We start from the raw sequence: 72089 nt of genomic DNA, 5'->3' as shown, positions 1-72089 counted from the left end.
GTAGGTAGAGAGGCAGGCAGAGAGAGAGGGGGAAGCAGGCTCCCCGCTGAGCAGAGAGCCCGGTGTACCGCTCGATCCCAGGACCCTGGGATCATGACCTGAGCTGAAGGCAGAGGTTTTAACCCACTGAGCCACCCAGGTGCCCCTATAATATTTATTTTTAAACTTTTTCTCTAGTATTACATCACATTTCTCCTTTTATAGGGTTATTATCAGCCAGTCTTACTCTTTGTCCAGGCTTTTTGTTTCCACACAACTACATTTACACTAGATTATAAACTATGTAACACAAAGCACTATATGCTGTTCAACTTGATGTTCCTATTCATCCCTAGTTAAAATAAAAACTCCTTGTAATATTCATTGGATTTGCTGAAGTTTGTGAGTGGCATGTATGTTTCATTACACACCTCAGTATCCAGCATTTTTCTTCTTTCAGATAAAAAGGAATTCCTAATTGGCTACCAAGGGTGCATTGGTTATCAGATAATATAGTGCAGCTTATCTCTATTGGCTCTTGATAAAAACAGTAAGATAGAGGAATAACACACAATCTTTGGTCAAACAAAAATATATTTCTTGAAAAATAGGAATGACTATCCCTTAATTTTTAGATGTCCACAGATTTCCCAAGAGTGCATAATGCATGAGTGTGCCCATGGTGAGGGTGGGGCAGTGGGGAATACTGTAGCTTTAAATTTATACCAAGCACATACATGTAGTCCTTATGACTGAAATTCACGATAACATGGCCACAAAAAGTGGTCACTTAGGTCAATTTAAGGGAAGAGCAGTCATTAAATTATTTTTTTTTCCTTAATGATTGCTGTTGATAAACACAGCTTTTGATTATCTGGATTTCTACTTCTTAATCAGCTGTATTGACAACGTGCACTATGTCCAAAGTAATCAACTGATTTTACTGCATCTTTACATTAACCCAAATAATCATAAATAGAAATTATACTCAAGATTCCATAATATTTCAAATAACATTTAGAGATTATTATGAATACTGATCTTCTCTCCCTGCAGGTAAACAACAGAAAAAGTCGTCAATAACAAATTAGGAATAAGATGATAACAAATTATTGGTTGTGGTATGATACTAGGACTACAATCACCTACAGAATATTTTTGCTTGCCTGAGTGCTAATGAAATTGCTCAAATTAGCAGGTGCTTCCTTTCTGTGCCAAGAAATCTCTCACTGAAATCTACTAAAGAATTAGAGCTTTGTAATGGGGGAAAAAATCCATAATACGAAGCACCTGGATCCAGATCTCGTTTGATTTCTAGGTTTGAGGAGGGTAGTTGGTGCATGATGGGTAAAGACAATAAATGGCTGAAAATATTGAGCAGGTGTGCATATCTCAGTTCACTTTTCATATTTAATAGGCACAAATTTCATGAATGTAAAAATTGAAATATAAATCATCTTCAATATTGTATTAGGACATTAACAATATTAATTCCAAATCAATTAGGTTGCCTGAGAGAGTATATGCGCCATCTCTAATTCTTCAAATTATTATGTTCTTAAGTTTGAAAATTCTTGGGCATCAGTGAAATGAATACTTCAACTGTATCTGTAATTGCTGTTTCATTAATTCTTTTTTTTTTTAAAGAGGCACATCTGACAAAATGTTACCAATTTTCAGTTGCTATTATTGACAATCTAGATTCCTGTTATATAATTTTCTGGATTTTCATCAAAGTCTTTTGCAAACATTGACAGGAAGCTAGAATTGGTATTATTGACTCCCTCTCATGGATGGATGTGACAACAGAGGCACTGAGGAGGTCAATAACAGGGCCAGAATTCGAAATTTACTTTTCTTTTCTTTTTCTTTTTTTTTTAATTTTTTATTTTTTATAAACATATATTTTTATCCCCAGGGGTACAGGTCTGTGAATTACCAGGTTTACACACTTCACAGCACTCACCAAAGCACATACCCTCCCCAATGTCCATAATCCCACCTTCTGATTCAAAGGTATAACAATATCTTTCAAACAATAGCTTTCAAATATCTATCATAACAATATCTTTTAAGAGCACAACAATCTCATGTTAAATTATAAAAAAAAAAGAGTCTTCACTTGTGTTACTGCATTTTATCATAAGGCTATGCACAAATTTTTAGGTAGATAATCTACCATTTCCTGAACATGTATTTATTGCTCAGTGTGATGCTATAAGGCTAAATCATTCTTCATGTTTAATAGATAAAAAACTAAGACAATACTTAGTTTGGCTGTGCTTTTACTGTTTTTAATGCCACATTTCGGTGATTTACAGTAAGAAGTATCTTATTCACATTATATACTTTTAAGTATTAGCCACTTACTCAGTGTGAAGTAGCATCCCCTAGTTGAAACATGCGATTCTCATGAGGAGAAAGCGCGTTAGTTTGTGAAACATAATGACTTTAAAAGATTTACTCATTTATTTTAAAGAGATAGAGATTATGAGTGGAAAAGGGGCAGAGGGAGAGGAAGAAAAGGAAAATCTCAAGCAGACTCCCTGATGAGCACAGAGCCTGATGTAGGGCTCCATCTCAGGACCCTGAGATCATGACCTGAGCTGAAACCAAGAGTCAGACTTGACCCACCAAGCCACCCAGATGACCCAACATAATGGTTTTTAAAGCTTGTGCTCAGAATCGACCCATGTAATAACTGCTCATATTCCATTGGCCAAAGAAAGTCACATGGTCAAGCCCAGCTTCAAATGGGTGAGGCTTCTACTCTCAGAGCTGCCACTGCAAGTGCTCCAGATACAATCCTCTTATAGTAGGCAAACAAGTGGTGAGCATACCTGTACACAGTGTTTCACTCAGATTAATAACTGAGAGAGGTGGATTTTTGATCGAGGTCTACAAACTTCATAATCATATTGCCTTTCAAAGATAGCTTATTTTATAGAACAAAATAAGATTATAAAATATTTGTTAGTTGTTCTTGACTCATACTTTTTACAATAAAATGGACAGAGCTGGAATTTCAATTATCACAAGGTTCATGCCAGTATTTAATTATAAATTCCAATATTAGTTTTCTTTAATGAATCATTTCCGTTTTCTGTTTTGGCAGAAATTATATTTGCATATTTCATGTGACATAAATGAAGATAAAAGAAAACAGTAAGTGGTTAATATGACAGTTCTTTTCACAGTTTGCTATGTAACAAAGGTTCTATTTTTGTTGAAATAGCCAACCATGCCTTAACACAACACCAAATAATTCAATCATAGTTCTCTTTTTTCTGGATTGTGATTATCAAAAGTCTGTATACCAGGTCTATGTGGGATATGAAAACATAAAGATTGAAAGTATTAACCATCCATTTCAAAAGCCAATATCTTGTGGAAGCATTGAGTGACCAAGTGTACATGAATCATGGGTTAGAAAAAAAAAAAAGAAATTGGACATAATAAAAGTCAATACAATAATCTCTTTCATGTGTCAAGAACATATCACAACATTGTGAAGGAAAAGTTTGTTTCCAAATTTCCTGCTTTTCTTGTGTATCTCCCTGCAGCCATCTGGCATAATTAGGACTAATTAGTACTCTTTTCCATTGTGCACCTCTTCTGTCAGTCTTGGCATACCACAATTTATGTGCATTTTGAAGATATCTGGATGTTGCTAGGCAAGATCAGTTAGCTAGATGCAAAGATAGGAGAAAGATAGCATTCAGTTTAGTGAATTCTCTATTAAGTGGGCAGCTCAGAAACCTTGATTTATCTCTTCCTTTTTGTGGACAGAGTAAGAGCATGTCCTCTCAATCAAGACTTCTCTGTGTTTGAATTTCAGTTATGAGATTTTCTAGCTGAGTGTCATTGTCCAAACTACTCTCTGCATCCCAGATTCTATATTTATAAGACGGGAATAATAGGATTGATTTGAGGCTTAAATGAATTTATATATCTATCTGTAATAGTTTAGAATGTTTTCTACACAGAGTTAATAGTATTTAAATAATAGCTATAATAGATATACCTGGAAGAGATTTGTATCAGAAGACAGTATACTAACCCTGTTAGTTACCTAATGCTGCATTTAAAGTCATTCTATAATTTAGTGATAATAGAATAATCATTTATTATTTCTCTTGGTTCATGTGGAACTTAAGAATGGCTCAGCAGAGAGATTCTGGCTTGGAGTTGAATGAGTTGAATGCAGTCCAATGTCAATTGATGCTGTGGTCATTTCAAGGCTGGAATGGAGCTGGAGGATCCTCTTCTAATGCTGACAATACATAAGGCTAGGAGCCTCAGTTTCTCTTGAGTATTTTCACAGCATCATGGCTGACTTTCCCCATAGGGAGGGGTTTAAAAGACCAAGGTGGAAGCTGCAATGTGTCTTATGATAGAGTATTAGAAGCCATATGCTGTCATGTGAACTGTATGTAAAGTTCTATGTAAAGGTGAGAGATCTGTGCAAGAGCAGTAATAGCACCAGGTCAGGGTCACCAGGGGCATTTTGGGGGCTAACACCTTAACTAACTTCACAAGGGGGTGAGGCATTAGATGGAAAAGAAAATATATTAATTTGCAATGTGTAATATTTGGAAAAGAACTAGTATGCTCATATCAGTGTGATCACTGCATTTTCTTTTTCAGAGCATCCCTAAAGGTGAACTCTAATAATAATCAACATGCAGCTTACTGATTATGCACTTAGCATAAGGAAACTTAGATGGAAGATTAGAATATTTAGTTGCACCAGACTATAATCACCTGATACATTCAGTGTTGCAATTGGGGTTATAACTGCCCCAGAATTAAGTCTGTGAGTCAAAACACGGCCAGGCACTCTTAGCCTGCTCCTGAATGGGATTTGTCAGTGTTTGCTTCTGTTACTCCTCAAAAATCTCTTTGCAGCAATGACTAACCCTGTGTAAATGGCACTTCTCTTCATTCAAACCTTTTTTGAGGAGATATTCTATCCTTTTAGGCCAATTGCATACCTTTATTAGACCAATTGCCTAATGATCTTATACTTTAATGCTCAGAGGCCAATCCCACCAAAAATGACTGGAAACATCTCAGTGTTTCCTCCATGTGCTGTGTATACACACTATGCTCTATTCCATTCTTTCCCATTTTTCTTAGCTTCACAGAATTTGTACCTCATGGCTCCTGTGAGTCTTTCAGAAAAGTCTTCTTCTTCCCAGATCTAGCTTTCACTTCCCTTGATGGGAAACTATTGATAGTCTATCTGTCTAGCTTCTCTCACCCTCTCACCCCTTCCTCCTTAGGGAAGGAAGAATGACTTAATCTCTTCCCTTTCTCCGGGAGGGAGAAGCCTGTGGTGAGTGTTTTCCTCTTTTCCTCTGTGTTTGGAGGCTCTACCCCACAAGAGAAAACTGGCTGTAGACTAGGCTGGTACTGCAGGTTTTGGGGCATAAATTAACTAATACTATTTGTTTTTTTTATAATTTGGAAACTCAATTACCTTCAAATAAAAGCCACAGTCTGAATCAGTAATAAAGATGACACTAGGTCCCTTTCTGCCTTACTTCTTGTCTTATTTAAGGATTGTATTAATTATCAGACAGGTATTAATTATCAGCTTGCTAAGTAAAATTCCCTATAGTGTTCTATTCCTTGTTATTTCTTTGGTAATTTTCTCTCTCATGTTGAGGAGCTAGAAAGCAAGGGATTACAATGCTAAGACAGCAATTGCGTTCCAACAGCAGTTTTGCTCATCAAAATGCCTTTATCTGTGATACATACCATGTGTTCCTTTGGCCTCATAAATCTTTTCACATACAACTTGCCTTTCATTTTCTGTTATAGAACATTATTTATTAATGTATTTATTTATTATTTATACTTTACCTATGTCTAAAAAGGATTCTGTTGCTGTTCATATTTTATGCTAGATGATAAATTCTAAATGGCTTATGAACACATATTCTTTTCATTTTACATTACACCATAATCTTATTTGTAACTTCAGAGTCTTCCAAGTGAGCTCTATGGAATTGTGGTATAATACAATGACAAAGAGACTGCTAGTCAGAGACTTTAATTCTGACTGCTAGTCAGAGACTCTGGATAGCTCACTTATTCATATATAACTTAATTTACTTATAATTCTATCATAAAACTTTATTGTTATGAGGATAAATAAAACAATATGTATAAAAGAAATTTAAAATTTCTATGAAAAATTACCATAATTACAACTAAATCACTAATATTATAAAGATCTCGAATAGTTGTGATTTAAGTGGTATTTTTGGTGGTTATGGGGAAAGTTACCATATATTCCATTTTAGGAGATATTAATAGTAATTATTAAAATCACATTTTAAACATGTATATGTTATGGGAGAAAGACAACTTTAAATCTTCTTTTCAAATAGGATACTCAGACTCTTGAGAGAAGAGCGTATAGTTGTCCCTGACTACTAAGTTTTAGAAGGGATAAGGAGATTTCTATGATCTAGCCTTATAACTTGCTGATAGTAAATAAAATGTTTATACATGTAAGAAACTTATTGTTAATATCAAAGAGACATTTATACTACATAGAACTAGAAGAATGAGAATACTAAGCATATTCACTGCTGGTAGCTATAGTTTGTATTTTATGTCATTTAATTCCAAGGTAATTGCAGATTCTTATTTTTTTAAGATTTTGTTTACTTATTTGAGAGAGACAGACAAAGAAAATGAGCAGTGGGAAGGGGCAGAGTGTGTGAGTGAGAGAAGCAGACTCCCGGTTGAGCAGGCAGCCAGAAGCCAGGCTCCATGCCAGGATGGATGAAGGCAGATGCTTAACCAACTGAACCACCCAGCTCCCCAGAAGATTCTTGATTGTATACCTTCACTACCTCTGTTTGATTGGTCTTATAGTGTTTTACCCATCTTCTCATTGCAATTCTATCTCTAAATATTTTTGCTTGTCTCCCATTTTCATTGTGAGGTAACAGCCTTGTGGCCCAAGAACAGAATCTGGCCCAGAATGATGTTTGGTTTGGCATACAGAGTACTCATTTTTTTTTTAAGCCAATACGTAAAATCTGAACATTTTATATAATAATCCATATTACTAGATTCTATTGAAAAATTAAAAATGAGAAGTATTATAACATTGAGCTCTCATTTCTGCATGGCTGAAATACACTGGAGCCAACTTTCCTCCTTTGGATAAGGTACAATCTCTCTCATTCACCAGAGCCAGCTCCTCCCACACACCCTGCTTTCTGTCATCTCCACCTTTTTTGCTTCAGTTGTGTATTATCTTCCTGATTCCTGAAGCATTTGCACTTTTGACAGGATAGAATTTTTGTTCATTTGTAGTCTCATTGATCTGTCTTTTAAGTATTTTTCTGTTTGAACTTTGTTTATGATCCTTGAAGTAATTATTTGCAAGTGGTCCTTCTTATTTAAATCTTGATTGATGAAACGTTAACATAACTATTTTATTCTTAAAATTTAGAATTCTTATTATTTTATTTTATGGGTTCCTTGTCTGTATGAAGGACACACACAGTGAGAAAAAACATCCATTATATCAGCACAGCTTGATAGGAGAGATTTATACCTGAGAAATTGGAAGGAAAGAGGTGTTTTTGAGTAAACCAAATTGATATCATGAACATGGAGTGCTTACTATCAGGTCAGGTAATTACAAATTTGCTTATCTTGTGCTTACCCTTTTCAATGTGGCTATTCTGTCTTTTTACCAAAGCTATCTTACAAAGTGGCTGGCATTAAAACAAAACAACAACAACAACAACAAAAACCCAAAAAAACACAAAGACACAAAATTTCATCCTTGAAATGAATTCAGTGGATAGTATCTGGACATTTTTCAGACAAATTATTTTTTAAATTATGGGAGAAAAATTAGCAAGTTGTGCTCAAAGTATTCTTATGTTTCAGAACAGTTTTTTTAGGTGGATTCCTTAGAGTTACTGAAATGTTCCTGCTGTTACAATTTCTTTGTTGAATCCACACATCTGTTTGTTCAAAAAATAGACTTCGAAACATCCTAGGAGTGATTTGGATTTAAGTGATATCCTGATAAATAAATCTAAATCTAGTTTAGGTTTTTGGGATGGATGGAGCCTGTACTTTAATTAGGCATAAGGTGAGTGTTCCAGTGACACCTCTCTCATTTGGGATCTTTTTGGAATGAACTTTGAGGAATCTCATTCCTGTAGAATAAGGAACACTGCTTCAGCATCTGGGAAGAACCTGTCATGTTATCTTTAGGGAATATCATTATTCCTGATGTGCACAAATGAGAAGCCTCCTAACATATGCATTGCAACTTTGGATCCTTGTTTTTGCTTGAGTTTTTTTAAAATATAGAGATCTGCTTATTTTTTAATTAACTAGGATTTGGTTTGGGATTCCTAAATTTTAGTTGAGGATACATAATACTCTTTCATGTGTTTCACACATCTGGTGTAGAAATGCATTCTGCCTTACATTTTAGACCTATATTCTATTTCTATCTGAAAATTCTTTATAGTCTCATCAAAACTTCATTCTTTATCTGATCTCTATCTTCTGCTTCAGCTCACCATTTTATTACTGTAAGATCTTAAAGAAGCATGTTGCTTCGCTCAAAAATGGAACAATTGAACACATCTCTATTTATACTTTGAGAAAAGACAGTCTTGACAAGATATGCAGATAGTTTTTAATTATAAGGAAAAGGTAAAAGGGAGATACTATAACTTGTCTTTTTATTATCCACTATTATTTATAGAGCAAAACTCTGAGTTAAGTGCTCAGTTCTCTTAATTACTAATGGAATACCATTAGGACACATTAATTCTGTAACAAAAATCTCTTGGGAATTGGTTATATGGTCCTGAACACTTATGAGTATCTTCAACATTTTTGAAGCTATTTTTCAATAGCTCACTAACATGATATTGATTAGGAAAGAGTATCACTCAGATGAATTAAGTTGTCCAGTTAAGTGATTATGCATAATAATATGAGGAGATAGAACCACAGTTCATTTATTTTTAATAATAATCTTAAACTATTACTTATAGGAAGAACATTACTAAATGTTAGCAAGTAATCTCTATTAAATATTTGTCCACAAAAATCTGATCTGTTTGATAAAGGTATTGGCAGTGTATCATAATGTTTTTATAGAACTCTTTTTGCTCACTCTGTCCACAGCACAGGTTCAGTTGTTGTTTGTTCCTTCTCCCATAAAACCTTCAAAATCCTTCCTTTAAATAAAATCTTAATTTAAAATAACCAGTTTAGAGATATATGTTTTCTGATTGAATCTAGCCAAGCCATCTTATAGATATTTCATCTCTAGTATCACCTGTCAGTCTCTTGATAGTCCTTTGGATTGCCTGTTACCAGAGTGTTACTCATTCTTGATTACACTGCTTTCATCTTAGAAAAGCACCTTTCCTGGCCTCCCGTGCTTGGGTGTGTGAAAATGAATAAAAGGAGCCTTATTTAAAATGGAGTCCAGACACCCTGAACAGGGAGCTCTTACACATTACACCTTGCTACAGTTTGCAGACCCTAGGAGGAGAAAACACACTCTGCGTTTCCCAACAGGAAAAAGCTTCCTTTCCTACCCTTTCCTACCAGGAGGAAGGAAGAATTTTTCCTTGCCCAACAACAACCCAGCCAATGAGAACTGCCGCATCCCTGAACTCTCACTCTCTTTCAATGGACTTTCATTATAAACAGTCTCTACAACTTCCTTCTTTTCTTTATAAAAGAATATTCTTCTCTTTTGTTTCCAGACTTGCCTATGATTCACCAAAGTTTGCATATTCTGAATTGCAATTTTTCTGCTGTGCCCAAATAAACTCATTGTGCTGGTAAACTAACTGGCTATTTTATTTTTAAGGTTAACAAATGTTTTCTATCTGATTAACTCATTTTTCCAACAGTAGTAACAAGATTTTCCTTTTATCTCAAAATGGAGAAATATTCATTCAAAGCTCTGTATCAGATTTACAATAGTTTTACACTAGCAGGTTTATATTCTTTTTAATGATGCAGCAAATCTTTTTTTCTTTTTTAATTTTATTTGTTTGACAGAGAGAGAGAGATCACAAGCAGGCAGAGAGGCTGACAGAGAGAGAGGAGGGAGCAGGCTCCCTGCTGAGCAGAGAGCCTGATGTGGGGCTCCATCCCAGGACCCTGAGATCATTCCCTGAGCCGAAGGCAGAGGCTTAACCCACTGAGCCACCCAGGCGTCCCAATGATGTAGCAAATCTTACCACATAAGATTAAGATATAAGTTTAAGTAGATTAAACTTGAAAATACATATATGTAACTTGATAAATTATAAAACAATAGTTAATTATATGATTCAGTTATCTTATAACTCTGGTTGATATATCATATATATTATACAAAACTTACACTTTGCTTTTCTTTCTTATTCAGCCTTTAAAATGTTTAGGACCTTCTGAAGGCTGTTTGACATATTGTTACAGACTATTTTCAGTAATGATATAGTAACTCTCAGAAATACTAGATTTCTAATAAAAAGGTTCTTTAATTTTCAAACACAGCAATGCAAGGCTGATGTATCAGTTTAAGTACCTGGGACCAGGAGACAAATCTGGATAACAAGCAGCATGTTTTCTTAACAATCACCTGGTCCTCCTGAAGACAAGATTTGATATTAGGTCATGTTCATTAGAGTATTGTTGTTGTTGTTGTTTTTTCCACTTTTTAGACTGAGTTCTCTCTTCAGGAATCTTAAGTAATTTATGCAAATAGGCTTTCTTTGGGCCTGCACCAGTTATTCCCAAATATGTCTGAACAAACTGCAAATAAAGCTTAGAATGTAAGAAAGACACCTGCTATATTTATGTAGTTGTAGGAATACATTGCATTTACTGACATGGTTCACATGAACACAATATTTAATGGCTATATCAGATATCATTGATTATCAACACATTCCTATTTAATTTTTGAGCATTATTCACAAATCTCATCATTATAAGTAGCTAACACTTTTTTTTTTTTTAACTTGCCTACATAGTGTACTATTTCCAAAGTGGAGAGACTAGAACAAGACTTACAAATAGCTTTATAGCTTGTTATATATTTTCCTTCTTTTGTTCATTGAAAATATTAAGTAATATCTAAATTCAAGGCATTGAATTATGAGCTGGGTATATAGTGGTAGGCAAACTAGACATGTTCCATACATTTACAGTGTCAAGTATGCAAATGTAGAAAATCACTGAACAATTAGTTATACAAATACAAATAATTATACACTGTAAAAGAGTTACAAAGAGAAAATCAGGGAGAGAGCGAATTTAGACCTGGCAATCCAAGAAGTCCCTAAACTGAGATTTAAAGCATTTGTCTGTCTGTCAGGAAGAGAGTCAAGAGAGAACTGCTGCAGTAAATGTGTGGGATGCATTTTAACAGACTGTGGGTCACCGTTGCTGTAAGGTAGTGAACAAGGCACTAAAGGCACAAGAAGAGGTGGGCAAGATGTTATGTGGTATGTGGTTTATAAGCTATTATGTTTATTAATCTGTTATCCTAAGTATAGTGGGAAACAACTGGCTGGTTTTAAGCATGGGAACAGGTAACAATTTTATTTATTTATTTTTTTAAAGATCACTTTGACTTGTGAATGATAAATAGAGGGAGGGGAGACTGAAAGTAGAGAAGCAAATTAGACATTTATAAGCCTAGGCAGGTGGTGGAAGTGAGTGGTTCTATATTAGTGGAATGGAAATTGACAAAATGCAGATATTAGAATGATGTTTTGGAATAGAATTGATAGGGTCTGATGATGACAAGGCATTAAAGCTTTCTTTCAAATCTATGGCTTGAGCGAATAGAGAGTAGGAAAAGTCAATATGCAAATTTCATGAATATGGATTATCTCATTTTAAGTTGAGAATTAGAACTTACCTATAAGTTTATTTCTTTCTTGGAATATGATTAATCAATTGTGCATTTATTCAAAAACACTTATTAGCATAACATGTGTGCCAGGCATTTTATTAAGTATTGAAGATATAAAAATGAATAAGATATGGTCCTTGCTTCAGAAGCCATAATTATTCTGCAAGAGATTGACAAATAAACAATTATGTGCAAGCAAATTCTGCTCATGAATATTTATGAGACAATCCAAACAAATTATTAGCAAAACAAATTCATTGATGTACAAAAATGATAGCACATCATGACCTAGTTGGTTTTGTCCTAGGAATTCAAAGGTCAGTTAACATTAGAAAATATGTAATGTATTAAAAGAGAAAACATGTCTCAATGAGAGCTTAAAAAAGATTGTAATAAAATTCAATGCTCTTTCATGATTAAAACTCTCTTATTCAATAAAAAGAGAAGAGAATTTCTTTCACCTACTAAAAACATCTACCAAAAACCAACAGCATATGTAATTTTTAATGGAGGAATTTAGAAGCATTCTTTTAGGTTTAGGAAAAAGAAAAGGATGCCCCTGGTCTTACTTTTTTTTAGCACGACACTGGAGACCCTATGCAGTACAGGAGGATAAGAAAAAAATAATTCCACAAGAATAAGAAAAAGAAAAAAGCAAAACAAAACAGGATCCAATGTTATTGTGTATCAGGTTGGATTAAGCTTTCAGACCTAACATAAAAATACCAAAGTCCCGGAGCGCTCAGTGGATTAAAACCTCTGCCTGCAGCTCAGGTCCTGATCCCAGGGTCCTGGGATCGAGCCCCACATCGGGCTCTCTACTTAGCAGGGAGCCTGCTTCTTCCTCTCTCTCTCTCTGCCTGCCTCTCTGCCTACTTGTGATCTCTGTCTGTCAAATAAATAAAACAAAAAATTTAAAAAAAATGCCAAAGTCCCATGGGTTTAACACCAAAAAATGTTTACTTCTCAACAATATAATATTGAATTCAGTATGTGAAGAGCTGTGAAGGATCTGGTATTTTACCCTACTTGCAAACTATATATTAGAGATATCCATCAGAGATAATGGACTTTTATTACACAGGACAGCAAGTAGCCTGTACCTTGTTTGCTTTGTTCCCTTTGCCAAGTTCCCACAGGACAACTTAGAGGACCAGGTTATATCTCACACTCAGTGGACTGCATTACAGGAGCGGGACCCTGTGATTAAAGAACCTAAATATTTTATGCTAGGGAATAAGTATGCCTGCCTGTGCAATGGAGCCAAACGATCTCTATTCTCCAGTGTTGTTTGTTATTTAAACCCCTTTGAAAAGATAGTCCAAAGTCAGCAAGTGCCTCTATTTACAAAATGGACAGAAGCAAGAGAAACCAATGGATAATTTTCTCCCAAAACAGTAAAACCATTCTCCTCATCTCATTCTTCAGGATTCACTCTCTTCCATTTCCCATGCACCACCTCATTACCAAGTCAGAGGAAGAGAGAATATGGAGAAATCAAACCCATGTAAAAATGCTTAACCCTAGAAGTATATACAATACTTCCTCTCATAGTCCATTGTTTCTCTCATAGTCCCCCCAAAATAGAAGTATATGGACTATTTGATGAATATATTGTGTCTGCTATAATTTCAAGTCAATATTACACAAAGTTTTAAACAATCCATTAATTAGTTGACTAACTAATTTTAGAATTTAATGTGGAAAAGCAAAGGCCTAATGAGAACAAAGATTCTCCCAAAGAAGAATAAGGTGGGAGATATTTTATCACATATTATCAGATTTTAGTACCTATTAAAGCCTAAAATAACAGCCATTAACTATTAGCATAGATAAGGCAAAATGGAGACTCCAGAAATACTCAAGCATGCTAGAAACTTGATATATGACAGATGACTGTGAGAAAAGAAAGTCTGTTCATCAAATGGTGGTGATACTATAAACAAGCTCTATAGAAAAAATTAAGCTTGTTTCTTAATTAAAAATGAAAAAGCATACTTTCTTTAGATTTATTATGTTCTTAAATATAAAAGGAAGTTGAAACAGAAGAAAATAATGAAGAATAATTTTATGACCTCATGGTGGGTAGAAATTTATTAATTCCAAAAGGTGCTAACTATAGAAGAAAAGTTGGCTAAATTAGAACACATTAAAAATTAAAAATGCTCTTCTCCAGAGGGCACCACAAAGACACTGAAAACCTAAGCCACAAAGCAGGAGAAAATATGTGCAATGCATAAAATTGATAAATATTTGGTATCAGCATATATAAATAACTCATAAATCAACAGAGAAAAAAATTAAACAAACCTTTAGAAAAATCTGCAAAACATATGAAGAGGCATTTTACAGAAGAGAAAATAACTTCTTAGTGAGCATATGAAAAAATACATATATTTTTTAGATAAAAAGAAAGCATAAGAGTGTGGAAGGGCAAAGATAGAGAGAGAATCTTAAGCATGCCCCAATGTGGGGCTCCATCTCGTGACCCTGGGTTCATTATCTGGACTGAAATCAAGAGTCAGATATTTAACCAACTGAGCCACCCAGGTGCCCCTTAAATATTTTTAATTGTATTAGTATATCAATGTAAATTAATAAAACAGATTCTTAATCTCATGGCCCAGCTTGACAAAAATTTTTAAGTATGAAAATACCAAGTGTTGATAATAATGTAAAATAATAGGAACTTGTTTGGTATATGTGTGAACTGAATTAGGTCAATAACATTTTAAAACAATTACTCATTACCTAAACATGGACTTACACTAAGACTCAAAAAATTTACTTCTTGCCATAAACTAGAGAAAATTCTGCAAATGAGAATATTCTGCATACAGAACATTCTGTACCAAGAGGCATGCATAAGAATTACCATGTTTGTAATACTAAAAACCAAAGGGTGTGAGTAAAATATTCATTGACAAGAAGTTAAAGAATGTTTCCTGTCCGACTACCTTCAAACTAAGACATTGGTTTTTCCAATGTGAACTGGATGTGAACTGGCACAATGGATTGTCTTGTGCTTCAAGTTTGCCATCCTTTATACTGGAACAGTATCATCCACCCTTCTGGATCTCCAAATTGCTAATTCACTCTGAGGATCATGAGACTTAACTTGTCAGCCTCCATAATCACATAAGGCAATTCCTTTCTCTCTCTTTCTCTGTTTGGTTTGTTTTTCTGGACAATCCTGACTAATACAGTTATTAAAGTTATCTCTTTTATGCTATTGGAGAACTAATAAGTTGTGAGGAATTACTAAATCAGAATTGGGTAAAAGGGGGAGGACCAGAAAGTTTAACCCAGATTTGGGATTATTTGATGTTGCTGGAAGGGGTAATTGAGAGGACAAGACAAAAGGAAAAGTGAAACTATTAAAAGGAGTTAAAGAGCGGGAAAAATTATGTTCAAAGAGGAGCTCAACCTAGAGTTCTATACTATGTGAAAATATCCTTTGGGAATTCATTGAAAGAAAGATAATTTCAGAGAAAAACAGAAAATTATTACCATTAGATACGTATTGCCAAAAATAATGGTGTTCTTCAGGTAAAGATGGAAGTTCAGAAATTAAAAAAGGAGTGAAATAAAACAAGTAAATATGAATAAATAACAAATGAGTAATAATGAAATATCTTTAGTTTTAATCACTCATTTTAAACATTCACAGAATGGGGCTCCTGTGTGGCTCAGTGGATTAAGCCTCTGCCTTCGGCTCAGGTCATGATATCAGGGTCCTGGGATTGTGACCCACATTAGACTCTCTGCTTAGCAGGGATCCTGCTTCCCCCTCTCTCTCTGCCTGCCTCTCTGCCTACTTGTGATCTCTCTCACTGTCAAATAAATAAATGAAATCTTTAAAGAAAATTAAACATTCACAGAATTGAAATACATGGAAATAATATCAAATAATTCAAATGGAGATAAATCAAGTTACACTCAATGCTCCTTGCATCATCTGGAAAGAGAGAAAATTGCTAATTAATACTAGATTTTAATAAATCAGGAATGTAGGTTATAATTGCAAAGGTAATAATCACAGAAATTAAAAAAAGAGTACATCAAGCTAACTGGAAAAAATGGAATAAGAAAAAATACTCCAGAAGATGGCAAGAAAAAAGAGAAATTTAAGAGAGGAGATATGAAAATAAAGCACACACAAAAACATTATATTTAAACCCAAATATATCTGTGACCATAATGCATAGAAATTGGTTAAAGGAGACTTAAAAGACAAACTTTGTCAGACCCGATTGTTAAAATCCCCAATATGTGCTACTTACATGAGATACATCTAACATATAAATTTACAGAAAATATATAAGCAAAAGATAAGAAAAAAAAATGTACCAAGTATAAACAACTAACATAAAAGAGCTGGAGTAACTATACTAATGTCAACCAAGTAGAATTTAAGAAACAGGGGCACCTGGGTGGCTCAGATGGTTGAGCAACTGCCTCTGGCTCCAGTCATGATCCCAGGGTCTTGGGTTCAAGCTCAATGTTGGGCTTCCTGTTTAGCAAGGAGTACTGCCCTTCCCCTTTTCCTCTGCCACTCACCAACCCCCTCCACCCAGCTACTCATGCTCTTTCTTTCTTGCTCTCTCTCTCAAGTAAATAAATAAAATCTTTAAAAAAAAGGACTCTTCACTATAATAAAATAATGGTAAAATTACCAAGAAATATAAAATAATAATAATAATTATTATTATTATTAAAAGGAGTTAAAGAGCGGGAAAAATTATGTTCAAAATTATGTTTTGAGACAGTAAGAGAGAGGTTGGGATGAACAGAGAGAAAGAAAGAGAAAATCTTTTTAAAAAATTAACATATAATGTATTATTTGTCTCAGGGGTACAGGTCTGTGAATCATTAGTCTTACACAATTCACAGCACTTATCATAACACATTCTCTCCCCAATTTCCATCACACAGTCACCCCACTCCTCCCACCCTCAGCAACCTTAAATTTGTTTCTTGAGATTAAGAGTCTCTTATGGTTTGTCTCCCTCCCAATCCCATCCTGTTTCATTTTTTTCCCTTCTATCCCCCTCTACAACTCCCTGCTCTGCCTCTCAAATTCCTCATATCAGAGAAATCATATGATAATTGTCTTTCTTTGATTGACTTATTTCACTCAGCATATTATCCTCTAGTTCCATCCACATTGTTGCAAAGGGCTAGATTTCAGACTTTTTGATAATTGCATAGTATTTCATTGAATATATATACCATTTCTTCTTTATCCATTTATCTATTGATGGACATCTATGTTCTTTCCATAGTTTGGCTATTGTGGACATTGCTGCTATAAACATTCAGGTGCATGTGCCCCTTCAGAAATCACTACATTTATATCTTTAGGGTAAATACCCAGTAGTGCGATTGCTGGACCATAGGGTAGCTCTATTTTCAACTTTTTTTAAAAAAGATTTTTTAAAATTTATTTATTTGACAGGGAGAGAGACACAAGCAGAGGGAGTTGGAGAGGGAGAAGCAGGCTTCCCACTGAGCAGAGAGCCTGCTTGATCCCAGGACCCTGGGATCATGATCTGAGCTGAAGGCAGACAATGACTGAGCTACCCAGGTGCCCCTATTCTCAATTTTTAAAGGAACCTCCATACTGTTTTCCAGAGTTGCTGCACCAGCTTGCATTCCCACCAACAGTGTAGGAGGGTTCCCCTTTCTCCACATCCTCGCCAACATCTGTCATTCCTTGACTTGTTAATTTTAGCCATTCTGACTGGTGTGAGGTGGTATCTCATTGTAGTTTTGATTTGTAGCTCCCTGATGCCAAGTGATGTTGAACACTTTTTCATGGGTCTGTTGGCCATCTGGATGCCTTCTTTGCAGAAATGTCTGTTCATGTCTTCTGCCCATTTCTTAATTGGATTATTTGTTCATTGGCTGTTGAGTTTGATAAATTCTTTCTATATTTTGGATACTAGCCCTTTATCTGATATGTCGTTTGCAAATAGCTTTTCCCATTCTGCCGGTTGTCTTTTGGTTTTGTTGAGTGTTTCCTTTGTTGCTCAAAAGCTTTTGATCTTGATGAAGTCCAAATAGTTCATTTTTGCCCTTGCTTCCCTTGCCTTTGGTGATGTTTCTAGGAAGAAGTTGCTATGGCTGGGGTCTCAGAGGTTGCTGCCTGTGTTCTCCTCAAGGATTTTGATGGATTCCTGTCTCACACTGAGGTATTTCATCCATTTGGAGTCCATTTTTGTGTGTGGTGTAAGGAAATGGTCCAGTTTCATTATTCTGCATGTGGCTGTCCAATTTTCCCAGCCCAATTTGTTGAAGAGACTCTTTTTTCCATTGGACATTCTTTCTTGCTTTGTTGAAGATTAGTTGACCATAGAGTTGAGGGTCCATTGCTGGGCGCTCTGTTCTGTTCCATTGATCTATGTGTGCATTTTGTGCCAGTACTATACTTTCTTGATGATTACAGCTTTGTAATAGAGCTTGAAGTGGGAATTGTGATGTCACCAGCTTTGGTTTTCTTTTTTGACATTCCTGTGTCTATTTGAGGTCTTTTATGGTTCCATATGAATTTTAGGATTTTTTGCTCCATTTCTTTGGAAAAAAAAAAACCCTGATGGTATTATGATAGAGATTGCATTGAATGTGTAGATTGCTTTGGATGGCATAGCTATTTTTACAATATTTGTCCTTCCAATCTATGAGCATGGAATATTTTTCCATTTCTTTGTATCTTCCTCAATTTCTTTCATGAGTACTTTAGTTTTCTGAGTACAGATTCTTTGACTCTTGGTTTGGTTTATTCCTAGGTATCTTAGGGTTTGGGGTGCAATTGTAAATGGGATCGACTCCTTAATTTCTCTTTCTTCTGTCTTTTTGTTGGTCTATAGAAATGCAACTGATTTCTGTGCATTGGTTTTACATCCTGACACTTTACTCAATTCCTGTATGAGTTCCAGAAGTTTTGGAGTGTAATCTTTTGGATTTTCCACATAAAGTATCATATCATCTGCAAAGAGTGAGAGTCTGACTTCCTCTGTGCTAATTTGGATGCCTTTTATTTCTTTTTGTTGTCTGATTGCTGAGGCTAGGTCTTCTGGTACTATATTGAATAGCAGTGGTGAGAGTGGATATTCCTGCCATGTTCCTGACCTTAGGAGAAAAAACTCTCAGTTTTTCCCCATTGAGAATGATATTCACTGGTAGTTTTTCATAGATGGTTTTTATGGTATTGAGATATGTACGTACCCTCTATCCCTACATTGTGAAGAGTTTTGATCAAGAGAGAACTCTGTACTTTGTTAAATGCTTTTCCAGCATCTATTGAGAGTATCATATGATTCTTGTTCTTTCTTTTATTAATGTATCGTATCACATTGATTCATTTGCAGATATTGAGTTCCTTGAGGAATTCCTTGAATTCTTTGCAGCCCAGGAATAAATTCCACTTTGTCGTGGTGAATAATCCTCTTACTATGCTGTTGGATCCTATTGGCCAGTAATTTGATGATAATTTTTGCATCCATGTTCATCAAGGATATTGGTTTCTAATTCTCCTTTTTGATGGGGTCTTTGTCTGGTTTTGGGATCAAGATAATGCTGGCCTCATAAAATGAGTTTGGAAGTTTTCCTTCCATTTCTAGTTTTTGGAACAGTTTCAGGAGAACAGGTATTAATTCTTTCAATGTTTGGTAGAATTCCCCTGGGAAGCCGTCTGGTTCTGGACTCTTGTTTTTTGGGAGATTTTTGACAACTGCTTCAATGTCCTTACTGGTTATGGGTCTGCTCAGGTTTTCTATTTCTTCCTCGTTTGGTTTTGGTAGTTTATATAGCTCTAGGAATGCATCCATTTCTTCCAGATTGTCAAATATGCTGGCGTATAGTTGCTCATACTATGTTCTTATAATTGTTTGTATTTCTTTGGTGTTGGTTGTGATCTCTCCTCTGTCATTCATGATTTTATTAATTTGGGTCCTTTCTCTTTTCTTTTTGATAAGTCTGGTCAGGGCTTTATCAATCTTATGAATTCGTTCAAGGAACCAGCTCCTAGCTTCATTGATCCGTTCTACTGTTCTTTTGATTTTTATTTCATTGATTTTTGCTATTTTTGCTCTGATATTTAGTATTTCTCTTCTCCTACTGGGTTAGGCTTTCTTTGCTATTCTTTCTCCAGCTCCTTTAGTTGTAGGGTTAGGTTATGTACTGAAACCTTTCTTGTTTCTTCAGAAAGGCTTGTATTGCTATATACTTTCCTCTCAGGACTGCCTTTCCTGTGTCCCACAGATTTTGATCCGTTGTGTTTTCATTTTCATTTGTTTCCATGATTTTTTTTCAATTCTTCTTTAATTTCATGGTTGGCCCATTCATTCTTTAGTAGGATGCTGTTTAACCTCCATGTATTTGTGTTGTTTCCAACTTTCCTCTTGTCATTGAGTTCTAGTTTCAAAGCATTGTGGTCTGAAAATATGCAGGGAATGATCCCAATCTTTTAGTACTGGCTGAGACCTGATTAGTGACCCAGGATGTGATCTATTCTGGAGAATGTTCCATGTATACTAGAGAAGAATGTGTATTCTGTTTCTTTGGGATGGAATGTTCTGAATATATCTGTGATGTCTATCTGGTCAGGGTATCATTTAAGGCCTTTATTTCCTTGTTGATCTTTTGCTTAGATGATCTGTCCATTTCAGTAGGGGAGCTTTGTTAAAGTTCCCTACTATTATTGCATTATTGTATGTGTTTCTTCATTTCTGGTAATTGGTTTGTGTCACTGGCTCTTCCCATGTTAGGGACATTGTATTTAAAATTGTTACATCTTGTTGCACAAACCCTTTGAATATGATATAGTGTCTTTCCTCATCTCCTATTATAGTCTTTGGCTTAAAATCTAATTTATCTGATATAAAGGTTGCCACACCAGCTTTCTTTTCATGTCCATTAGCATGGCAAATTGTTTTCCACCCATTCACTTTAAATCTGGAGGTGTCTTTGGATCTAAAATGAGTCTCTTGTAGGTATCATATTGATGGGTCTTTTTTTTTTTTTAATCCATTCTGATACCCTGTGTCTTTTGATTGGGGCTTTTAGCCCATTTACATTCAGGGTAACTATTGAAAGATATGATTTTAATGCCATTATGTTGCATGTAAGGTGACTGATACTGTATATTGTCCCTCTATGTTAGTATTAAGACCTCTCTTTGCTTAGAGGAACTTTTCAATATTTCCTGTAGAGCTGGTTTGGTGTTTGCAAATTCTTTTAGTTTTATTTCTCCTTCTATTTTCAGTGACAACCTAGCTGACTATAGTATTCCTGGCTGCATATTTTTTCTTGTTTAGTGCTCTGAGTACATCATGCCAGTCCTTTCTGGCCCACTAAGTCTCTGGGGATAGGTCTGCTACCAATCTAATATTTCTATCATTCTAGAAATATTACAGACATCTTTTCCTGAGCTGCTTTCAGGACTTTCTCTTTGTCTTTGAGACTTCTAAGTTTTACTATTAGATGATGGGGTGTTGACTTATTTTTATTTATTTTGAGGGGGGTTCTCTGTGCCTCCTCGATTTTGATGCTTGTTTCCTTCCCCAAATTAGAGAAGTTCTCCACTATAATATGCTCCAATATACCTTCTGCCCCTTTCTCTTTCTTCTTCTTCTGGGATCCCAATTATTCTCATATTGTTCTGTCTTATGGTATCACTTATCTCTCAAAATCTCCCCTTGTGTTCCAGTAGTTGTTTATCTCTCTTTTTCTCAGCTTCTTTATTTTTCATCATTTGATCTTCTATATCTAATCATATAACTATTTCTCTCTTCTGCCTCATTTATTCTAGCAGTAAGAGCCTCCGTTTTTTATTGCACCTCACCAGTAGCTTTTTTTCATTTCAACTTGGTTAGATTTTAGTTCTTTTATTTCTTCAGAAAGGGATTCTCTAGTATCTTCTATGCTTTTTTCAAGCCTAGCTAGTATCTTCATAATTGTCATTCTGAACTCTAGTTCCAACATCTTACAAATGCCTGTATTGATTAGGTCCCTAGCAGTCAGTACTGCCTCTTGGGTTTTTTGTTTGTTTGCTTGTTTTCTTTTGTTTTTGTTTTTGCTATTTTTTTGAGGTTGTCATTTTGTCCAGAGAAAATAGATGAATGAGATAACAAAATATTTAAAGGGTAACAATAACCCCAGAAGAATATATACTAAACCAATCAGAAGAGACCCAAAACCAGAAGGAAAAGAAAGAAAGAAAAAAATATATATATGTATATATACACACATATGTATATGATCAGGCTGGTGAATAGAACAGAGCCACAAACTTGATTTTGAGTGTATTTTGGTCTGTTAGAAAAAACTGTGTCCCAAAATTTTAAAGAAAGAAAAACTTATATATATATATATACAAATATAAAGGTAAATATGATGAAGGGATGGAATGAAAGAAAATAAAATTAAAAAAAATAGAGAGAATATGATCAGGCAGGAGACTAGAACAAAGCCATACACTAGATTTAGGGTATATTTTGCTCTGTTAGAAGAAATTGTATCCCAAAACTTTATAGAAAGAATAACATATATATACAAAAAATAAGGTTAAATACAATGAAGGGATAGAATATGACTATAAAAATAAAAATTTAAAAAGATATTTAAAAATGTATTGCTAAGTTAAGATGTTGATTAAAACAGTGAAGAGGAAAAATTCAAAAGGATAAAAAAAGAAAAAAATAAAGATAAAATTCAATTTTGAAATACTAAAGAATCATGGGTAAAAAAAGCCATGAATCTATGTTCTGTATTCGCCTACCACTGGAGTTTTCCATTTCTCATTAATCAGTAAACTTGGTCTTGGCTGGATGTTCTTCCTGACCTTCTGGGGAGGGGCCAGTTGCAGTGATTCACAAATGTCTTTGCCTCAGGGGGAATTCTACTGCCCTTGCCAGGGGCTGGGCTCAGTAATCTGCTTGGGTTCACTTTTGGTAGCTTTTGTTTCCTGATTGCTTTCCATATAGCTTCGGTGTAGGAGAATGAGAATGGCGGCCTCCCAATCTCTGAACTGTAGGAGCCAAGAGCTCCAGTCCCCCTGTTCAGTGAACCCTCAGAGAAACGCAGTCAGTCACTCCTGTCTCCCTGGTTTCTGGCCACAGTCTGAGCTCACCCAGCCTGTGACGGAGTGTTTCTACCTCTGGCGCACAGCTCCATTTGGAGTCTCCAAACCCAGCAGATACCTATACTGTGCTTCTGTGCCACTCTGCCCAGTGGAGGAAAGTAAGTCTCCCAGATCTGCCACTTTTGAGGCCCTTGCTTGAAGAGCAGTGGCCTGCTTTGCCTCAGATCATGGTTTATGGCAACCCTAAGCAAAGAGCCCCCTCTTTGTCTCTGTTTCTGTAGCTGGATTCCCTGCTCTGATACTTTGGAGCTCTGCTGCACTCAGGCACACCCAGGCTTTCTGTGGCCCTGAGGGACCTGAGAACATAATGTCCCAGAGAAGGCTCCAATCCCCCCCTCAACTGGAGTGACATCCCTCAACGGAGCTGACTTCTAAATGTTCTGATTTTGTGCTGCACTGCTCTGTCACTTGCCAGGAGACAGCTGACAGAGGCTCCCTTCCTCCATGGTCTATCTTCCTGTATATCACCTTGGATTTACTTTCCCACACATCCTACTTTCCAGAAAGTGGTTGCTTTTCTGTTCATAGAATTGCTGCTATTCTTTTCTTTGATCTCCTTTTGAGTTTGTAGGTGTTCAGAAAAGTTTAATAACTATCTAGCTGAATTCCTGGGATCAGACGAAATGTAGATCTTCTACTCTTCCACCATTTTGCTCCTCTCCCCAGGGAGAAAAAAATCTTAAGCTAGACATGGAGCCCAATATGGGGCTTGTACTCATGACCCTGGGATCATGACCTGAGCCAAAATTAGGAGTCAGACATGTAACTGACTGAGCCAGCCAGGCACCCCAAGAAATATACAAATTCTAAAAACTGTATTTAGTTAATAACATAGGGTCAAAATTTATGAAGTGAAAATCAACAGAACCACAGAGAGAAATGTAAAAATCACAATTGTCAAGGGAGATTTTTAATAGAGTTCTCTGAGTAACTGAGATAAGTAGTTAAGTAAGTAAATAAAAATAGATTGTATGAACAATGTGTTTATTCTAGTAATATATTTAAAAGGAGAAAAAAATAAATTAAGCAATCAATGTATTTTACTATATTCACAGAATAAAGAAGAAAAATTAAATGTTTATCTCAGATTAAGAAAAATGTAGTACAATTTAACATTCATTTATGATAAAAATTCTTTGCAAATTAATAATAGATGGATCCTTTATAAATCTTATAAATGATAGCTACAAAAATCTTACAATACACATCATGCTTGTTGAAAATCTTAAAGTGTTTTTTTAGAGGTCAGAAACAAAACAAGGGTACCTGCTATCACCCTTTGCATTCACCATTATACTGGAGACTCTTGGCAATTAATTAAAGCAGTAAAAAGAAACTACAGGTAATAAGCAGTGAAAAGAGGAAACAAAACTATCATTATTTTATGCTTATGTATATAGAAGATCAAAACAATATTCAGACATAATGTTAAAATTAATAAGTGAGTTCACCCTAAAAAATTAGATGCACTCGTGCTAATGTAGTGGATTGCTCAGTTACGATGGCTAAAGCAGAAATATGTGTTCTTCTACTGTTTGACACTATCCAACTTTTTGGATGTCATAAGTGATATTCACACTTTACCCTTTTTCACCCTGCTTTGTGCCTGGGAAGGCCCAACTTTCGAGACTGCATCAATAAGTTACCCTGTCCCATACATCCCAATTATGTTAATCAATGGTAAAAATACCAGTAGAAAATCAGAGGGTGGAAAGAGATTGAAGTTTAGGTACTTATTCTCCCAAATCTATGTGTATTTCTCCATCTCCTTCTCTTCTCAGAGAGGCAGTGGCTGCTTTCCTTTATTGAAGACCTTGGCTACTATAATGACATCTGTCTCCCTGAAAAACTATGTGAGTTACTTTCTTTGGACAGTTATTTCCATTGTGATATGTTGAATTTGAAATGTGACTGTATCAAGCAGGTAATTAGATATATGGCTTTGAATCTGTTATGACATAAGAAGTATAGAAAAAAATATGAGCATTGTCAGTTTAATGATGATAGCTAAAGTCAGTGAAGTGATTGAGGACACTCACAGAGAGTATATGCAATGAGAACAGAAGAAGGCTAATGAGTTTCCTTGGGGGAAAAACTCATGGGGTGTTTAAGTGATAGTCTCGGGAGGCACAACATTGCAAGGGAGATTAAAAAGGCATGAACACAGCAGCAGAAGAAGAACCAGTGCTGACGGATGCCAAAGAACATTTCTAAACTTGGAGGGTTATATGTATTATAAAATTGTTTAAGATCAAGAAAAATAGGAACTCAAAGATATTCAATAAATTTAAAAGTAAGGAAGAACTAGTGACCTTGGCAAGAACAATTTCAATGAGGGGCGCCTGGATGGCTTATTCGGTTAAGCATTTGTCTCTGGCTCAGGTCACGGTCCTGGGGTCCTGGGATTAAGCCCCCGCATTGGGTTTCCAGCTCGACAGGGAACCTGCCTCTCCCTCTATATGCTGCTCTGCCTGGTTGTGTTCTCACTATCTATCTGCCAAGTAAATAAATTTGAATAAACAACAACAACAATAATTTCAATGAGTTAGGGGAGCCAGAATATTGCCAGGTAAACCAGGGAGACTCTAGACCCTGTAGCCTCAACCCAACCAGACCCAAAAGAGTTGCTGATGGTTCTTGTCTTGTAATGAGAATGAATTCAAGGACATACATACAGCACAGTTGATGAGTAACACAAGTGGGAAAGTTTATTGAAGTGAAAAGCAAAGTCTTGAGAGTGGGGGAGCTTAAGAGAGATAGAGAGCTGTGTATCTGGAGGTTGGGTTTCTATCTTTTATTGACAGTTGTTAACTAGAGGGCACAATATTCATTACCTCAGGTGGGAAGTAGGGTTTCACACTTTTTCCTCCTAATTTTGTTATTCTTGTCATGGCACTTGCCATCTTGGGCCTGTCTTGTTCGATCTGGCTTCTTGTGGAGTGCTGCTGCCAAGATAGGCCTCTGACTTTCCTGATAGCTGCCCATAACTTCCTCACTGCTGACCTCCCAGTATCCTGTTATAACCTGACTAACTGCCTACTTTAGCAAAAATACACATTTCTAACAGTTGTCAAGAGCAAATAGATGGCAAAGAAGTAAAAACTAGGCATGTTTATTTCATGAGTCTTCTTTGTGAAGGGGAAGAGAAAAGAGGATTGAAAGATTTATTGGGGATGAGAGGAGGATAAAGAATATGTGGGGGAGAAAAATTAATTTACCTTCACCCTTCTAGTTTTTTAGCAGAGACCCTCTGTAATAAAAGACAGATTGACAGGAGAAAAGCAAACAAGTTTAATGACATATATATATCCTATAAACAGGGAGACACCCAGAAAAACTAAGTCATAACCCCAAATAGCTCAAGCCACCACATTAAATACCATCCTTAGTTGAAGATAAAAGATGCTGGAAGGTGGCAGAGCCATTGGTCTATATTTTGACTTTCAACTTCCTTCCCTGTTCTTTACTATTTTTTTTTATTACCTAGATTTCTGAGTTTATTTGAAAACCCCTTGCCAAATCAGGTTAAGAGTGTATTTGTTATCTCTAAATTTTTGGCGAAGTAGTCCTAAATCCCCACCCTAAGCTAGAAAAGGCAGGAGAGGAAAAAAAAATTCTATAATCCTTCCACAAATTCTATCATTTATAACTGTGGAAACCAATATCTCCTTTTATGAACTGAACTCTTAAGTTGTACCTATAATCCACCTGTAATCTAATGATTCATTATAACATAAATCAGGCATCTATGGTGTTAGAAAGAAAACTATTCTGACACTTGTTAGAATGGTAAGGAAGACTTTCTTCAAGACTATTGCAATAGGGGCACCTCTACTGCAATAAGGAAGAAAAAGATTGTCTAAAACTCCAAATACGGCAAAGACAACTGGGTATTTATAGCCAAGGAGCAGAGGAAGGGGTCAGCGAATGGAAAATCATTTAAGAGAAGATTTCAAGGGGATTCTTCCCAAACAAAAACAGGATTCTTGCTGAAGTCCACCAGGGTGATCAAATATCAAGGGTAGAAGATAAGGAACTTGAGCAGGTATCAAGGGTATCAGATATCAAGGGAGAAGGGATTCTTGCTAAACCGAGTAAGTTTCCTTTGTTGAAGGCAGGCTGAAGTTGAAGCCTAGATGAAAAAAGGGCTTCAAAGGAGCCTAACTAAAGTTTGGTCAGGAGGCAGTTTTATCAATGATTGATTATATAAGATAAACTTGTTGGGTTGGGGCACCTGGGTAGCCCAGTTGGTTAAGCATCTGACTCTTGGTTTTGAGTTGGGTCATGATCTCTCAGAGTCTTGAGATTGGGCCCCATGTGGGGCTTCATGCTCAGTAGAGAGTCTGGTGGAGATTCTCTGCAGAGATTCTCCCCCTCTCCTTCTACTCCTACCCATGCTTGCCCCTGTGTGCAAATACATTCTCCCTGTCTCTAAAATAAATAAATAAGTAAAATCTTTAGGATGAACTTGTTCGGTTGACTTGAATCTGATAAAACAGATTTGCTAATGGAAGCCAGACAGTACTTTTTGTCTCTCTCTTTTTTTTAAATGATTGAGCAATGTAAAAAATTATCTTATGTATTGAGAACTCTAGCATTATGCTGGAGGGAGTTTATCTTATCAAAGAAACAAGAAAATACAACAAATTAATGTAACTTCTAATTCAATTGCCTTTTATTATTTACTAGGCTGAGCAGAGCTATGTGAAAAATCATTAGGAAATACATTGTCTCCAGTAAGAAATTTCCTCTGTCATACTAGTTACTTAAATAAGCTATTTGCGAATGAACTTGTCCAGGGAAATAGTCAAGCTATAACATTCTTGCTTGCCTATTGTTTATTATTACAAAAAATAAAACAGAAATAAGCAAGAAAGTAAGTCACAAAAGCAAAAAATAAAAACTCCAGTCAACTAAAACGAGCTTTTCTTATTCTTTTAAGATGTTATTCTTTCTAATATACTGTTTAGTGGTATGGAATATGCAAATCAGCTCTTTAAATAATTTCATATTGACATGCATATCCTACTGTTTAAAATCAATGAGAAAGAAGACCTCAAAACAAAGTAGCCACAGAGCTTAATAGTTCTTTTTTCTATTTTTCTAGTTCTATTACAGTTAGTACATGTTTTATAATGTATTTATTTGCCTGACAAATGCTGAAAGCACAGAAATGAGTTATAGATTTTTTAAAGCATTATAGGTAGACATCATTGCTCTTAAATTTTTTTTCATATGTTATCCACTAACTGCTCTTAAATAGGAAGATAATAGGAACTTAATTAATCTTTCCAACTCTGATTAAGGAAAAAAACTATTCATTAAAGTCAGATTAGCTCTGACATCTGTAAATATTTTGCTGCTTTGTCATATTTTCAGTCGTTTCTGTACTTCAATGTAAGCAAAGTAGCTAGTAAAAAAATATTAAGGGATATTTTACAGGAAACCCTGTAGAATCTGTCAGCTTTTTATATATTCCAAGTTGAAAAAAAAAAAATCCCCTCTGGTACTTTCTATTTCTTTTCTTCATGGAGACTACATTGCATCTCATAGAATTAAACCAGATGGGTGGTAAAAGGAATTTATCACCAAGTTTAACTAGTGCATTTCATCAAAGTCTTTTAATTTATACATGAAAATTTTATGATGTGTTACTTCTTCAAACTCTTATGTAAATTAGCATGGGCCCTGAGGCCCAAAGTTTGAAAAAAGTTAGGTCAGACTTAAAAAGCACCAGGCTGTGGAGAGATAAGAACCATAAAGTAAAGCCAAAGCATTAATCTATACTCATACTTTCAGCTGGCATGAACTGTACTGGCTCATAAATGGTCATGATTATGCACAGAGATATGTAAAGAAGGTTGTAGACTGAGAAAAGATAACAAAATAATAATCTTATCTGAATAACTAGCCCAAAGCCTTCTTAATCGTTATTGTCACAGCTTTTTCAAGTAAGAAGATAATTTAAGCAGTTAACGTCTTTTTCCAGTTCCCCCAACCTGGTCTTTTCTCTCCGTTGCTAGCCACTGACTTTTTCTCTTCCTCTAAGTTTCCTTGTAGTCGTTTCTGGAATTAATATTTATAGCCCTGATGGCATGAGTGTTCTGATGACACTCAATTTTCAATCTTCATTTTATTGCAGGGTGCAGCTTTAGAGGGTGTGGAGAGTGTCAGGGTAGAGTTGATTCTGCCAGGAATTGCTATTCATAGCCTTTCTTTAAAAATAGGATGTGAGAAGGACATTAATAATAAAATGCATTGTTTCCTTCATATTTGACAATACCGTGACTGGTATTACCATTCCAGGGTTTGGGGTGTGGCTGAAAACCAGGAGCCTTTTGTAGCAGCTTTTTCTACCCTGTTAGAATGTTAAAGAGAGCCCTTTGGTCTGCAGCTGCTGATACATTTCACTAAGTCTGATGCAGCTTGGAACTGTTGCCTCTTTCTTTTTCAGAAATTAATTCAGAACATGGAAGGCTTTTGGAATGAGCCTATGTGGATGAATACATGATAATAATGTATCAGTGAGAAGCCTCTGGTTATAAGCAGCAGGATATGACTATTTTCAGGCTACATTAAAATAAATTCATTATCAGGGCATTAGAAATCACAATTTTTTTATTTTTAATTCTGATCATCTGTATAGTGATGAGGATAACCCAGACTGAAAGTCAGGAATGGATGACGAGTTTCTTTCACATCAGTGTTGTAAAGACAGCTGTTCAATGGCCTGTTGTCTTTTCTTTTCGCCATGATGCTTGAGACTCAAATTCTAGGAAGGGGGAGAATTTGACTGACCTTTTTAGAGGAAGAGCTCTACCAGAACACATTGGGATTGTGAAGGCTGTTAATTCAGGATTAAGTGAAACCAAAAGAAAATAAAAGGTTGGGCTATTGGTCTTATTACATTACTGCTACTGGTCTTTGAATAATATAGTCAGTTGTTTAAGATGTGCTTTTGGATTCTGGTTTCCAAGGACTCTCCAAAACATATCAAGCATTGTACCTAATCCAACCAAAAATACTACCAAATCTGGAAAAGAACACATTCTTACATGGGAAAAGGAGTAAAATGCACTTAAGAAATAATACAGTGAACAAGCATTGAAATCTAAAATGACTTTCTCCAGTGTGAGATAAATATTATGATATAAAAATACTGAGAGGGATTTTGAGGGCCTATATTTTAAATAACATTCCCAAATATTGTAATACCTAATGCATATCATATTGAAAATGCCTAAACACTTGTGGGAAAATAAACTATTTATTGGACTCCTAAAATTTTTAAAGACAAAGCTGTATGCATTTATGCATTTTGACATTTCCCATTTAAAACTGGGTAGTGCTGGGTGCCTGGGTGGCTCAGTCGGTTAAGTGTCTGCCTTTGGCCCAGGTCATGATCCTAGGGTCCTGGGTCCTGAGATGGAGTCCTACATCGGGCTCCTTGCTCAGCGTGAAGGCTGCTTCACCCTTTCTCTCTCCCTGCTGCCTCCCCTGCCTGTGTGCCCTCTGCGCCACCTCTCTATCTCTCTCCTTCTTTCTCTCTCTCTCTAAAAAACAAGTAAAATATTTTAAATAAATAAATAAATAAATAAATAAATAAATTTATTTTGAAAAATAGGACAGTGCTACACAATGGCTATTTGTGCCATTGCAGTTATGGAACTAGCATATCTTTCCACTGTGATTCTGTTTTTCTGTGATGAGAATGTATGTAGTGTTATGCTGCTGAATTAAGAATATTTTTTCTTCTTTATTTTTATAGCTACCAAATGTCCATAAAGAATCTTCTTAAACACTCTGATAGAATAAATACTAATAAAAATAATAATGGTAATGAATGACATATGTAATGTTGGCTGTATGCCAAATTTTGAAAGTATTGTTGCAGGATTTTTTCTCTATCCGTACCCAAGGTTCTCAGTTACACTGTTTCAAAGAATGAAGGGGTAGACCAGATAGAGTGGTGGACAGTGAAGAAAGGTTTATTGAGTGATAACAAAGTGATAGTACAAGGTTCCCAAGGAGGGAGGGGACCCAAGAGGATTGCCACCAAAATTTTAAGTCCAGGGGATTTTATGGGCTTGTTGGTAGGCTGTTTTAATTTGATTAGCCTTCCCTTCACCTGTCATCCAACCAGATTCTTGTCACCTATCTATCATATGGGAAAGGGTGGAGGACTCCTTCCAGGGTGGTGTAAAATCCTCCTTAGGGTGGTTTCCTCTTAGGCGGGGGACTCTTGTCCCTGCCTGCCCTCCAATTATCCTCATCATTATCTCATTGAATTTTCACAGCAATCAAATTAAGTAGATCAGGGTTTCTCAACATCACCATTACTGATATTTTGGACTAGAAAATTATTTGTTATCTGGTGCATTAAGATATTTAACAATATTCATGATGTCTACCCATCTAGGAGCCATAGATGCAGGTAAACAAAAAATGTCTTTAGGCAATACTAAGTGTGCCAGTCAAGAACCATTGAAATATGCTACTGTAGTCTGCCTCTAGAAAAATCTGTTGGTCATTAAATTTATTGCAGCAATGGAGAATACCACCTCAATAGTAATATCTCAACAGATAGAAATTAGGTAAATTTATTTTCAGAGCTTTCTTGGTTAGGCTCAAGAAGTTATAATAAGCCTTTTAAAGTAAGGAATTGATTAGGACTGGGTGAAGTTCACATAAAATAGTTCAGGCTTGGAGGACATAGAAGGTGTTAAGGTGAGGCTTGATGAGTAAATTGTTTTATTAAAAGGAGAACTGCTTCCTGAAATGAGCAAACTATTTGCCCAGGTGTTATCGATTTTCAGTAATTTCCTAACATACGTAGTAGAGTTATATATAGGCTTAATGTCTCATTTTCCTGGTCAAGAATTTCCCGGTGCAAATTGTTAAATTATTTTCATACAGGTGGTATCAGTTTTCAGTCCCACCAGTATAGTTATGCTGATGCAAATGGTCTCAATTTGCAGACCTTCATTTTAATCCCTATTTAGCTTAAGTTGAAGGATAGATAATTAACATGCGGAGCATGATTATTTCAGATCTGTACTGCTGTTTGAGGCATTATCATCATATATCGTGTTTTGGAGAGTGTCTGTTTTAGCCTCTGTTATCAACTATTACTGTCCTCTCCTTCCCTCTCTCTCTCAATGATCATTTGATGGAAAAAGTTCTGCAATATTTCGATCACTGTTATTATTGTGGACTGAGTGTTTGTGTCCCACCCCTTGCCCAATTCAAATATTGTTCTTCTTAATCCCTAATGTGATGGTATTAGGAGGTACGGCCTTTGAGCGACAATTAGATTTAAGTTGAGTTATGCCAGGGGAATTTCATGATAGCCAGCACCTTGATTTTGGATTACCTAGTCTCCAGAACCGTGAGAAATAAATGTCATTGAAACCATCCAGTATTGTGTTATAGCAGCGTGAGCTAAAACAGTAGTATCTACAAATTCTAAGAAAAGGATGATGACTACGGTTTGTTGTATACTTTCAATTAGCAGACTAAAATGTCCAAATTAATCTAAGACAATGGATCCAATTCCAACTTTGAATAGTATGGAAGAAAAGAGTTTGGAACTATTAGCCAAATTACCTGTTTCCTGATTTCTTTATTTGCTAGATCCTTGAGTAATGTTAAAGATGTTAGAATGACTCTAGGGATTAAGTATAATATTCTTTGACCAAAATCATACATACTTTACCTTGAAAGTACAATATGTTTAGGACTCCTCTGTTTTGAAACATGACCATACAATCTCATGAGTCTCAAGGGCAAGAAAATATGTGGTAATAATGACATTGTCTATATTCTATGCAATCCTCACATAGGATTCCCCACCCCCAATTTTGAGACATTTTATAAACATATAAGGGGTCTGAAAGACAGAAATTGAAGTATTGAAACTGAAATTGAATTGAATTCAATTGAAATTGAAAGAAGAAATTGACACCAAGTTTTCATTTGGAGTCTTAAATTGAAACCAAAATATTACCCTTCTTCAGTTGTCTTAAGATTTTTTTTTTTTTCCAAGAGGGGAAGTTGATGGGCCAAAGTGGAGTCTAGGTAAAACCAGGTTGAACTGAATGCACATACCAATTGTTGAGAAAACAAATCACAATCCTATTTGTAGAGTTTGAACTATTGGAACTATTGGAACTATTAGCCAAATTACCCTACAATCCTATTTGTAGGGTTTTGTGGAACAAATAAAATAGCACTTAATGGGGTGAGGGCACAACATCATCTGATTTCAACCAAAATACCTTTATGGGATTGCTGAATCATATTATATAAATAGGGTACCACTTGAAGAGTGGGCTGGCACATAGGTGGTGAGATGTATAGTTCAGAGATTATCAGGTAGGTCAAATAGAACATGAGATATATCTTAAGTTTTGAGACTTCCTTGTAAAGACTGTGAGATAGCTTCCACAAATATACTATTTTTCTAAGGAGACTTTCTAATTTCTATTTCTGTGCAAGTCAGTTATAAAGTCTGCAAAGTCTAGTAGGTGCCCAAGTATAATTTTGTTTGGAGACATAATCCTCTCCTTTTAAGTGTGGCCTGATAAGAGATTTTAGATGTTTGGATGTCTGGCCTATTGTGGTATTTTCACACAAAAATCATATTTCACAGAAAATGAGGAGAGAACCAAAATTACATTTGCTTCAGGATGTATCTTGAATTATGTTTAAATGTGTTCAGTAATCTATACTTTACTTTTCCAATGGATATATCCTTTTTCCCCCCCTGTACAACTAAATGGGAATGTAATGTAATCATAGGAGTATCTTTAGGATTAGCTGCCAAAAGTTCTCACCTAATGTCTATAACTTTTCTTTCTTTCTTTTTTCTTTTTCTCTCAAGATTTTATTTACATTCAAGTTAGTTCACACACAGTATGGTATTAGTTTCAGGGGTAGAATTTAATGATTCATCAGTTGCATATAACACCCAGTGCTCATTCCATCCTTAATGCCCGTCATCCAGTTCCCCCATCCCCTTACCACTCCCCCGCCAATCCTTAGTTTGTTCCTTATAATTAAGAGTCTTATGGTTTTTCTCTCTCTCTGTCTTTGTCTTGTTTTATTTTTCCTCCTCTTTTTCTATATTCATCTGTTTTGTTTCTTAAATTTCACATATGAGTGAAATCATATATTTGTTTTTTTTCTGACTGACTTAGTTTGCTTCTATCTATAGGTTTTTCAAACTCTTCTGGTTTCCTTTACTACTTGATGTCTTTTAGATCATGATCATGGTCTTCCTGATGTGGGAAACAAAGGCAGAAGGAAGTTATTAAATTTCCTTTCTACCTATAGACATTGGATAAATCCTTGAAACAAGCAGAGTGACAGACCTGTAGCGATTGAACTGCCTCGATTTTGATACTTTGTTAAAGGCAAAAGACAATCTTGGCCCAACCCCTAGAACTCTGTGAGTCTACTTTAACACATAAAAATTCCTATGGAAACTTCCTTTATCTCTAATCCCCCCCAAGATATTTATTGGTAATCATCCCTCAAGCATATGGTCCACCGATATACATCTGAAGGGTCTTGTAACTAAGGTTTTATTGGATGACAATAAATGACCTTTTCCCAATACTTGCTAGCCCCCTCAAGGTCCTGGAAACCTTGCTTCCAAAATTGCTTAGAGACTTAAGCTATCCCAAACCCCTCCCTACATTAAAGTAGATAATGAGCCACCCCTCATGATCCCAGTGCAGCTCTTTCTGCCCATGGGTCCTGTCCCTGTGCTTTAATAAAACCACCTTTTTGCATCATAAATGTCTCAAGAATTCTTTCTTGGCCATCAGCATTGAACCCTAGTGCTCTTTCCTACATCATTCCTCATCTGCCTTTCCATATTTAACCTGAGTTATGTTTAGCTCTCCCTTCCATTCTGAAAGATTTTCTAGTTTCAATAATAAAGTATATGTTCATCTTCTCTACCTCTCATTTAAATAGCTCTCAGTCTTCTATCTGGTTCTCTTTATTTTTATCAGCCCAACTCAGATAAAATCCACTGATATTTTTTGTTCAGATCACTGAAAGAAACGATTTGGTTTCTTTACTGTTCCTGCCTCTTCCTCTGCTGCCCCCAACAAGGGCTCCATCCCATTCCATTCTAAGGGATACCTTATTTATTCTGCATCCAGAGGGATCTTTTCAGATTACAAATCTGGTAATGGGCCTACCTGTCTCCCCTGGTTTATCCAAAAAGCCTCTCCCAGTACTCAATGCTAGCATTATCTGACCAACCTCCTTTTCTTTCACCAGGACATAGTAATCTCTTCCATAAAAGAGTATTTTCACATTCTCTCCCTCCTCCCCTTGCTCTAATATCTATACATCATATCTAAAACAAATGTCATTCTCATAGGGAAATTTTCTGTTACTTCCTGTGGTAGGTTGAATAATAGTCCCCCCAAATATGTCTACATCCTAATCTCTGGAGCCTGTGAATGTTACCTTATATGACAAAAAAGACTGTAGATGTGAAGAAATTGAAGAGCATGAAATGGAGAGATTATCTTGGATTATTCATATGAGTTCGATATAATAGCAATGGTTCTAAGTGGAGCAAAGGAGGAATCAGTCATGGGGGAAGGTGATGTGAAGACAGAAGCAGAGATTAGAGTGACTGGCTTTGAAGATGGAAGAGGTCATATCCAAAGAACACAGAAGGAGGCCACAAGAAACTAAAAAAGACAAGGAAACAAGAAACTAAAAAAAGCGAGGAAACAAATTCTCCCTGTAGAGACCTCAGAAGGAAACAACCTGCTGAAACTGAATTTAGCCCAAGTGAAATTTATTTTGGACTTCTAACCTCCAGAACCAAAACAGAATAATGCTTTTGTTGTTGTTTTACACCCCTAAATTTGTGTCTGTATGCCTTGGTACATTAGATTCTAACTAATGGTATCACCTGATTCTCCTTTGTCACACTCACAAAATCAGCACTTTTACATTTTTTTTAATATAATTTTTTATTTTTTATAAACATATATTTTTATCCCCAGGGGTACAGGTCTGTGAATCACCAGGTTTACACACTTCACAGCACTCACCCAAGCACATACCCTCCCCAATGTCCATAATCCCAACCCCTTCTCCCAAACCCCCTCCCCCCAGCAACCCTCAGTTTGTTTTGTGAGATTAAGAGTCACTTATGGTTTTTTTTTTTTTTTTTTTTTTAAAGATTTTATTTATTTATTTGACAGAGAGAGATCACAAGTAGGCAGAGAGGCAGGCAGAGAGAGAGAGAGAGGAGGAAGCAGGCTCCCTGCTGAGCAGAGAGCCCGATGCGGGACTTGATCCCAGGACCCTGAGATCATGACCTGAGCCGAAGGCAGCGGCTTAACCCACTGAGCCACCCAGGCGCCCCGAGTCACTTATGGTTTTTGATTAAGTATTTATTTTAGCTCTCTGTTTCATAAATATAAACCGTAAACTCCAGTAAGATAAGATTTTTTAAAAAACTTGCTTTTATATCTTCAGTGCTAGTAGAATTCCTGGCATATAACATACATACAATGAATATTTTTGTGGGGTGCCTGGGTGGCTCAGTTATTAAGTGTCTGCCTTTGGCTCAGGTCATGATCCCAGATTCCTGGGATTAAGCCTGCATTGGGGCTCCCTACTCAGCAGAAAGCCTGCTTCTCCTTCTACCACTCCTGCTGCTTGTGTTCCCTCTCTCATTGTGTCTCTCTCCCTCTGTCAAATAAATAAATAAAATCTTAAATAAACAAATAAATAAATATTTTTGTTATGAATGGATACATTGATAAATTTTACTTAAACAGGGAGTTTCATAATAACATTAAACATTTCAATTATTGTACATCCTTTTTTTCTTCTCCTTTTTAATCAATGGTTATTTCTTTAGAGACAGATATGGAAGTACAGCTATTCCCAGTTATCAGAAGTTCTCTTCCTTCCGTTCTCCTTCAATATAACTGAAGGGAAGCAGAAATTATCACCCTCAAATAAGGATAAGGCAGAAATACTATTTTTTTAAAAGATTTTATTTATTATTTGACAGAGAGAGATTACAAGTAGGCAGAGAGGTAGGCAGAGAGAAAGGAGGAAGCAGGCTCTCCGCTGAGCAGAGAACCGGATGCGGGACTCAATCCCAGGACCCTGAGATCATGACCTGAGCCGAAGGCAGCGGCTTAACCCACTGAGCCACCCAGGCGCCCCAAAAATACCATTTTTAAGAAAATAATTCATTTTAAATAAATTATTTTAAAATAAAACGATTATTTTTAAGAAACAGCAGTCACAGGAGAAGTTGTGAAAATCAAGTCAAAGTTACGTTTTTGTAAGAGACATCTCCATTTGTAAGGGAAATGTCTCCCTCTCGTACCAGGAAGAGGAAGATGACCAAATCTCGAGAAACTCTTATCAATAGAGAAGGCACAGATTAAATCTGTATAAGAAGCAAGCCATTGTTTACTATGCTTTCCTGGTAACCTGTCAGAACTGGTCTCACCTCATCCCAACACCTTTTTTTTTTTTTTTTTTTGTCCTTAGCAGAAGATGGTACTCAAAGTGATGATTTGGGCCATTTGAGGGAATTAGTCAGTTTTCCTGGGGGACGTACAGTATTAAATTTCAGTTTGTTTTTCTCCTGCCAATATATCTTCTATTATGGGGGATCTCAGACAAGAACCTACAAGAATAAAGGGAAAAATATTTTTTCCTCACCTATTCTGGTAATGGAGTGTTCCATCTCATCCTTCTGGATATTATAGACAAAACTAATAGGTCACACAGAGTAGGTACTTTCTAAATTTTACAAAATGAAAAATTAGTTTTACTTTCAGAAAGCTACATATAAATACATTTTGCTTGTCACAAAATAAATGCTCCTAAAATGTAGTAAATAAAATATTTGTTAACAAATAATTCTTGCTTTCAGGAATGATATGGAGTTCTTTTATAAAATTGAATAGCCATCTTTCTTCTGTTTTGCAAATGCTATTATCATTCTTGGTGACTTCCTTTCAAAAATATACTATGCTTAAAATGCCCATAAACTAAAGATTAAAGTAGGAAGTTTCAGAGTATTAGCTTATGAAAGTATGCTCATTTTCTGTAAGTTTTCAAAGGGGCATTATTGTACAAAGCCATCTCCTTTAACACATTTAAAATTGTGTGGTTGATTAAAAAAACCCAATTCATACAATTTTATAAAAGCCATATTTTTTGTATAAAGACTAAATATTTTAGAATTATTTGTTAATATTTTGATTTAGACATTTCTGTTTATATGATCATGTGTTTTAGAATTGATTGACCTTTGATTTTGCCAAAACCTCAGGTTATTATTTTACATAATAACGAAGGGGAGTAGGTAGGGCTGCCTTCTATTTTTTGAATTAAAATATTTGAAATATTACAGAAACACCAAAATAGCCCAATAACAGTACTTACAGGGTTCATGAAAACCTGATAACTATGGTTCGTGCACTTTCAATTTTCAATTTTTCTCTGAGAGATTGAGGTCTGCTCAATGGTGTGTATTGAATTGAATCTTTTCTCTGCTATCAGGTATATCTAATTTTTACTTTTAAAAGATGTTTCTTGCCTAGATGGTTATTAAACATAAGTATAAGCCAAGAGATCCATTCATAGATTTAAAATGAGGGTTCTCATGTTCATCACACTTATAAAAGAAGTAAGGGCTCACTTTCTAATATAAGCAAATTGAATCCTGTTTTTCTTCTAAGTTTTAGTTTTTCTGTTTTGCCTTTCAAGGCATTTCAACTTAATGATTTGTTAACCAGAAGCTTGACAATATAGTTACATTATGGACCTTATTAAATTTAGAGGAAACATTAACATCTGATACTCACAAGAATGATCCTATCACCACAGTTGCTCATTAGTACTAGTGTCTTATTTTCAAGGTGTTATACCATATTGTTTGATGTCACTGGATTCATGTCATGCTATTTTTGGATACATTGGTAATTCTCTTAAATTTACCATCTTCTCCTAGTATAAAATAATACATTAACTGCTTTGATGTATTAAAGACAACAGGCCCCAAATGGAGACACTTTCCTAAACCCCACATCACCAGAGATTTAGTCAAATGACAGTTTGGGTGTCCCAGAAATGCAATGTTAAACCAATCAATTGGGAATCACCTTACCAGCATTAGTTAAGTCATCTGCCAGATTAACCCTTTCAATCTCCTATAAGGAAAGTAAACTTGCAATTAACAATCTGCCTTTCTGTCTACTATAAGATCTTTTTCCTGCTTTATTCTACCTATAAGATCTCTTGCGTTGTATAAGTCCTCAGGGCTTTTCTCTACTTGTTAGATTAGATGCTGCCATGAATTGCTGAAGAAAGCCAATAAGATCTTTAAATTTTGCTTCCTGGCAAATGAAAGAGAGATAAATCTAAGAAATCCTAGGAAAGGATTACAATGGATATTTATAGCAAGGCTTATTATTTGGGGTTGATTAACCTTCCAAATGCAATGTAAGTAGTTGGTGAAGCCTTTGAAACTATTTTCAAATTTCTATGTGTGTGTCCATTTTTGTGAAGAAAGAATCCCTAGTCACCCAATCCCTAGTCACTGTTAAGAACAGTGCTGTTAATGATCTTTATAGACTAAAAGAAAATAAAGTGGGTGACCACAGACATAATGCAATAAGAATTCTATTTAGACTGATGGCAGAGAAGTCTTAGTTCTATTTGCTATGCTAAGTGATTTCATGTAAGAGATATTTTGAAGTTTAAGAAAAGTGTAATCTTTTAATAAGAATCAAATTTTAGCTTGATGAACTCAATGAATTCCATGCCTAAACATAATATGCATTTTCAAATGTTATATTTTCATTAGTAGGAGTTGTTTCTGTTGATTGGAGGATCTGGCAACAGCAAAATCTTGCTTTTTCTGATTCCCATTTTGTCAACACCCTTGTCTTTTCTTCACATAGCAAAAGGGATTTGTAAAAATCTTTCCTTAAAGCCCACCAGTTGCTTCCTGTTCCAATTAGAACAAAATCTAAATTTTTGTTTATGGTTTGCAAAGCTATGTGTGATCCCTGCCTATTTCTTTATTTCATTATATAGAGTTTGCCCCATTGTCCCTTGTGCTTCAGTCACAGGAAACTTTGCCGTGTTCCTGAGCTCGTTCTTTTTTTGGAGACTTTGGATTTTTTATTTCTTCTGCCTAAAATGCTCCTTCTCTAGATCTTTTCTGGGTTTACTCAGTGCTCAGGTGCTTCTTTGAACATGACCTCCTAGGAGAGGCTTTTCTTGACTACCAAAGGTGAAGTTGTCTCCTTGTTTTCTCTACCACTTCATTCTGACATGTTTTCTTCCTACCACTTAGTATGCGTCATTACTAGCTCATATATTTGTTTGCTCATCCTCTGCTCGTGGGCACCTGAATGTAAACTTCATGAGAGCAAGAGTGCTGTCTTTCCTGTTTACCACTGTATCTTCAGTGCTTAGAACTTGCCTGAAATGTAGGGAAAACTCAGTAAGTATTTGTGAAGTAAATTAAATAAAATTAAATAGAGTTTCATTAAATAAGCATTTTATTTATCTCCTAATTGGTATGATTACAGGAGATTGGGGACAGGGAAGAAGAAATACCCTTTGACAGTGCAGGGCTCAGCGATGGTCATACCAGATAAGCACCATTCTGCAGATGTCTGTAATGAAATGAAAACAAACAGGAGTCATCTACTTTTGTCTGAATGACCTTGAAAAGTCACTGACAGGGGTGCCTGGGTGGCTCAGTGGGTTAAAGCCTCTGCCTTCGGCTCAGGTCATGATTCCAGGGTCCTGGGATCGAGCCCCGTATCGGGTTCTCTGCTCAGCAGGGAGCCTGCTTCCTTCTCTCTCTGCCTGCTTGTAATCTCTGCCTGGCAAATAAATAAATACAGTCCTTAAAAAAAAAAATCTTTAAAAAAAAAAAGAAAAGTCACTGACATATGTCACTTCTTACTTTCCTCTTCACTTTCTCTCTATGTGGACGTATGCGTGGTTTTCCAATTTGTTGTTTGATAAATGAAAATCTTGCAATTTGATTAATAACTAATACTTATTCAGATTTGAAGATTGATATCTTATACTCTTTGTACAAAGGTTGATAAACTTTTAAAAATTTTATTTGAGAGAGAGAGAGAGAAAGCATGTGATTGTGGGGAAGAGCAGAGGGAGAGGGACAAGCAGACACCACACTCAGCAAGGAGCCTGACCTGGGGCTTGGGTCTCATGACCCTAGATGATGACCTGAGCCAAAATCAAGAGTCAGAGGCTCTGCCAGCTGAGCCACCCAGGTGCCCCGCATTGATGATCTTTTAAATAAAGACCTCTGAGTTTGTATCAAAAGACTGGATTTTCAGCACAGCATAGATGATTCTGGAAACTCCTGTATATCAAGCCAACTTGCTACAGTGAGACACTGGAAGAACATAAGGATGTAAACTAAAAAAAAAAAAAAAAAAAAAAAGTTTTTAAACTTGGCAACCAATAGGGAGCCCTGCTGTAATCCGAGTAGGGATGGAAGTAGAGGAGCTGCCGTAGATGTACATGACTGTAAATCTGGACTTGACCACATGGCTCTTTGTGTCAGCAAGCAGGAAGATCATCAGCACTAATGACATCTGTGGGCTTCAATGTGCTCTTTCAGTTTGCTTTTTACAAACAGGTTTAAATCCCATTGGTTCTAGCAAGCCTCTTAATATACAGCAAGCCACAACTTCAAAGAGGAGATGTGAAACTTTTAGGCAGTAGGCTCAATAGACACAACCAATACCCTCTCTCTATATAACATATACATATCAGATTTGTACTCTGTATTAATAAATAGACTTATTAATTATGTATTTCATTATGAAAATTTCAAAATTATTTTTGAGATAGCTGTTCAATGAGAAAAAATGATGTAGAAAATATTACATTAGAGACTAAAGTGTGGTGATAAAAGGATATTGAATTATCTTATTCTGAAGAATGGTATTTATAAGAATGTATTTGAAGGAATGTTTTGGGAAGAGTAAATATGAACCCTTAGTATATGCTAAAGAAGTTAGAGAAAGACTAAATATGTAAAAAGAAATGAGATAAATATTGATGAAAATAGAAATAAATGAATTAGAAAAGATGATCATATCATAAATTTGCTAACTAAATTCAAAAAGTTATATATTAGTTTTCAATAGCCAAATTATGATAAACATTTATTTAAGGAAATAAAGAAATAAGACACTTAAAAGTTCTGACATAGATAACAGCATAATTATGGGTGAAGTTAAAAATAATAAATTATATGTAAAATACAGTTATATGTTATAATAAAGATAAAATGATCTTCAAACAAGGATCTGTTATCAAGAATGAAGCTGGGGGCACCTGGGTGGCTCAGTCAGTTGAGCATCCACCACTTGGTCTCAGCTCAGGTCTGGATCTCACGGTTGTGAGTTTGAACCCTATGTTGGGCTCCAGACTAGGCATAGAGCCTATTAAAAAAAAAATATTAGCCTTTAACAAATTAACATAGGTTGTAATTGCAGGCTCTCTGAAGTGGTGACATCTAAGCTGATACCTAAAAAATGAAGCCGTGGAGTCAGGTCTCAGGTGAAGGAAACAGCATATTCAAAGACCCTGAGATGGGCAAAAATGAAGTGTTTGGAAAACGCCAAAGACAACATGGCAGAAGAACTGGCCATGTTTGCTTCCTTAATAAATTTGAGAAGAGTCAAGATTATATTTATAACAATATCATTTTTCATCAGTTTTGATACTAATATGTATAAGACAAATGGTAGAATTATATTAAGATTAGTTTTGATAGGAATATGCCTATGGAGATTTGTTTTATGTGTGAAATTATCTGTCATATGTGTTTCAGCAATACAGATGGAGGAAAAAAATAGAAAGCCATCTCTATAATCATGTCTTCCTGCTCATACTTTTATAGCACTGGACTCTAATTTTTTGTCTCAGGTCTTCTTTCCATTCTTAGAAATTATACTGTGAATCACTGAATACATGTCCTATGATTGTTCTTTCTATGCTGAGTCTGTTTTTCTATGGAGAATGCAGTTATATCTTTATTTGGACATTTTAATTTTTTCCCCTAGTTTTTCTGATGTGCACTCTTTTAGTTATAACTCCTTGTCTAGAAAATAAAATTTGATTATTTTACACCACCACATAACTTGCTATTTACTTCTCACTTATCATGATACTCAGCTGCAAGGAAAAGTGAATTCCAAGTCTAAATTTCAGTTTATTATATATGAAATTCTATTCACTTGAAGGGGATACTGAGGTTATTCTGTCTTTGGTCATTTGTTGCCAAGTAAATCAACGGAATTGGTATCACAGTTTTTATAAGTCTTTATAAGTAAGAAGGCTTTCCATTACTTCTTTGATACATACATCAGGAAAATCGTATTTGCAAAAGATAAATGTCACATATACACATGGCTGGAATTGTACTTCTCCAGAGTCATTGACTAACACTGTCATTCGAGATTAATGATTATCTCCAATAAACTCTTTCCCTTGAACTTATTTATGGCTGTATAGAACAATTTATGTTCCTTTTTTCTTGACTCAATGTTGCTCTTATTGCACTGAGTACTAAACCCATTGTCCTACTTAAGGGTTTTAGGATTTTGTTTGTTTGTTTCCTAATCTGGGATATAATTCTTCTCTTACCCTAAGTTTTCTGGCTTCATTTCTGGATAATGTTCACTACATTCTAAGTTGCATTGATCACTAGATCCTGAAGCTGTCTTCCTTGAATTGTTTCAACACTTCTAGTAGGAAGACAACCTTGAAATTATAGTAAATATAATACATATAATGCATAAGTGCAGATACTACTTCTTACCTGTTTTAAGAAGAAAGCTAAGCATCTGTATGACCAGCAAGGCTCTGTAAGAATTCCAAATATAAGAGCACATGGTTGGTGCTCACTTGAAACATATGTATATATACATCCAATAGGAAATTCTTCTGTATACTTTTGTTAACCTAATTTTTTTTATGCTTTTGTGCAGACGCAATACTTTCACTTTTAGTTACATACCCCTAAAATGGCAAGTTTTCATAAACAGCAATAATTTTCTCCCAGCCATTTTTCAACAGAAGCTTGTTTTAGTGAACAATGTCATATTGAAAGATCCTTGATCACCCGCTTACAAAATGAGCTATTCATGTCTTTTTGTATTTCCTGCTGATAGCAATAGTTTTTTTCCAATGGAGAAGTATGTTTTAAATATGCTAATATGTATAGAATTCATATCTCATAATAGTGCTTTCCAAATATGAGATAGATTCTACAGACTTGTAGAGGAAATCTGTAATAAAATTGTTTTTTATATTTGTTATTGTTTGTAATTAGCTGTTAGTGATATATGTGTATACATGCTTCTCTTATTTATATTTATGTTTTTTTTTTCCTGGGTTTCTCTTATAAAGTCAACTGTAACTGTGCTTAAAAGAAAATAAGGAATGCTTCTAGTATTTGTGCCCTTCCAGTATTCATTCAGCCTGAAAAGAATCCTGCTATAGTGGAGAGAACATGACCTTTAGAGATAGTCAAAGGTAGATTTGAATCTTGGCTTTTTCCCTTTTGGGATGTGTGTGTGTGTGTGTGTGTGTGTGTGTGTGTGTGTAATGTTAAAAGCATTTTTGATGATGGAATTTAAGTCACTATGTCAGTGAAATATTTTTTTTGATCAGAAAATACTATGAGCTCTTATACATTTCATCAAACTGCCTCTTAGACCCTTTATAAATACTCAAGCGTGTGTTTTGGTTTCTATTTTTTTCCTTTCCTGTATTTTCTATTGAAAAAGACTGTTGAAAGACACTAATGTTGTCTGCACTTTAAATATACCTCCTTTTGCAAATACCATTCAGTCTTTTCTCTAGCAGCCTAAGTTCTTTCTGCTCCCATTTCTGTCTATTAAAAGTGTTATTATTTCAAGATGTATTTTGAATTTCAATTCCTACATATAGACTTCCTGGATCTCTACTTAGTTTCTCTTGTGAATGCCCATGGACCATATCCAAGACATACTGATTCTATGGAGTATAAAAAAAATGAAGCTCTTAAAATGTTTGACAGCACTATAGTAGTTGGCCTTGTGTTCCTTATTGCCCATCATCTGCTTGTTCTTCTCCAATTGTTTTTCTTAATTTAAGACTTTCCTGGTATTATTCTTTTTGCCTGGGACTCCCTACATTTTTCATTGCTTTTAGCTACCATTTCTAAGTCACCATCCTTTCCCCTAGGAACCTCAATGTCCTTTGCAATACTCAGGCTGGATTAGATGTTCTTCCTATCTGTGCACTCAGCTCCTTTTACTTAGTTAGCACAAATCATCCCATGTGAGCATTTGTCACATTACAAATGTATTTGTTCATTTAGCTGGCTGTCTTCTTTCCCATAATGTAAGCTTTACTAGGGAAAAAAATGTGCTGTTTACTATTACAAGCTTGAAAACCTGACATAGTTCTGTGCACACATGAATATTATATAAGCCCCCAATATATATCTTTTAAATAAAAGAGTGATTTCTATTTAGTAAAGTAAGGACTTTTAAAATTGTTTTTTAAATTTTTAAAATTTCTTTTCAGTGTACCAGAATTCATTGTTTATACACCACACCAAGTGCCCCATGCAATACATGCCCTCCATAATACCCACCACCAGGCTCACCCAATCTCCCAGCCCCAGCCCCTTCAAAACCCTCATATTGTTTTTCAGAATCCATAGTCTCTTATGGTTCATCTCCCCCTCCAATTTCCCCCAACTCCCTTCTCCTTTCCATCTTCCCATGTCCTCCATGTTATTTCTTATGCTCCACAAATAAGTGAAACCATATGATAATTGACTCTCTCTGTTTGACTTATTTCACTCAGCATAATCTCTTCCAGTCCTGTCCATGTTGCTACAAAAGTTGGGCATTCATCCTTTCTGATGGAGGCATAATACTCCATCGTGTATATGGACCACATCTTCCTTATCCATTCATCCATTGAAGGGCATCTTGGTTCTTTCCACAGTCTGGTGACCATGGCCTTGCTGCTATGATCATTGGGGTACAGATGGCCCTTCTTTTCACTAAATATGTATCTTTATGTATGTAAGTACCCAGGAGTGCAATTGCAGGGTCATAGGAAAGCTCTATTTTTAATTTCTTAAGGAATCTCCACACTGTTCTCCAAAGTGGCTGCACCAACTTGCATTCCCACCAACAATGTAAGAGGGTTTCCCTTCCTCCACATCTTCTCCAACACATGTTGTTTACTGTCTTGTTAATTTTGGCCATTCTATCTGGTGTAAGGTGGTATCGCAATGTGGTTTTGATTTGGATCTCCCTGATGGCTAGTGATGATGAACATTTTTTCATATGTCTGATAGCCATTTGTATGTCTTCATTGGAGAAGTGTCTGTTCATATCTTCTGCCCATTTTTTGACATGATTATCTGTTTTGTGTGTGCTGAGTTTGAGAAGTTCCTTATAGATCCTGGATATCAACCTTTTGTCTGCACTGTCATTTGTGAATATCTTCTCCCATTCTATGGGTTGTCTCTTTGTTTTGTTGACTGTTTCATTTGCTGTGCAGAAGCTTTTGATCTTAATGAAGTCCCCAGAATTCATTTTCACTTTTGTTTCCTTTGCCTTTGGAGACATATCGTGAAAGAAATTGCTGTGGCTGATATTGGAGAGGTTACTGCTTGTGTTCTCCTCTAGGAATCTATTGGATTACTGCCTCATGTTGAGGTCTTTTATCCATTTTGAGTTTATCTTTGTGTATGCTGTAAGAGAATGGTCGAGTTTAAAGTGAGGACTTTTCATATTCCTATTTAGGACATGTTTTGTTGTTAATTTTTTTTAATTTGACAATTCACATTTAGATTTTTTTTAAATTTAAATTCAATTAGCCAACATATATTATTTCATTAGTTTCAGATGTAGAGTTCAGTTATTCATCAGTTGCATATAACACTCAGTGCTCTTCACAATATATACCTTCCTTAATGGCCATCACCCAGTTACCACATCCCCCCACCCACCTCCCCTCCAGCAACCCTCAGTTTTTGTTCCTATGGTTTGTCTCCCTCTAGATATTTATTTTTATTTTTATATTTTTTAATTTTTAATTTTTTAATAAACATATAATATATATTTATCCCCAGAGGTACAGGTCTGTGAATCTCCAGGTTTACACACTTCACAGCACTCACCATAGCACATACCCTCCCCAATGTCCATAACCCCACCCCCCTTCTCTCAACCCCCCTGCCCCCAGCAACCCTCAGTTTGTTTTGTGAGATTGAGAAACACATATGGTGTGTCTCCCTCCCAATCCCATCTTGTTTCATTTATTCTTCTCCTACCCCCTTAACCCCCCATGTTGTATCACAACTTCCTCATATCAGAGGGATCATATGATAGCTGTCTTTCTCCGACTGACTTATTTTGCTAAGCATGATATCCTCTAGTTCCATCCACGTCATCGCAAATGGCAAGATTTCATTTCTTTTGATGGCTGCATAGTATTCCATGGTGTATATATACCACTTCTTCTTTATCCATTCATCTGTTGATGGACATCTAGGTTCTTTCCATAGTTTGGCTATTGTAGACATTGCTGCTATAAACATTTGGGTGCACGTGCCCCTTTGGATCACTACGTTTGTATCTTTAGGGTAAATACACAGTAGTGCAATTGCTGGGGCATAGGGTAGTTTGATTATCGACATTTTGAGGAACCTCCATGCTGTTTTCCAGAGTGGCTGCACCAGCTTGATATCCCACCAACAGTGTAAGAGGGTTCCCCTTTCTCTGCATCCTCGCCAGCATCTGTCATTTTTGACTTGTTCATTTTAGCCATTCTGACTGGTTGAGGTGATATCTCATTGCGGTTTTGATTTGTATTTCCCTGATGCCCAGTGATGTGGAGCACTTTTTCATGTGTCTTTTGGCCATCTGGATGTCTTCTTTGCAGAAATGTCTGTTCATGTCCTCTGCCCATTTCTTGATGGATTATTTGTTCATTGGGTGTTGAGTTTGCTAAGTTCTTTATAGATTTTGGACACTAGTCCTTTATCTGATATGTCGTTTGCAAATATCTTCTCCCATTCTGTCAGTTGTCTTTTGGTTTTGTTCACTGTTTCCTTTGCTGTGCAAAAACTTTTGATCTTGATAAAATCCCAATAGTTCATTTTTGCCCTTGCTTCCTTTGCCTTTGGCGATATTCCTAGGAAGATGTTGCTGCAGCTGAGGTTGAAGAGGTTGCTGCCTGTGTTCTCCTCAAGGATTTTGATGGATTCCTTTCTCATATTGAGGTCCTTTATCCATTTTGAGTCTATTTTCCTGTGTGGTATAAGGAAATGGTCCAATTTCATTTTTCTGCATGTGGCTGTCCAATTTTCACAACACCATTTATTGAAGAGGCTGTCTTTTTTCCACTGAAGATTCTTTCCTGCTTTGTCAAAGATTAGTTGACCATAGAGTTGAGGGTTTATTTCTGGGCTCTCTATTCTGTTCCATTGATCTATGTGTCTGTTTTTGTGCCAGTACCATGCTGTCTTGATGATGACAGCTTTGTAATAGAGCTTGAAGTCCAGAATTGTGATGCCATCAACTTTGGCTTTCTTTTTCAATATTCTTTTGGCTATTCAAGGTCTTTTCTGGTTCCATATAAATTTTTGGATTATTTGTTCCATTTCTTTGAAAAAGACCGATGGTACTTTGATAGGAATAGCATTAAATTTGTAGATTGATTTAGGTAGCATACATTTTCACAATATTTATTCTTCCAATCCATGAGCATGGAACATTTTTCCATTTCTTTGTGTCTTCCTCAATTTCTTTCATGAGTACTTTATAGTTTTCTGAGTATAGATTCTATGCCTCTTTGGTTAGATTTACTCCTTGGTATCTTATGGTGTTGGGTGTAATTGTAAATGGGATTGACTCCTTAATTTCTCTTTCTTCTGTCTTGCTGTTGGTGTAGAGAAATGCAACTGATTTCTGTGCATTGATTTTATATCCTGACACTTTACTGAATTCCTGTACAAGTTCTAGCAGTGATGGAGTGGAGGCTTTTGGGTTTTTCACATATAGTATCATATCATCTGTGAAGAGTGATAGTTTGACTTCTTCTTTGCCTATTTAGATGCCTTTAATTTTCTTTTGTTGTCTTATTGCTGAGGCTAGGACTTCTAGTACTATGTTGAATAGCAGTAGTGATAATGGACATCCCTGCCATGTTCGTGATCTTAGCGGAAAAGCTTTCAGTTTTTCTCCATTGAGAATGATATTTGTGGTGGGTTTTTCATAAATGGCTTGATAATATTGAGGTATGTGCCCTCTATCCCTACACATTGAAGAGTTTTATCAGGAAGGAATGCTGTAATTTGTCAAATGCTTTTTCAGCATCTATCGAGAGTATCATATGGTTCTTGTTCTTTCTTTTATTGATATGTTGTATCACATTGATTGACTTGCGGATGTTGAACCAACCTTGCAGCCCTGGAATAAATCCCACTTGGTCGTGGTGAATAATCCTTTTAATGTACTGTTGAATCCTATTGGCTAGTATTTTGGTGAGAATTTTCGCATCTGTGTTCATCAAGGATATTGGTCTATAGCTTTCTTTTTTGATGGGATCCTTGTCTGGTTTTGGGATCAAGGTGATGCTGGCCTCATAAAATGAGTTTGGAAGTTTTCCTTCCATTTCTATTTTTTGGAACAGTTTCAGGAGAAAAGGAATTGGTTCTTCTTTAAATGTTTGGTAGAATTCCCCCGGGAAGCCGTCTGGCCCAGGCTTTTGTTTGTTTGGAGATTTTTGATGACTGTTTCAATCTCCTTACTGGTTATGGGTCTTTTCAGGCTTTCCATTTCTTCCTGGTTCAGTTGTGGTAGTTTATATGTTTCTAGGAATGCATCCATTTCTTCCACATTGTCAAATTTGTTGGTGTAGAGTTGCTCATAGTATGTTGTTATAATTGTTTGTATTTCTTTGGTGTTAGTTGTGATCTCTCCTCTTTCATTCATGATTTTATTTATTTGGGTCCTTTCTCTTTTCTTTTTGATAAGTCGGGCCAGGGGTTTATCAATCTTATTAATTCTTTCAAAGAACCAGCTCCTAGTTTCATTGATTTGTTTTATTGTTCTTTTGGTTTCTATTTCATTGATTTCTGTTCTGATCTTTATGATTTTTCTTCTCCTGCTGGGTTTAGGGTTTCTTTCTTGTTCTTTCTCCAGCTCCTTTAGGTGTAGGGTTAGGTTATGTACTTGAGACCTTTCCTGTTTCTTGAGAAAGGCTTGTACCGCTAAATACTTTCCTCTCAGGACTGCCTTTGTTGTATCCCACAGATTTTGAGCCATTGTGTTTTCATTAACATTTGTTTCCTTGAATTTTTTCAATTTTTCTTTAATTTCCTGGTTGACTCATTCATTCTTTAGAAGGATGCTATTTAATCTCTATGTATTTGGGTTCTTTCCAAATTTCCTCTTGTGGTTGAGTTCTAGCTTCAGAGCATTGTGGTCTGAAAATATGCAGGGAATGATCCCAATCTTTTGCTATTGGTTGAGACCTATTTTAGGACTGAGGATGTGATCTATTCTGGAGAATGTTCCATGTGCACTAGAGAAGAATGTGTATTTTGTTGCTTTGGGATGAAATGTTCTGAATATATCTGTGATGTCCATCTGGTCCAGTGTGTCATTTAAGGCCGTTATTTCCTTGTTGATCTTTTGCTTGTATGATCTGTCCATTTCAGTGAGGGGAATGTTATAGTCCCATACTATTATTGTATTATTGTTGATGTGTTTCTTTGATTTTGTTATTAATCGGTTTATATAGTTGGCTCCTCCCACGTTGGGGGCATAGATATTTTAAATTGTTAGATCTTCTTGTTGGACAGATCCTTTGAGTATGATATAGTGTCCTTCCTCATCTCTTATTATAGTCTTTGGCTTAAAATCTAATTGATCTGATATAAGGATTGCCACTCCTGCTTTCTTCTGATGTCCATTAGCATGGTAAATTCTTTTCCACCCCCTCACTTTAAATCTGGAGGTGTCTTCAGGTTTAAAATGAGTATCTTGTAGGCAACATATAGATGGGTTTTGATTTTTATCAATTCTGATATCCTGTGTCTTTTAATTGGGGTATTTAGCCCATTAACATTCAGGGTAACTATTGAGAGATATGAATTTAGTGCCATTGTATTGCCTGTAAGTTGACTGTTACTGTATATGGTCTCTGTTCCTTTTGATCTACCACTTGTAGGCTCTCTCTTTGCTTAGAGGACCCCTTTCAATATTTCCTGTAGAGTTTGTTTGGTGTTTGCAAATTCTTTCAGTTTTTGTTTGTCCTGAAAGCTTTTAATCTCTCCTTCTATTTTCAATGATAGCCTAGCTAGGTATAGTATTCTTGGCTGCACGTTTTTCTCATTTAGTGCTCTGAATATATCATGCCAGCTCTTTCTGGGCTGCCAGGTCTCTGTGGATAAGTCTGCTGCCAATCTAATATTTTTACCATTGTATGTTACAGACTTCTTTTCCCGGGCTGCTTTCAGGTTTTTCTCTTTGTCACTAAGACTTGTAAATTTTACTAAAGGTGATGGGGTGTGGACGTATTCTTATTGATTTTGAGGGGAGTTCTCTGCACCTCCTGGAATTTGATGCTTGTTCCCTTTGCCATATTGGGGAAATTCTCTCCAATAATTCTCTCCAGTATACCTTCTGCTCCCCTCTCTCTTTCTTCTTCTGGAATCCCAATTATTCTAATGTTGTTTCATCTATGGTGTCACTTATCTCTCGAATTCTCCCCTCGTGGTCCAGTAGCTGTTTGTCCCTCTTTTGCTCAGCTTCTTTATTCTCTGTCATTTGGTCTTCTATATCACTAATTCTTTCTTCTGCCTCATTTATCCTAGCAGTGAGAGCCTCCATTTTTGATTGCACCTCATTCATAGCTTTTGTGATTTCAACTTGGTTAGATTTTAGTTCTTTTATTTCTCCAGAAAGGGCTTTTATATCTCCCAAGAGGGTTTCTCTAATATCTTCCATGCCTTTTTTGAGCCCGGCTAGAACTTTGAGAATCTTCATTCTGAACTCTAGATCTGACATATTACCAATGTCTGTATTGATTAGGTCCCTAGCCTTCGGTACTGCCTCTTGTTCTTTTTTTTTGTGGTGAATTTTTCCGCCTTGTCATTTTGTCCAGATAAGAGTATATGGAGGAGCAAGTAAAATACTAAAAGGGTGGCACAACCCCAGGAAAATATGCTTTAATCAAATCAGAAGAGATCCCAAATCATGAGGGGGTAAAAGGGGATAAAAAGAGGTTCAAAAATAAAAAAAGAAGAAAAGAAAAGAATTCATAAAAAAATAAAACAAATAAAGAAAAAGTATAAAAAAGAAAAAATATATATATTAGAAAACTAGTTAAAAAAAGTTAAAAAAGAAAAGGTAAAATCTAAAAAAAATTTAGCAGAAGAGAAAAAAATTGAAAAAGAAAAAAATATTAAATTAACTCCAAGACTAAAGAATCATGGGGCAAAAGCCATGAGTTCCGTGCTTTGCTTTCTCCTCCTTTGGGATTCTGCTGCTCTCCTTGGTATTGAAACTGCACTCCTTGGTAGGTGACCTTGGTCTTGGCTAGATTTCTTGTTGATCTTCTGGGGGCGGGTCCTGTTGTAGTGATTCTCAAGTGTCTTTGCCCCAGGCGGAATTGCACAGCCCTTACCAGGGGCTGGGCTGAGTAATCTGCTCAGGTTTGCTTTCAGGAGCTTTTGTTCACTGAGCACTTTCCGTAGAGTTCCAGAGGACAGGAATGAAAATGGCGGCCCCCTGAGAGCCCGGGCCCCACTCCTCATTGGGCCCTCAGAGAACAGTGCCCAATAACTCCCATCTGCCTGACCTCCGGCCGTGCTCAGAGCTCACCGAGCCTGCGACCTGTTCAAGGTAACCCTGAGCTGTGAGCTCACTCTAGGCTCTGTCTCTGTAGCTGGCTTCCCCATTCTAATACCTGTAAGCTCTGCGACACTCAGACACCCCCAATCCCTCTGTGACCCTGCATGGGCTTCACCCTGGTTTAGATTCTGGAGCGATGTCCCTCAGCAGAACAGACTTTTAAAGTCCTGATTTTGTGCTCCAGTGTTCCGTTGCTCCACCACTTGCCGGGAGCCGGCCCCTCCCCCCCCGGGTCTATCTTCCCATTGCTTTGGATTCACTTCTCCGCCAGTCCTACCTTTCAGAAAGTAGTTGATTTTCTGTTTCTAGAATTGCTGTTCTTCTTCTCCTTGAAATGCCATTGGATTTGTAGGTGTTTGCAATCTTCAGATAAGCTATCTAGCTGATCTCCTGCTAGCTGAAGTAGTCTCAGCTGGCTCCTTCTTTGCCATCTTGATTCCTCCCTAGATCTTTATTTTTTAAAGATTTTACTTATTCGTTTAGAGAGACAGAAAGAGAGCACAAGCAAAAGGAGCAGCAGAACTGGAAGAGGGAGAAGCAGGGAGCCAGATGCAGGGCTAGAACCCAGGACCTCAGGATCTTGACCTGAGCCAAAGGCAGCTGCTTAACCTACTGAGCCACCCAGGAACCTTTGGAAATGTTTTAAATTATACTGTTGTATTGCAAATTCCTTGAAGTCAAAGAAGGTTTAAAGTTCTTGACTTATCATTCCCAACTTAGCCTAGAGCTCAATTGACATCTTTTGAATTTAATTTATTTTCAAGGGTGTTATAAATATTATTTTTGATTTATAAAAAATTCTAATTTATAATCCTTTGAATTGTGAAATCAGTGTTTTAATTTTTAAAATTTATTTATTTATTTATTTATTTGATATTCATTGCTTTTTAAATGGGTATATAATAGTGTGTCTTTAGATTTTATAACATTCTACGCAGTTGATATATAAAGAGGGATAATAAACTCCATGACTAAAGCTCATGTTTTAAAATATGGTAAGAATAAAGATGTTTGTTTGATAATACTGATGCCTAAATTAAAGTGTGGAAATCCTTCTATTGAATTATTTGGAAGAATTTATTTATAAAAATCAGAGAGGTGTGTCTGTGTAGCTTAGTTGGGTGAGGGTCTGACTCAGTTTCTGCTCTGGTCATGGTCTGAGGGTCCTGAGATCGAACCCCACCTAGGGCTCCACATTCAGCAGGGAGTCTGCTTTTCTCCTTCCTCTGACTCTCCCCATGCCGATGTGTGCCTCTCTCTCTCTCTCTCAAATAAGTAAATAAATCTTAAAAAAAATTAAAAATCAGATAGATTAATGTGAATCTTTATTGATTAAATAAAACTGGATTTATAGGTAAATATTAAACTTTAGAGCACTATAAATTAGAGGTTCATGGGCATCTGAGTGTCTCAGTTAACTTCTGGGTCTTGATCATGGCTCTGGTCTTAATATCAGGATCTTGAATTCAAGCCCGGTGTCAGGTACAGCCTGGCATAGAGCTTACTTAAAAAAAAAAAAAGAAGTGTAACTGGGTTCTAGTCCTGGCTCTATTAATAAATGTAGATTCCACGGCAAGGCATTTATATAATTGTATGTATGTATATGCTAGAATAACCCTAAAATAGATTTTTAAATCCTTTTTAGTCTAAAATTATGATTCAATATAAAATATCTAAAGATGAGCATGCAATGAACTCCTAAACCATACAGTTAATGTTATCCATGTTTCAAATTCAGTTGACCAAACTCCTATTTGGTGGTTAGAGGAAAGAGGTGGAATATAATTATTCAAAGCATAATGCTATTAAATAATAATTGATTTAATTAAAATTGTATGCATTTAATAACAAATTATCTCTCATATATACCTATTAATTTATTTATTCTTATTTTGTTTTTATTGCTCCTTTCACATACCTGGGTAGAAATGTTAGATTAAATTAGTTACCACCTGCAGAGTGTAAAAGTTTTAATAAATAAGATTACCTGGAGCTTATTTATTTATTGGACCATTCCAGATTTTTATAATACCTGCATAATGACTGCACAAGAAGAATCCTTTAATTTTCATTTCCCCATGGTGTATGTGTGTGTATACATACAATTTCTTTAACTCCAGCTATAGCTACAAATACTCTATTATCATGAAACTGTGAAAGAACAAAATATGTAAGAAAAAATCTCTGAAAAGAAATTTAATAGCAGCAATGCCACTCCAGAGATTCTTACAAATTCTAACAGTGATTATATCCATTTTTGTTAATATAATTAAAGTAAACAAGAGAAACAAATTATTCAGGTTTATTCAATTTCAAGTAGGGAAGGAAAACAAAAATTTTCATGCTGAAATGTTTCTTAGTAACTTGTATTAAATGCAGCCAGTCTTTTTGAAGATGGCATCATGATGATGTAGTAGAAAACTCTTTATTTCTCTATCTGTATATACCATAAAACATTTTACAATGTATGGATCAAATATGTTTTCAATGAGATAATTGAGGGCAGATAATTCCCTTTCAGTTATGTATTAGCTTATTTTATCTCTGTTTCAAATAGGAATAATCTAGTGAATTATTCATTCCATGTTAACTTCCCCTGTTGAAGGCTATCAACAATATCAAAAAACCCAAAACCCAAAGCCCAAAACCAAAAACCAAACCAAAACAAAAAAAACACCATTTGTTATACCTCTGGAAAGGTTTCCACTGAGTGACTCTGTTTTCACTTGGAAAAACAGCAATTCATAGATTCTAAGGTAGGATGCACCATGAGGCTTTTGGTAAAATATTTGCCCTACTAAGAAGCTTCTCTTTGCCTCTCAAAACTGAGCCAGGGATCAATGAACTCTATGATCTGCTCCAATATTTTTAAGGGTGTTTGCTCAAAAGAATTAGTAGTGAAAGTATCTTCAGGAGTCAGTATAACTGCCTAGAATCTCAATGTGACGTACAGAAAGATTAGTCACAGTTTTTTGTCACTTTGAAATTTTTTTCAGTACCCAATTATCTTAATTATAATAAAATTCTCAGCTTATTTTATTAAGTCATATGGATAACTGATCCTCAAACTCACTATAAATTTTAACTTTTTCTTGATTAATGGAAAAACTAGAGACAGATGTTAGGGCAATTAATGTTTAGTACCATTAATTGGTTACTAAAATAAGGTAAAATTTTTTATTGGGTTATATTTTTAAAATAGTTAAATTCATAGTTTTTAAGTGCCTAATTTGATTAGCTTTTACAAATGCACACACTCATGTAGCCATCTTCCAAATTAAGATACAGAACATTTCTTATTTACCCTGACATTCTCTCATGCTTTTTTCTAGTCAGCACCGCATTCCTAGGACCCAAGCAGTGATTGTCAGAACAATGAATTTTCTCAAATTGCATATATAACTGAAATCATGCTATGTACTTTTCATGTACATGTACTGACTTACATTGGTCGACTTGATGTTTTGAGATTTATCCACATTGTTGTAATATCAATAATTGTCTCTTTTTATTTGTGGAATATCATCCTATTATGTAATGATAAAACTTACTGTTTAACCATATTTCTCTCTACAGAAGTTTTGAGTTTCAGTTTTTGTTCATTACAAATAAAACTCATATAATTGTTCTTGTACAAATCTTTTTGTGAAAATTCTTTTGTTTCTATTTATTAAAAACCTGTGAGTGGAAGTTGTGAAACGGTGTGGTCATATGGCATAATCTGGAATTTGATTGAGCTTTCTTAAAAGGTCATATAAACTGGAAAACTTTAAAACTACTAAGTCAAAATAACCAGTGTTTGTAAATGTTAGTGTCTATATTGGAATCCATGAGTATCACATATTCAACAGTGAAATTGAGGTAGTTTTATGGGCAGAGGAATTGTAATTTAGACAAATTACATGAAATTATGGTTCATGGCAAAGATCAGAGCACCGACTTTGGGTGAAGCCAAATACTTAATTGCAGGGACATGCAATTTGCTTTCAGATGGTGTTAGATGGACAAACTCATGTCCCATTGAGAAGCTACTTGATGTTGATCAGTTCACTTTTAACTCCTTGAGTTTGGGTTTCATTTTGCTTTTGATTGAGAACACTAGCAACTACAATGTAATATCATTGTCATGCTTTGAGGTGAAATATGTAGAGTATGTAGCAAATTCTAATAGTATTTATTATAAAGCATGTGAAGAGTACATGGCTTTCTTGTTCTCAAAGTTGTAAGCAGTATTTTAGTGGAAGGGAATGACAGGACAGGACCTTTTAACAAACCACATGAAAGTTCATCTAGCAAGTTGGAAAGAAGGGGTTTGGAGTTAGTTTACATTCCTCAGAAAGGCATGAGAGCTTCTTCTGAATGTGTATAAAGTCTGAGTAACAGGTCAGGTAATTTTATTTGGGAATACAAGTGATAATATCCAACCCCATGTCCAAACTGAGCATTTATTAACCTTGCTGTGTATTAAATATAGGAGAACAGCACAAAGAGAGGTACTCTGTACTGTAACAAGTCTATGGGTACACACTGAATTGTAGTGTATATGAAAATATGTAAGTTTTGCAATTTAATGTGAAGATTCATCATACAGACCTTATAAAGTGCAAATAAAAATTTAAAAAAGAAAAGAAGTTAGGTTGGCTTTATTCAAGATCTAAAAACATTGTTTAAGAACAGAGGTCCATATTATATTTTGATAATTACTTACATCATTTCCCAACAGTTGAGCAATGAGAATCCTACACTGAAAGTAATGCAAAATTTTAATATAAATTTTGATTATGTGGATTATATAGCAGAACATATATAATGGTACTCAGCATGATTTGAAAGTAACAATTGGTCTTTCTCTCCCTCCTTTTTATTTCTTCTCACCAAAGACTCCTTATGAGGTCAACAGTGGCACAAGTGCTCATTTGTTTATTTTAAAACAAACAAACAAACATAACCATAATGAAAAAATCCAGAATAGTTCATTTAAGATAATGAGACTAAAAATTGATCATCTGATTTATTATTATTTATTATTATTTTAAATTACAGTTTATTTTATACACCTAAAGCTTCACCTTTCTTATTTATTCCTCAAAATTATTTCTGATTAAAAAACATGTTATGCTAGAAAGATCATCTAGCTATCAGTACACATGGTTTCATTTCTACTGTTGGCTTCTGGGAGATCAGAAAAGCCTGTTAGCATATGTATGCTTCAAATTTTTCTGTTTCCTCTTTCTAAGTGACTAATTTAAAACATTGTGCCACTGGGGTGTAAAGATAATGTTTTCCAAAGCATTTTAGAGTCTTAAATCTGAGAATTTCATGGACAGGAAAATGGTTTTCTATAACCACAGCTTTAATGTTTTTTTCATAGGAGAGATTACCAAATTATTATTCTTTCATCAAGAACTAAATATATTCTTTTATATTTCCAAAGCATGGTCCCTGTGGACAAGGACAATTGAACATAGTTAAAAAAGAAGCAGCGTTTAATTTATTTTCAGCTGGCAACCACGAGAATGGGTTCTTTCTCTTATTTATTTTTATTTAATGTATGAGGCTGATGGCTCCCTTGTGAGAGGATAATATGAATTCAGCAATCAGGACATTATTTTAACATTCCTTACGTGCCATATTAGGTTTCTCCATAGCCTTCTCTTGTATCAGGCAAAAGACAAAACAAAAAGTGTTTTGCAGCATGATCTTTGAATTTTCATTTAGTCTTCAGATACATCAAAGGCTCTAAAATGACCTGCAAATATAACCCAACAGATAGTATGTGTTCCAGAGAAATTAAATGGCCCTACCTGGCACTGTGGATGCAGAATTGTACATATATATTTACTGTGTTTCATGATGTTAGAGAATACCAAAAGAACTTTCAGATATAACCAACTCACAAATACACAATGAATGTAATGAAAAGAAAGGAAGTTTATGGTCTTCATCTTGTTTTGTCTTCACTGGTGTAACCTCATTTTATTTATGATGAATTACTATAGACATATTTTAGCAAATTAATGGCATTATTAAATTAGTCTTTGAAGTACCATTTTCATGTGCTTTTTCCCACTGTACTGCCTACAAATGAATTATGTCTTTCAAGACAACTTAGCAAAACAAGTTATGAGTACTCATGCATTATGAGATTGGATGATAAAAGTGGCTAATTACAGGAGAATCCTATGGAAGGTGCTGCTTTGTCATTGTTTTTGTGATTCTGTTCTTTTATGTATTGATGACAATGTAAACTTTTACCTTGTTACTAATCCAAGATTTGAAGTCAGTATATAGGATTCAAAATAATTATGATGGTCCATTTTTGATGCATACAGTATAAAAGTTTTCATTAATTCTTTTTTTATTAATTCTTGATGGATTTACATCTTAAAAGAATAAATAAAAAATGACCTTGTACAAATATTTTATTATTTTTAAGGATTTTATTTATTTATTTGACAAAGATCACAAGTAGGCAGAGAGGCAGGCAGAGAGAGAGGGAAGCAGACTCCCTGCCGCGCAGGGAGCCTGATGCAGGGCCTGATCCCAGGACCCCAGGATCACGACCCGAGCTGAAGACTGAGGCTCCAACCCACTGAGCCACCCAGGCACCCTCTTATTTGATTTTTTAAAGAAATGATTACTAGGAGTGTCTGTGTGGCTTAGTTGGTTAAGCATCTGCCTTTGGCTCAGGTCATGATCTCAGGATTCTGGGATCCAGCCCTACATCAGGCTCCCTGCACAGGTGGGAGGCTGCTTCTTCCTCTGCCTGCTGCTCCCCCTTCTTGTGCTCTCTCTCTGCAAATAAATACATTAAATCTTAAAAAAAAAAATTTAAAAAACGGTTACTATTTTTTAAAAAACCCAGGACTCCAAAGTAATGAACTTAACTGTTTTATCTAAAATATTCAATGCAGATAATATAAAAAGTATTGTGATGTTTTTAAAAGAGAAGTCTATAAAACCCCAAAAGCCAATTAGACTGTATTAATTTCATATGTGAAAAAGAGGCATAAATTAGATTCTACCAAATACTTTGAATTACTTAGAAACTTATTTTTAGAAATGTTCCATTAAATTAATAGCTTTATATTTAATTTTATTAAACTAAATAAATTACAGAATAGCCACTTTACATAAAAGGAAACATGTAGCAATATTTGGGATAAAACTATTTGTATAACTAAATTACTGTTTAAGACAAAAGTCAGGGAGAACCTGAGTGGTACGGTCAGTTAGTCGTCAAACTCTTGGTTTCAGCTCAGGTCATGATCTTGGGTTGTGAGCTCCACTGTCAGGTTCTGCACGGAAAGCAGAGTCTGCTTAAGAATCTCTCACCCTCTGGGGTGCCAGGGAGGCTCAGTTGGTTAAGCATCTGCCTTCAGCTCAGTCATGATTCCAGGGTCCTGGGATCAAGCCCTTCATTAGGCTCCCTGCTGAGTGGGGAGCCTGCTTCTCCTTCTCCCTCTGCTTCTCCCCTCAGCTTGTGCTCTTTCTCACTCACTTACTCTCTCTCTCAAACAAATAAATACAATCTTAAAAAAAAAAAAAAGGCTTTCTCGTCCTCTCTCTCTACCCCTCCTCTTCCTCTCCCCACCTTGGGAGCATGCTCTCTCTCTCTTTTTCTCTGAAATACATAGTCTTAAAAAAGAAAGACAGAAATCACACTGAAGGAAGAATGGAAATGGAAAAGATGAGAAGTTTCTAGCTGGCTTATCTTCTGGTTGGTACACAGAAGACAGATGTTACCACTATTTTATCTGCATGTGGCCTCAAGATATGAGGTGTGTACAGCTGAGATAACATGCAAGTATAATAAAACAAGACAAATGACTCTGATTTTACTGTGTTAGCATCAAATTTTACATTCTAACCATTTATAAGGACATAACTTTTAGAGATTCTCTCAGCCTTAGCTATGTATTTTTTCCTTTTAAGTATAGTTTTATGTCCAATGTGGGGCTTGATTTCAAGACCCAAGATCAAGAGTCACATGCTCTATGGTAGCCCTTAGTTATGTATTTCTAGTATGTACTATTAAGATGTCCCATGTGACCAGTGAATGCAATCCTGATCTGTGAAGCTGCTTAAAATCATGCATTTATGTTCTACACAGCTAATGAATCATTGAACACTACAACAAAAACTTATGCTGTACTATATAATGGCTAACTGAACATATTAAAAAAATCATGCATTTATTGGTAAATATTACTTTTCTTCTGAATAGCAATTAGAGAGACAGAGCAAATAGTTAATGACCAAGCTACCATGTTTTATTATGCCTACATTTTTGTCTGCAGAAATATAATTTAAATAATTTTTAGGAGATGCTGAATTACTTTGTAGAAATGTAGAACTAGACTTCAGGAGTATGTCTGTTTTTGACTTGTTTTGAACTTTTAATATAATAATTGCTTTGTATTTTAAAAAGGAATTTCAGCATATAATTTCTTAAATTGAGAAAATTTGGTATCTTTCTGCAACTGAAATATCATAATGACTAATTAGAAATGGATTAAAATGAAGTCATACTAATGTACATAACTCATATGCCAAGACCTTATCAGTCTATTACTTTAATACAAAGTTTCACTGACTTTCCTTCAAAGCTATCATTCTGCTTAGCTGCTGAAAATCCAGTCTTTTTTCCAGATGCCTATTCTTTATGGAAAAGATTTGAGAAATCCCTGAAACAGTGTTTCTCAAATTTAGCATGTATCCCTGTCACCCGAATAGCTAGATTGTTGAGTCCCTTCCTTGGAGTTTCTGTTTGGTAAGTCTGCATCAGGGGCTCAAGTATTTGCATTTATAATGTTCCAAATTGATGCTTATGCTGCTATTCTAGGCACACACATTGAAAAACATTATCTACAGGAATGCCTATAATTCCATAGCCCATTTTGTCTTTTGATCACCACATTAGTGCACTAGCTGATTACAATATTCTGATGTTTGACCTCTTGCCAGAAAGAGAACACTTGAGACTGTTTTTGCAGCTTCTTCCCTGGGGCTGATGTTGCTCAACTCAGTATCACTTCATCCTACCTAAGAATATTGTCTTTTTGGTCTCTATTTCATTTATGTCCACTCTGACCGTCATTATTTCTTTTACACACAAAAAAGAAGAAAATTACAGACCACTATTCCTGATGAACACAGATGCTGCCGGTTGTGACAATATGGATGGATTGTTTCCATGGGCATTAAATATTGTGTCATCTCACTTCTATGTGGAATATATAAATACCAAACTTATAGAAACAAAGCTGATTAGTATTGCCAGAGGCAGGGGGCATGGTTAGGTGAAATGACGGAAGGTGGTCAAAAGACACAAATGTACAGTTTTAAAATCAGTAAGCTTTGGCGATACCATCTACAGCATAATGACTATGATTAACAGTACTGTCTTATGTATTTGAAAGTTGTTTATTGGGGTGCCTGGGTGGCTCAGTCATTAGGTTTCTGCCTTTGGCTCAGGCTATGATCCCAGTACCCTGGGATTGAGCCCCCCGTTGGGCTCATTGGTCAGTGGGAAGCCTATTTCTCCCCCTTCTGCTCCCCTTGCTTGTGTTCCCTCTCTTGCTATGTTTCTCTCTGTCAAATAAATAAAATATTTTAAAAAAAATTCCTTTATAGGGTAGACCTTGAAAGCTCTTATCACAAGAAAAAGAATTTGGTAGCTATGGGAGGTGATAGATAGTAACTAAACTGTGGTAATAATTTTACATTATATACATTTAATAAATCATTATGTCATATACTTTCAACTAACAGAAAATTGTATGTCAATTATATCTCAATAAAATTGGATGAAAGAAACTAGAATTATCAGATATATATCACATGAAATGTTCAGAAAGTTGAAAGATAAATCTAAAGAGTGAACAATACACAAATATATCTTCAAATCACAAGGCAAATTTTAAAAAGAACAGAACAAAACTTTTAAAAGTAAAGTTTAGAAATGAATTAAGTACAACACAATGAATGTGTTTATTGATAGTTCAGGTATAGATTTTAAAAATCATAAACTAGAAGAACTACTGGAAGAATCTCCTTAGAATGCACACCAGATAGAAAATAAAATGTAAAATATGACAGAGAGGTTAATAGATTGGATGGATAGATCCGTTTAATGTATTATTAAGAATTGTGTTGGACTTTTTGTAACAGAGATCAAAAATAAGTGTCTTAAACAGGTTAGGGGTTTATTTTCTATTACATAAAATAAAACAAGAGGTAGATAGTCTAAAGCAGAGATGTTTGCTTCTTATTGTTATCAGAAATCCAGACTCTCTGCCCCATTAGCTTTTGCATTTCATTAAAAGTCAATGACCAAATCTTTTCCCATCATGGTCACTAGTCAGGTATCAAGACAATGAAATAAGGTAGCAAGAAGTGTCAAAGGCAATTGGCCTCCAAGTTAATTCTGACCCCTCTTTAAAGGAAGCCTGAACCCCAAGTTTCATCTGTATTCTATTGTCTATAAACCTAATCACATTTACTGAAATCCCACAGAGAATTGAAGAGGGGTTTTCAAACAGTCTCCAATTAAATCAAGATTCTTTTTGGAATAAGAGATTGAAAGTAAGAATATTGGTTAGAAATTTAGCAGTCTCTGTTTCTAGTAAGTATAGTAAATACCTAGAACTATCACTGAGATATAAATTAAAGAGACAACTTCCAAACCAGTAGAGGGAGGGAAGTATTCCATTGCTGAAAATAAAATCCTTTCTCCAGGGAATTATCTTGGAGATTTTGCCAAAATCAGCAAGGAAAATAAGAGGTATTTTAAGAAGGTCTGTTTGGTTCCACTGATCTATATATCTATCCTTAAGTCAGTACCATACTGTCCTGATTACTATATCTTTGTAATAAGCTTTATTTTTTTAAAGGTTTTATTTATTTATTTGACACAGAGAGAGATACAGCGAGAGAGGGAACATAAGCAGGGGAAGTGGGAAAGGGAGAAGCAGGCTTCCCGCCAAGCAGCGAGTCCTATGTGGAGCCCCATCCTAGGACCCTGGGATCATAACCTGAGCCAATTGCAGAAGCTTAACCACTCAGCCACCCAGGGACCCCTTTAATAAGCTTTTTTTAAATTTTTGTTTTGTTTTGTTTTGTTTTCTCTTTCTTTTTTTTAAAATTTTTTTAAATTTTTTATTTTTTATAAACATATATTTTTAGTCCCCAGGGGTACAGGTCTGTGAATCACCAGGTTTACACACTTCACAGCACTCACCAAAGCACATACCCTCCCCAATGTCCATAATCCCACCGCCTTCTTTAATAAGCTTTTAATCAAGAAGGCAAGTCCTCCAATTTTGTTATATTTCAGAGTTATTTTAACTTTCCTGGGTCCTATACCTTTCCATATATATTTTAGTATCAGACTACGAATTTCAGTAAGAACATCTGCAACTATTCTGGTAGGAACTGCATTAAATCTTTGTGGGGCAAATTGCTATCTTAATAATATTGACTCTTTCAATCCATGAACACAACATGATTCACCTTTCCCTTAGATCCTTTTTATTTTGTATTTCGTGTATAAACTTTCACTTCTTTTATATATTGATCAGTATCCTGCAAACTTGGTAAGCTTGTTTGTTACTTCTAGTGTACATGCACACACACACACACACACACACATACACAGGCATTTCTTTGGATTTTCTAAATCCAGAATCAAGTCATCTGTGAATAAAAACTATTTTAATCCTTCTTTTACAACCTATATAACCTTTTAAAAAGATATCTATATTTCTATTTCTTTTTTCTACCAATTGTCTTGGGTATAATCTTCAGTGCAATGCGTAATATAAATGGTGAAAATTGATATCCTTGCATTGTTCTGCATTTCAATCTTAGGAAGGAATCATTCATTACTGCACCATTAAGTATGAAGTGTAGGTTTTTTGTAGTTATTTTTTAAAATCAGGTTGAAGAACTTCCCTTCTATATCTAGTTTGTTATCAGTTTTGTCCCCCCATTTTAAAGGAATGAAGAATAGGTGTAGTTCTTCTTTGATTGTATTCTCATTGATAACAGCAGAAAAGATCCTTTTCTACTCTTTTGTCTTTAAGAATGAGTAAAACTTTCCAAGAGCCACCCCAACACACTTTCCTAGTGATCTCTCAGGATACTGCTTACAATTAGGCAAAATCCACTCTCTGAGATGGGATCAGTTTGGTAAGAAGCACATGGCCTCAGAGGCTGGTGCCGAATACTTATTGTCCAGGCTAATGACTCTGAGGTCCAGATAGCCATCTCTTTGAGATTCTGTCTCTCTCTTTGCTTGCTGCCCTTATTTTTGATTTGAGCCCAAGTCTAGCTTCATGTTATAGTTAAAAGATAGAAACCAGTGGCCATATGGCTACTGGCTTCCTTTACATGTTCAGCTGGTGAAAGAGAGAGGAAAAAGAGAGAAAGAGATAGAGACATGAAGTTAATATATTTAATAAACAGCTTTGCTGTTTGAACTGTTTTTAAATAGTTATTATTTGCAAATGTGAATCTTGAGAAACACTTGGATATAAAAATGATTGGGTAGGATGGAGGGCCACAAGCAGAAGTGTTTCTGGTTTTAGAATTGTCTAGTCAGGTAGCAGGTAAAGACAAGGAGAAGTAAGCTGTTTGAATGGAGGAGGGGCTCTGGAGAAACTGAAATAACACTTGTTAGAAATCAGGGAACTGAATAAAGCTATGGCTTGAAAATGGGTGTTTTTCTAAATAAATGAAAGGATGAACCCTGCTAAATTGTTGCCAGGCTCTTTGAAAATGTTCTAATGTCCTGATAGAAGTTTTCAAACTAATTTACACAATTTCATTGATTTGAAAGATGTATTCTGACCTAGAATCTTGCCCATTTCAGTTTTAGGATCAATACTACAGACTTCTTGTTGAAAATAGTTGCCATGAGTAATGTGGTGTTAAACATGATAAAGTTTCTGAAATTGCTAGATTCTATCGAGTTTTGTACCCTAAGGCTAAGGACCGAAACCTTAAATTATTTTCAAAATTTGATTGGTATCAGTACAGGGCAGGAAGTACTGGTGAGATGTGACCTCAGTGTTCTTGTCCTCTGAAAGAATTATAATTGCCCCAGGAACTTCTGCTTGTAGTAGAATTGGAAGTGTATGCAGTAGTCTAAACAAGAGGCAAGGATGAATGCATGACTTGAATAAAACCTAAATTATAGTAGGAGTTAATAATGGGCACTTTGAAACAGAGATTAAAGATGACAATTATTATTTTTTATATTAAGGATTATTTCTATGTAGGAATTGAGAAGAAATTAGTCTTTGAAAGGCCCAAGAATGCACATCACCTTCACCATCTGTGCACTACTATCCTCAATCAAGGGTGAGGGAATATTTCTTGTCAGAATTTCATATTCTATTCCCCAGTCACTTAGCAACACTTTGGATTTTTATTATAATTGAGTGTGAGCCAGCTGGATTTCAGTTATATTGTTAAAATGAAACAGTTTGAAGACTGGTTGTGGCAAAGATGTCAGTGGGCTAGGGATCATTTCAATTTAAGTGGCTTTGCCCAAAGAAATCTGAGTAGAATCCTGACATTCATAACCAAAAATCACTTATAATCTTTTTAAGACCTCAAATTTGTGAATTATCACTTAAACACATGTATAATTGTGAAATCACGTTAAAATAAATGTGCAATGATGCAAAGTTTCTAAAAGACTATCTGAATAGAAGAGATTTTTCTTTATTTTGTTATTGTGAATTGAGATTAATATTATCATAGAGTAGGCATGGCTCAAACATCCTACATTGCCACGATATAAGCATCAGTATTTGCATTGCTCCCCTTCTACAGACATTTTGTTATAAAACCATGTGAATTTCATCAGTGTTGAACCCTTGTTTCTCCTCACAACCCTCTCCCCTGCTCCTCAGAAAGAAAGGCCAGTGCCGTGTCTCTTCTCTTGTACTTTCACACATGCAGAGAGCTCTGAAATCGTCCTGTGTTTCCTCAGACTACATAACTTCAAAGGTAAGTTACCTGATTTTTTTCACATTTCACTGAAGTTCTGTCTCTGTCACTGAGCAAACTGCCCTGGTGCTTTCATTCCATGAACTGTTTGTATTGTGTGAATGCATACAGTAGCTTTGAATGTCATAAATTTGGACACTTTCAGAATTTGCTATTCTATTCTTTATTCAAAACTTCCTTCTAGATAACTTTATATGCAAGACATTTTTAGTGTTAGATCCCTTAACTTTATATGCAAGACATCTTTAGACCTCTTAACTTTATATGCAAGATGTTTTTAAGTGTTCTCTTTTTAGCCTACAAACAAAAGGTTTTATTTTTATTTTCACGAGTGACTGACAACATAAAGACGACAGAGAGCAAGGAGACTGGATGGAAAGCTGGATACTGCATGGCAGACCAGGTATCCTCTCCAGCTGTGGGCTCCTATGTCATATTAACCTAATGACTCATTTATTTCAGCAGCTTCAGAAATATTAGAAATTGTTGCATATCATGAACTTTTGAAGTGGTTTGCACTTTTTTTAATATTTTTTTTTTTTTTAAGAGAGAGAGGAGAGAGGCTGCATGTGTGCTCATGAGTAGGGGGAGGGGCAGAGGAAGAAGGAGATCTTCAAGCAGAATGCCTGTCGAACATGGAGCCCAACCTGGGGATCAATACCCTGAACCATGAGGTCATGACCTGAACCAAAACCAAGAGTCCATGGTCAACTGATTGAACCACCCAGGAGCCCCTGGTTTGCATTTTTTTTTTTTTTAAATATGTCAATTCTCTATCAAAGTCACAGTTTTCTTAAAAGTTTTTAGAGCTACTTATACACATAATAACCTTTTCAACATTGTTAGACATAAAAATGAGACTCTGTCAGGTCAAGGTTTTAGAGCTTAACCTCAGGCCTGTTTCATCTTTTAACTTAATTTGATCTAGACTTTAGAATAATATCGTTTTACTCCCACATCAAGTCCAAAGGAAAACAACATGATAACTTGGAAAAAGTATGGAGCTAAATATATGTTTAAATTTTAGGTTCTTTACTTATTTTTTGATTGTCTTTACCTGTAATTTGTCTTTTCTCTGGAAAGCGTAAATAATGAATTTAAAAAGTCATATTTAGGATTAAATGAGATAGTGCTTCACTCTACTTCTGTTTGTTCTAGAAGAGATATAGCATATAATGTGACATATTTGTACTATAGATTGAAAGCAGAGAAAAACAAGATTGTAGTGAAATGGAACTAAGGATAAAGTAAGGTATTTGCAAGAATGATTCATATGTTCTGTAAGTAAAGCATACATGTGTCACAACCTGCAAGCAGTCAGTTTGAAAAAATAGAAACTTTATAATTTATACAATTTATTACATTTTTGAGATAAATTTTTGAGAAAATAGAACATCACTAGGTAGCATGATCATTTGTCTTGGTAGAAATGAATGCATAGTATGATAATGCCATAATGAATAAACAACTTGAACAATATCTTTATAATTGACCAAATTAAAATCTCATAAGGATCACGGATTTGACCCTTAGCAGATCAACTGCTTTGACTCTATACTCATGCTCTTCCCTCCATCATTTGGAAATATAGCATTAATGAAAAGGAATACCACTGGGGAAAAAACTCCATTTTTTTTTAAGATTTTACTTATTTATTTGACAGACAAAGATCCCAAGTAGACAGAGAGGCAGGCAGAGAGAGAGGGAAGCACGCTCCTTGCCGAGCAGAGCACCTGATGCAGGGCTCAATCCCAGGACCCCGAGATCATGACCTAAGCTGAAGACAGAGGCTCAACCCACTGAGCCACCCGCGTGCCCAGTATTCTCATCTTTGTAGGCTTGTATCTTTGTATGACAAGGTAGTTACTTTGTTCTTTCAAAGTTGTCATTAAGAAAGACTCTATCACACAAGCATACCTAGGACAAAGTAGTAGAAAATGCTGCATTTATCCTGAGTAGCGATGTATCCAGGTAAAAATGAGGGGTTTTACTTTTAAAATTTTCATTGGGCAAAATGATTAGTAGAGAATGAGTAGTCACTGTCACATTGCTCTATTCTTTGTGAGTCTGGCTTTGTATAGAATATATTTCAGAATACAGAAAGACAGGTATGATACATAATATATCATATGTAATATGAATACTGTTTCTATTAGCTGGGATTTTGATTGTTAATGAGTTCAAAATCACACTCACTAATAGATACTAAAGTTATTCTGTATTACTAGCTGAACATACACATACACTTGAACAAATAATCAAGCTAAAAGTAGGTTACTGTCATGATATTTATTTGCTTTTATTTAATGGGAGACAGATGCCTCAGTAACAGAGGTACCACAATATAAATTGTTTCTTCTTTTAGTCTTAGGTGATCTGAGGACACAATCACAGAAAGAGTCTTGATTCTCTTTGCATAATTGTTTTGACTCTGTTCCAGTTTATAAAGGATGAACAATTAACACTCTAAAGTTCTTTTCCATTCAACATTGTTGAATTGTTTTGTTCAGAATGATTTTTTTTTAAGATTTTTATTTATTTATTTTTGAGAGAGAGAGACAAAGTGAGAGAGAGCATGAGAGGGGAGGTCAGAGGGTGAAGCAGACTCCCCATGGAACTGGGAGCCCAATGTGGGACTTGATCCCAGGACTCTGGGACCATGACCTGAGCCGAAGGCAGTTGCTTAACCAACTGAGCCACCCAGGTACTCCCAGAATGATTTTTAAGTCAGGGGCAATCCAGTATCAGCTGAACCTAAACAAAATCTGTATGAAGTATTATTTGTTCACAACCCTGGGGGTCTTTCAGGCAAAATCTGAAACTGACCCTTGTTCACAGAGTGCAAGAAGAGACTAAAGAAAGAGGTAACCACTCCAGATTGGTGGGTGACAGGTTTAATAAGCAAAGGAACTTATATAAGAGGCTGGTCTTGGGTGGTTACAAGAAGAGTAGATCTCTGTATTCATCGGCCAGAATCCCAAACATTTACAGAGACCTTAACTGAGTTCAATCACATATTCAGTCAAGATAGTCTCAAAAATACCTTACTTTCTTAAGGTTATATCCTTAAAGCAGCCCCTAGTATGGGAAGAGTGAGTAGAATGTACAAGAACAAGGTGTGGATGAGAAGCTTCTGATTACTTAGGTCCAGCTCAGAGGTCAACTGGTAGTCATGTCTTCTGGATGACCTCTTCCAACAAGCATCCATCTAAAGAGTGCATTACTTTGGGAAATGTTATTTTATAACAATTCTGGATGTGCTTTTTGGGGAATATATACCAAGGAATACAAGTAAGCTATCTTATTGTAATAGACTATAGTATTTATAAACCCATTACATATTTAAAAATATATAACAAGATTTATTTTGGTTTGATAATACTTGATCTATACCCCCTCTATGCAATTGTTAGAAAATAAATTTTTGGTTCTATTTTCAGAATATATATATATATATATATATATAATTACCCTGAATTAGCCAGACTTTGAAGTTAAGGCATAGTCCTCCAGATTGCCAAGTTTGCCTGAGGCAGAAGTTTGGTTCCTAAACCATCCTCAGTTTTAATAATTCATTAGAAATGTAGTGAAACTAAAGGAAATGTAGTGAAACTCAATGAAAAGTAGTAAAACTCAATGAAAATGATTACACTGATGGTCTAATTTACTGTAAGAAAAGGATACATTAAAATCAACTAAGAAAAGAGGTGGATATCTCAGAGTCTAGGAAAGTTCCAAACACAAAGCATTATTTATCTTTAGTATACCTTACTTTTTTTATTGATAAATGATAATGCACAAGAATATTGTCAGCCCAGGAAGCTCATTGAGTTTCAGTGTCCAAAGTTCTTATTGGGACTTCATTACTGAGGCATGATTGATTAATTGTCCACATAGTAGAAATCAATATCTAGCCCCCTCACCTCCCAGAGACAAGGTGATTTCACATAATCCAGAGCCCCCAACCTAAATCATATAGTTGGTTATTTCAGTATGTCCAGTTTCCCATCCTTAAACTGTCACATTGGCCAGTTTCATCTTCAATCTTCTCATTACCATAAAATATCAGGTGTGCTCTGAGGGGACCACCATGAAGAAAAAAAGGTACACCTATCACTGGAGAAATCCAGGGTTTTAGAATTCGTCTCCCAAAAGCCAGAGCAAAAGCTTTTCTAATTTTCTGACTTTTCCTTAGGTAAAGCCAAATTCTTTACTGTACCATTATCTATACATAATGACTTGCATATAGATGACTGTGTATCGACCTATAACTTATAGTAGGACACTCTTATCAAATTAGGCAAAAGATGGTTAATATATAATTTTTAAGAAATAAGGAAGAAAATAAGAATCTGTTTTACATTTCTGGAAGTTTCTACCTTCTCTATCTAATTTCCGTTCCCTCCAAATCTGATTCTGCATAGTAGCATGATGCAGTTTCTGAGTGCTGACAATAACATAGTCATAATTTTGAGCTTGTGAAGATTGGGCTATAAATATAATTTCTAGCAACAGTTGTCAAGGTCTAGGAAGGATCAATATGAAAGATCAGAAATAGCTATTGTTCCTGGAAGATTTAATATTAAGGTATAACAGTGATCTGTGTGGAAAAGCAGTAGCTAAAGATAACCTCTTCCTCTGTCAGTATTCAGCTAGTAATTCCAGATTACCTCCTGGCCAGGAAAACAGCTGGCATTGTATTAGGATGGAATATCCAGAAAAGAAGTAAATCAATGTTTTGTAAGAAGTAGAGGTCACTAGTTCAGAGTTGGCCCAGACTGTAGGAGATACATGTGAAGAACATATCAATAATTAGAGTTTGTTTGTGTGATTTCTCAGAATACCTTAATGGATTTAAATTTTTAAATCAACTGAACACCAAAAATATTAGTAGCCCACAGTCAAAATATTCTTTGAAAACTATAATTGAACGGTTTCTAAACGGATTCCTATTCAGGAATCAATGGAGGTCGGTACCTCTGTGACTTCATTTACCAGATTTGTGCTTCTACTAGCTGGTATC

This window comes from Mustela putorius, unplaced genomic scaffold, assembly GCF_011764305.1.
Source record: "Mustela putorius furo isolate JIRA1106 unplaced genomic scaffold, ASM1176430v1.1 tig00003898_pilon_pilon_pilon, whole genome shotgun sequence".
Taxonomy (NCBI): domain Eukaryota; kingdom Metazoa; phylum Chordata; class Mammalia; order Carnivora; family Mustelidae; genus Mustela; species Mustela putorius.
The sequence above is the reverse complement of the archived record's forward strand: the minus strand, read 5'-3'. Positions refer to the sequence as shown.